Genomic DNA, 52,075 nt, shown 5'->3' on the forward strand with positions numbered 1-52,075 from the left:
TCATATGATGGATATTTAGGGTGAGAAATGGGGTGAATTAGATTTTGGAGAGGTGTTTTTAAAGGTTTTTAAAAGCGGAGGGACCTGAGAGAAGAAATATTTTTTAAATGTTCTATGTTGGCTTAGTTATTGTCATAGTTTAATTTGGTGTTATTATAATAGCATAGTAGTTAGATATCTTAATTTACTGGTCCGACTAATGGTTAATGTAAGATAATTATGAGTAAATACTATGTAGTTTCACTTTAATATTTAACTTGTTAAGATTAAATTATTTAATTAATTTTTATATAAATATCGAATGCGTATAAGTATTTATTGTTATTTGCCTATCAAATAGAAGTGAAAAATTCAATCAAGAGGATGCTCCTTGTAATTGATCAAGATTCTGATCCTGAATCTTAGTGTGTGATGATAGCTAGAAACAAGAAAAATTCCTAGACTATATCACCCCCTAAATTGGAATATGCAAGTCGTGACTAATATATCAACATTACCTACTAGTTAAATAAAATTTATGAAAGTTGGATCTATAGATTAAATAATAAGGTGAAAACTAGTTACATTGTCAATTAGACAATTTTAGCTAGTTTAATAAGGAAAAATATGTTTATGGAGATCCTTCTTTATTGGCCGGGGTACTTCTTCTTTATCGATTGAAAGACTTTAATAACTTTAGCATACTAAAAATAGGGAGTTGAGATGGTGTTTTTATTGGAGCTTCTCATTTTGTTTTATAGATACCTGAAATAATTTTATGTAATAATAAATGTAGAAAGATGAGTGTTGTACTTGGTGCATCATCACAATTATCGATTTTTTTTTTTGCGAAATAATTAGAAAGAGAGAATTAGCAATTGGGTTGATCATGACGAGGGAGGGGGGAGCTTTGGGCCGTGATGTAATCCCACAAATGGAGTTTGAAGAGAGTAAAATGTATATACTCCTTACTTCTACCTTCATGGGGTATAGAGACTGTTTCCGATAAATTGAATTTTTATCTAGTATATTTTTGCTCACAAAATTGTATTTGTTGGAAAAAGCTATTGGGTCTGATCTGATTATATATGGCATTAATTATTTTGTGAGCTCATTAACGTATCATCCTTCTAAATCCTACTTATAATGTATAAATAACCATTATGAGTATTGAAAAGACGGTGAATTCTTACATTAATATGACGGCTAGGGTTTTAGACTATAAAAACATAAATTAATCCGTCTTGCTAGGGTTTTTTCCGATTCCCTAATTCTCCTAACTAGTGTTTACCAGCTTTAATTACAAACAATATTACTGTTACCAAATAAATAGATTATATTACCTATGTAAGAGTTTGTAAGCTAAACATTTTAAACTAGCTATGACTCACATATCGAAAATTTGACTTAAATAAAACGTAATTATTTTTTAAAAAAAATTAGACAGTGGCATAATAAATGTGATTATATGAACCCAATCAATTGATATCTCCTATCGATTAACAGAAGGCAATTGATCTTTTCAAGAACATATTATGTAATATAATAGTATGATTTTAAATAACATCGAAAAGCTCATAGGTGAAAATCATAATTTAACAAGTTTGAACTGATAGAAAATGGTCCCTTATTTTTGGGAGACGTTTTTACACACTTACACTGAGGTTTTTTTTTAGAATAAGGTATCTATCTTCACGAGATCAGAGTAAGATTTTAGTTGAAATTCTTTCGGAATTAATTATTCTACCTTTATGAAGTAAAACCAAGATTTGCATGTACTCTACAATCTCTCCACAATCCATATTTTACTTATACATGTGAGATTTCATTAAATACGTTATTGTAGTATATAAACCGTAATATTTGTGGTTCAAGCAAAGAATAAGAAACTTAAATTGTAGTTGAAAGGGTAGGATTCCCCAATATTTTATGCAGGTTCTCATATCACGATTCACAAACAAAAGAAAAAGTTGGTCACATGTTTTTTATTAAAAAGTTTCTTAATTTATCTATGAAAACTTCATCAATGGAGCTTTGTATAAAGACATAACAGAGAAGAAGAATCAGACGAAGGAGAAGAGGAAGAAGCCAAGCTATTACATTGCTCACTTTTACACTGATTTTCAACTACTTCAACTTACATATGTACAAGTATGATGTATTTATAGAGTACTTAGAGTTAGTTTCTAATCTCAACTAACTACAACAAACTTTTAACAAACTCATAACGAACTCTAACAAACTTATTTAATCATGGTAGCTTGTTAACTTTCCTATGGTTAACACTCCCCCTCAAGCTCATGGTTTGAACAAGTTCATAACTCCAAGCTCATTCAACAACAACTGATGTTGAGCCTTGCTAAGACTCTTTGTGAGCAAGTTTGCTAATTGATTCTTGATGCGTGTGAATTCTGTTTTCAGCATTCCTTGGTTGATTTTCTCTCTTACAAAGTGACAATCAATGTCTATGTGTTTAGTCCTCTCATGGAAGATAGTATTCGTCGGAATCTAAATTGTTGTTTTACTATCACACACCATGATTATTGGCAGCTCAATGTGTACACCAATCTCTTCAAATAGCCCTACTAGCCATGTAATTTCAGTTGCACAATTGGTCATACTTCTGAACTCAGCTTTAGCTGAGCTTCTGGACACAGTCTCTTTCTTCTTTGCCTTTCAGGATATTAAGGCTCCACCAAACTTAACTAAGTAGCCAGTTACAGATCTTCTTATCTCTAAGCAGCCAACCTAATCTGAGTTACAGTAAGTAAGAAGCTTGTTGGGGTCTTCTGCTGGCATCAATAATCCAAGTCTAGGAGCTTCTTTTATGTATCTAACTACTCTCAATGATGCTTTCATATGAGACTCTTTGGGAAAATGCGTGTACTAACTTAGGACCTGAACTGAGAAAGCTAAATCAGGCCTAGTCATTTTCAAATATAAAATTCTTTTTACTAGTGCTTGGTATCTGCTAGAATCCTGTAGCTTGTGATCATCATGTCCCTCATTACTTTTAATACACTCATCATATTGTACAGATGCCAACTTCTGATTCTTTTCTAGTGGAGTTCCTGCAGGCTTAGCTCCCCCTAGACCACATTCAACTATCAATTCAAGAGCATACTTCGTTTGAGACATATGAATCCCTTTGCTTGATCTAGCACATTCAATCCCTAGGAAGAATTTAAGCTCTCCCAGATCCTTTATCTTGAATTGTTTTTGTAAATCTTTTCTTGTGTCACTGATGATAGATTGATTACTACTAGTGATCAAAAAATCATCTACATAGACCAACACAATGAGTATATCATCCTCAGCATGTCTAGTAAAGAGTGAGTAGTCATAATGACTCTGATGGAATCCCAACTGAATCAAGGACTGTGTTAGCTTGAAGTTCTACTGCCTTAGTGCTTGTTTGAGACCATATAGAGACTTATGAAGTTTGCAAACTTTAGATCTCTCCCCATGTCTAGAAAACCAAGAAGGAATGGTCATATACACATCTTCTAATAAATCACCATTGAAGAAAGCATTGTGGATATCCATTTGATATATCACCTAACTCTATGATGCAACAAGAGCAACAACTCACCTCAGAGTTACCATCTTAGCCACAGGGCTAAAAGTCTCACCATAATCTAGTCCCTCTTGTTGACTATATCCCTTAGCCACTAATCTGGCCTTGTACCTCTCTACTTCCTCGTAGACTTGTACTTGACTTTGTAGATCTATCTGCAGCCAATAAGCTTCTTATCGGGTGGAAGATCTACTATAATCCAAGTCTTGTTGTCCACCAAGACATCTATTTCCAGCTGCATTGCCTGGATCCACTTAGGGTCAAGAGAAATTTCTTTATAAGAAAAAGGCTCTGAGATAGCTAAATATGCCTTGATACAAGAGTTATAAGCAGGAGAAAGATGACTGTAGTTAACATAGTCAGATATTGGAAATAAACAAGAGTAGATTTTGGGCTGAGTGATAAAGTCCCGAAGCCAGATAGGTGGTTTGGATGATCGAAAAGACTTCCTAGAAGGAATAAGAGTAGAGAATGTTAGAGGCTGAGAATTTATAGGAACTGTTGTAGGGGATATATTATGAGATGGAGTAGTGGAATGTACTGCAGGTGCAAGTGGTATCTGAGAGTTTATAGGAACTGCTGTAGGAGACATATTAGGAGATAAAGTAGTACAATATACTTCAAGTGCAAGTGGAGTAGTAGATGGAGGATCAGGAAAACTAGAGGTAGATGACTCAGTATCAGGTGGTACTAAAGTTAAGACTAGAAATATGGGATTGAATAAGGTTTGGAAATCTTTGAAAGGAAACATGTCTTCTTTAAACACAACATGCATGTTTACAAATAAGGACTTAGAATGCAAATCATATAGAAGGTACCCTTTTTGAGACATAGAGTAGCCCATAAGAACAACAGGTATGGCTCTTGGAGAGAACTTATCTTTGATGGTTGACAAATAGCATAACACAGGCAACCATCGGTTTTGATATGAGAGAGGGAGGGAGGATACTGATACACTAGCTCAAAAGGAGACTTATAGGACAGGAGTTTAAAGAAAAGTCTATTAAGAATATAGACAGCAGTGGTAACATATTCTCCCCAAAATTTTAAAGGTACAGATGCCTGAAACCTTAAGGCTCTTGCCCTGTCTAATATAGTCTTGTGCTTTATTTCCACCACACCATTTTGCTAAGGTGTATAGACACATGTGCTTTGATGACATATACCAAGACTTTACAACATGGATTGAAAAGTTATGCTCATAAATTCAATCCCACCATCAGTTCAAAATACTTTGACACATATAGAAAACAGGTTGTGAACTTGAGCAAAGAAATGTCTCAGCACAACTATTGTATCAAATTTAGATGTGACAAGAAATAGCCAAGTGAATCTAGAGTAATCATCTACTATAGTAACAAAGTACTTCATTCTATCATGAGTAGACACCCTATATGGAACCCCAAACATCACAATGCACTAAGTCAAAGAGTGTCTTTGAAGTATGAGTGCTTACAGGAATGGAAATTTTATTTGTTTATCTAATGGACATACAATACATGTAGAATGATCTGAGGTAACTAAACCAGCAAGACTAGATGACCTCCTTATTACATCAACGAGAGCATATCCTAACCTCATACGCCACAGTGCAATGGAATCAGAATTACCACATACAGAAACACTAGTGGATGATGTTTGAGTTATACTACATGATCTTTGAGTAGGAACTAAACAGTTGAAACCTTCATTGAGGATGTAGAGCCATTTATCTTCTCTACCAATCCCCTTGACCTGTCCATTGTAGAGATCCTGGAAAACACAAAAGTCAGGAAAAAATGCTGCCATATATTGATGATCCTTGGTTATCTGATACAGATAACAAGTTGCATTTGAACTCAGGAACAAAGAGCACATTTTCAATAACTTGATCCCCCAAAACTTTTATTCTACCAATATGAGACACTGATGCTACACTTTTTGTGGGTAGAAGTGTACCTATATTTTATCAGTAAAAGTATTTCAAATGCCAAAAACAGAAATGAAAAAGAATATTTACAGTCTTAGGCACTGATGTGCACTTATCTAGTAATGCAAACTAGGGTGTCATGTGGTTAGTAGCTCCTGTATCAACTATCCACTCATTATTCACATATTTGGACACTAAAGCAGATAGAACTCTACCGGCATTGGCTGCTTTAGCTGAGTGCTCTCCACCAGTGTCACTTTCTTTGGCTAGTAACTGCATGATCTATTGATATTGATCAGGTGTGAAGAAAGCTGCAGGTGATGATGTTTAAGGTATGTTTGTTGCAATGGTTTCTCCATTGTGTGATAGGCTTGCACTTTGAGTAACTGCAACTTGGTTAGCAAAAGAACTAAAATTAGATGTAGAACTACCAATTTTCTTCTTAGACCTCCATACAGTTGGATAGCCTTTGACTTTGAAACATTGTTCCTTAGTATGACCTCTGTAACCACAGACTTCACAAGTGATGACAGACTTCTGTGATTTCTGAGGGTTATACTGATTCTCATAGTGATTTCTACTTGAATTACCACCACCATCACTAGGTTGATGACCAAAGTTACCACTACCAATACTATGACCATTCCCTCCTTTTTGACTAAACAGTGCAGTGCTTTCAATCAATTTAGGAAAAGATGAGCCTTCATAACTAGTATGTGCTATGTTTCTTTGACTTCCATGATCTATGATAAGAGAAAAAGCTTTGTTCAGATTAGGAATTGGTGATTGCATTAGAATTTAACCTCTTGCTGCAGAGCAAGTTTCATTTAGTCCCATTAGAAACTCTAGTAACCTTTGGTATTCATTATGCTCTTAAAATTTCTTAGACTCAAGACATGAGCAGCCTGGACAAGGCATGATTAAGTCATATTCATTCCACAACCCTTTGAGTTTAGTGTAGTAATCTGTAATAGTCCCTAGTAATCCTGGTCGAACAACATTTATAATCCAGAAAAAGATTACAGCATTACACTTCTCCCATGCATCAGAGAACTCAGGACCAAACTTAGACTTAGGAAATCTGTCATCAATAAACCCAAGCTTACTCTTACCTAGCAGTCCAATTCTCATAGATCTGCACTAGATTGCATAGTTTTCTGAACCAATTAGTTGAAGAGATATTAAAGAGCTACCTGGAGTATCATTTTGGTGCAAAAACAGTGGATGATTGTGATCAATATTTGGAGCTATGAAGTCAAATGCTGCATTCATTGCAGCTGTTTTTGAGTAGTTCTCAGTACCTAATGTTCCGGAGGCAACTTCACCTAAATTCACCATTGAAATTGCTTCAAAGATGAGTATGCAGATTTGATACTTACCTGCGATTCAAACACTCTCCAGATTTGAATCTAAGTACCTGCAACACGCTACTCTAAGACTCTATTGCTTGATCTAGTCTAAGACCTCACCAATGCTCTGATACCATGAAAACTCCATCAATGGAGCTTTGTATAAAGACATAACAGAGAAGAAGAATCAGACAAAGGAGAAGAGGAAGAAGCCAAGCTATTACATTGCTCACTTTTACACTGATTTTCAACTACTTCAACTTACATGTGTACAAGTATGATGTATTTATAGAGTACTTAGAGTTAGTTTCTAATCTCAACTAACTACAACAAACTCTAACAAACTTATTTATTCATGGTGGCTTGTTAACTTTCCTATAGTTAACAATCTGTTATTCGGTATTTATATTAGGGCGGATTAAATTTAAATTCACATTAAAAGACAAAAAGTCTTATGATGCGCCTAAAAAAATAATATTGTTTTTGCCATGCCTGCAAAAAGTATCTAACTGATATAAATTTCAAATACTGTAAGTCTAAATGAACACCTTAAATTTATATGTCTAAATGAAAAGTCATATCAATTTTAGATGTCTCGGTATATATTCAGCCAAATAATTAGGTAATAGTTTGGTTGAAACGCAGTTTTAGAAAACAAAAGAAATTGGTATGGACTAATTTGGATCCAATCCAATCTAATGGACAAGTCAGCCCAACACATATTGGCAACTCATTAGTTTGGCCCATTTATTAAGATATATATTGTATCTCAACTTAAGCATATATATGGAAAACTACTCAAAATAAATCTAACTGTGAAACTATTTATTTAAATTGGATCCGACCCAAATTATTTATCTTTAATGGACCCATGATTCAAACTATTTATTCTCTTACACCACTTCTCTTTTCTTATTTCGCGTATGACGTTAACATCACTGCTATGAATTAATTCTCTGTGATACTCCATCGGTATATTGATACCATATCGGTATCATATAGGAATGAGCTTAATTCTCTGTGTATTTCATCAGTATATTGATATCCTATATGTATCATATAGGATTGACCTTTTTTTTTAAGAAATAAAAATAAAACAATTAAGAGAAAAATTATTAAAGTCACAATCTTATTTATTAAACTCTAAATTATTAGAAAATATATTTTTTGTGATACTCCGTCGGTATATTGATACCCTATCGGTATCATATAGGAAGCGCTGATGTCAGCATGTGAATTTTAAAAAAAATTTATGTCATTTTAAAATAAAAGGGGATATGAAAGTAATGAATATTCAATGATAAATACTTTTTCTTTTTAGGGTATATGTGTTCTTTTCCCTATATATTATGTGGTGTTATATTCATTGTTTTGGTTGATAAACCACACTCTTGTATTAAATTGGATAGATTTGAATTAAAATTTAAAATATGAAAATAGAATTAAAGAAATTGGGTAAATATCAGTATCAATTTTACTAACGTATGTATTGTGTCTGTAACTACTACAGCTATAAAAGTCCCTTAATATAGTAATCCTTGTTTTCTTTTTTCGACAACAACAGCATACCAGAGTCGAGTATAAGTGCGGAAGCTGCTTTCCCCGGATGCGGAATTGAAAGAATCATGCCTCTATCTCTCAATTACCTATTTTGTGCTCGAGAAGGTCCCTCGGTTCCTTGGCATATGGGTAGCAAGAGGGCGTTTATGCCTATTCAAGTGCGACTTCTCATTCTAAAAAAGAGAAAGGGCGATAGCAGAAGATTGCCTTGTGTGGAAGGTTGACTCTGAACTTCAATCAATGTACGAGGAATGAATCTATATTTGTGCACGGAAGTTGCTGGTCGGCGGCCGCTCCTGGGTCTTGCTCTCTCGTCTTTTGTCCTCCGCCTTCCTCTTGTAATTGACCCTTTCTTTTCTACTACGCCACCTTGAAATATAAAAAAAGTCTTTTCAATTTCATTTGACTCGGAGAACTTACTTCTATTTCAGAGGCAGGTGTTGATGATTGATTTGAAAGAAGAAAGGAAAAAAATTCAGTTAAAAATGTTGGTTATTCACATTGGTGGGATAGCAAGTGAAAATAGTTTATGTTAGCTATTCAAGGAGCTTTGTTCCATTGTTTGTAACTACACCAAATATTACATGGTATAGTATTTTTTTTTACCATTGAGAGATTTATGATAAGTTCTCTTGGAGATCCCCTTGAGTATAGTATTTTAGGTATTTGAGTGTGTAAGAGAAATATTGTGTATTATATGGTTGTAATAATTTTTCATATAGTGAATATTGTTTTGGATGGTCCGTGATTTTTTCCGCATTGGATTTCCACAAATCCACGTTAAATCTTGAGGAACTCGATTTTTAATAGATCATAGGCTCGAGGTAAAATAATTCAAAGCAGTCCAAAAAAAGAAACAAAAAAAGTACAAGAATCAACATATAATAATCAAACAAGAAGATAGTATTAGAATAAAAATTACAACAACAAAGAAATACGATTATTAATTTACGAATCAATAAATAGTGGCAACACCAATATTATAACATCTTTAGGATTTACTTCACTGGCAACACAATTTTGATGCTTGTAACATAATCATCAGCATACTCTTAAGTCTTATCATAAGTTGAAAACTGCCAAATTGAAAGGTGGATTACGAGAAGGACCAAATGTCAAAATTTCCCTTAATTAAAGGTTTAAATTATAAGCAGACACTCAAACTTGATCTCAACTGTCAAGTAAATACTGTAACTTCGAGAATGCATATCCAAACATCTCAACTTGATCTCAACTGACAACTGAACATTCCAACTCATTCCACTGTGTCTCGTAAATACCCGATACTGATATGGAATTTTAGAGGTCATGTATAAATAATTATTTTATAAGTTGAAGTGTTCAACTGATATAATAAACACGAGTTGAGTTCAAAGAAAGTTAGGTTTCCTATAAAGAACAATCTGGCATGGAAGCCGAATAATCCAAGCCAATGAATACGACTCTTCTCACATGCATCGAGTTGCCCTTTTTTTGTGTTTTGTAGCCCTTGTGTACTTGCACATTTTCCACTTCATTCTTTTGAACTTTTTTAAAATTAGGTTATATGCAATCATAAATATTTATTTATTTATTAGGTGTATATTTTTTTGGATCCCCATTATATTACGAACCTACATATAAATGGAAAAATGAGCTTATCTTTATCATCATTTGAGATTCAATGTATCTAGACGTAATTTCATGTTCATTGAACTTGTCTATATATCAAAATTACGTGAAGAAAAAATAAATTAATTGTCATTTAAGTACAAGAATTGCGGTTTCAACTTTCCGCATCTCTACACACTGGTGCAAAATGAACTTATCTTATTTCGACCAGAACGTATTTAGAATTTAAAGTTAATAAGGTTTGTTCAACAACTTTACATATATACTATAATATATACTAATATAATTAGGTTTACAATGAAGTATTTAGTGAATTTCTTATTATATAAATAAAAATTGTAAAAAAATTATTGTCTTCACGTAAAATCATAACTGACTCTCTAGACCCGAATGCTTGGAACGATATGGTGAGCATAGGTCTCTTTTGGCTTCCCATCTTTGATTGGAGGGTATGTAGTCATTTTAAGTTATGAAATGAGTAGTAATACTCAATAGATTAACTTAGAATCTGAATTTTATGAGTTTTGAATTTTAACATCAACAATTTTAAAGGTTAATAATTGAGTTTTATACGTAGATTTAGTAAACTTTTATACCTAAATTAAAATTGAAAATAATCCTACTGTATTCGGTCAAACTCATAAATTGCCTTCTTGCTCCATCCATCCATTTATGCTCAATAGTTTTAATAATATCTGCAAAATGTAATAACTAGGAAAACATAAATAATTGATTAATACATATTCAACTTGGTTCTTTTCTAAGTCATAATCATATCAATCTTGACTAAATAGTGAAAACACCTATGTATACCTATGGTGTCATTTTTTATCATTCACATGAATACTAAACAGTCAAAAATGTACTACTATTACTTGACATGTACTTTATGTGAATACTAAACAGTCAAAAATGTACTACTATTACTTGACATGTACTTTATGGCAAAAGCAAAATGTAGATTCACAAAAAAAAAAAAAATGTTGATTCACATGATGATTGTAAGTAAAGTGGACTTTATTTGGTGTCATAGACATAATAAATATCGTTTTTAATTTATCTTTTTATTTATGAAAAGTTCAAAAATAATATAATATAATAATCTACAAAATTGCAATAGAAAAGAGATAATAGAGATTTATAATCTAGAAGTCTTATATATAAAGATAAATCAATTCGATCGATATTCTCCATATGATCTTCTTCTTTTTTCTCCGTGCTCTAGCATGAAAAAGGAACCAAGAAGAATGTCTCAACAACAACTTATTTTATTACGAAGTAGCTTATGATGTTCATATCAATCTATTATACGTACATGTTCAATTCAAGAAATTAATTAAAGAATAAAATGCATTCTGAATTATTCGTTAAATAAATGTTCGAAATGATGCCTATAAATTTTAGCTCCTAAATCAATATCATAAATATACGTTGGTGTAATTTTAAGAATGATCGTGCAACTTTTATTTATTACACAAATTCACTAAAATATTTTTATAGCAAAATAATTATTTAATTTTGTCGGTTTAATAGATATCACGGAGAATCACAAGACAATCTTTCGCGGAAAAAAAATTACTCAATTTTACGTAAATATAACAAAAACATAACTAAACCAAAAAGAATTACTTGACAGTCCTTCAATATATCTGAGTAACGCATAGAAATAGGAATTCCAACGTTGTGTTTTAGTCCATTGATTTTTTAAAATTTATTAAATCGATTTCGTTTTGCCCCAAACTTGATGTGTCCATTCGAAACAATTATGGTTATTAATACTTACTAGTTACTACTCTGTCATGATTGGGTACATTTTTTTGACGTTTCAAAATTATAAAAAAGGAATTGAGGATTTTTTAAGTTTTGTTGTGTGTATTTTTTGGAATTTATTTGGTGGACTTCGATTTTTCCTAAATTTGGTGTGTCCATCCAAAACAATCTTGGTAATTAATACTCATTATTCCGTTATGACCGACGATATTCTTTTGGCATTTCAGGGTTATAAAAAAAGAACCCAAGATTGTTTAGGTTTTCGGTGTATGTCGTTAGTCCATAGATTTTTTGGACAGACTTCAATCTACCCGAAATTTGATGTATCCATCCGAAACAATCTTAGTAACCAATACTAATTATTTCGTCATGACTATCATCATTTTTGGCGCTTTCAACTCACAAACACAGAAATTTAAGATTTTTTAAGTTTTCAATGTGTGTTGGTTTATATATTTTTCAGATTTTTTTTTATCAACTATATTTCCCCAAACTTTAGTATGTTAAAATTTGATCTCTATTAAAACTCTCCTTAACGAAAACTCCTCCTAAATTTAAATTTGTTTTAATTCATCTTTGTTAAAACGACAAAAATTCCAAAACTCAAACCACGTGTACCTTGAGGAATATTTTATTTTTATGCGGAAAACAGTTTATTTCAACATTCATGTAAATTAAAAGGTATATTATTATTGGATTATACCTCAAAAATGAAAAAAACTTAGCTAAATTACGAACTTGATCGAACATTATGTCTACATTCATTACGTCATTCACTATAACCCAAAGTTCTGTGTAAAATTCGAATCTATTTGAATATTACACTTAACCTAAAAAAAATACACTTATATTAATAAAAAAAAATCACTTCTATAAATATGTACAACTTTATCAACACAATGGCTTCATCATTACTCTACATAAGAAAAAAACTCCATTAATGGTAAGTGATTTTTCTCTGTGCACATTTTTTCTTCATGATTGCGACATAACTGATTCATAAATATTCGATTCGTCTTTAAAATCCGAAGAAGAAGAAGAAAAAATTGAGATCGGGAAAAAATGGCGAGATTCGTACCGGTGAAGTTTAAGAGAGTAAATGCGCCGTTTGATGAGGTTGCGAAAGCGCGGATCTACGAGAGCAGCGGCAGTGAACACTCACCAGCGGCAGCGACGGAGAGCTTGATGGATTTATCGGGACTCGTGAATTCGTTTTTAGAAGGAGAGGTAACTGTTAATGAGAAATTAGAAGAGATTGAAGAAAATGTTGATACTAATTGCTTTGATGAATCGGAGATTAAGGTGAATTTGAGGAATTTGTTTAATTCCGATGAGAATTCGGGCGATGATTTGAAGAAAAGTATTATTGAAGCTGTGGAAAATGCTTTGCTTGCTGAAGAAGCAAATGACCGGAGCTCGCCGGAGTTTAAACGACGGTTGATGACTCGATTGCGTGATCGAGGCTTCGATGCTGGTAAGCACTTTTTTTCACAAATTCTGTAGCTAAACAATAAATTAAAATCGACAAAATTCGTAGCTCCTGTACTTGTTATAACATGTTAAGATCGATGCATATATATAAATTTAAATAGATATCTAACTTTTTTTGCGTAATTTTATAGGATTGTGCAAATCGAAATGGGAGAAAGCTGGTAATCGTACGTCAGGAAGTTACGAGTATATCGACATTAACGTGGGTGTTACTCGCTACATAATCGAGGTTTCATTAGCCGGAGAATTTGAAATAGCTCGCGCAACGCCTTGCTACGCCTCGTTGCTCGAAAATTTCCCTCAAGTTTTTGTTGGAAAAGTGGAAGAATTAAAGCAAGTGGTGAAAATTATGAGTAGAGCCATGAAGAAATCTATGAAGAAAATGGATATTTATGTGCCACCATGGAGAAAACTTGCTTATATGGAAGCTAAATGGTTTGGATCTTATTATAAGAGAACAACTAATGAACAAAACAATTATCAAAAGAGTAGTTTTGATTCTTCTTCTTTTTCAAAGAAGAGAAATGTTGGATTTGTGCCAATGCAAGCAATTTCTTTCTATTGTAGAGAGAATAGTATTGCTTCTAATAGTGGCATTAAAATTGGAAATTTGGCTGCAACTTTGAATGGATAATATCATGAAGATCGTGGTGGATTGTTACTCATAGATATCGAGTTTGAGCCTTAGATATGGATTCGCCTTTGCTAGAAAACGATAAATTTAGTGTGATCTCAATATAGATGTTTTAGTGTGATCCCAATGCGGATGTCAGATGCTTGGTAGGAAATCGAAAAAAAATAAATAGATAACATTGTGAAGAATATATTGTGGGAAATTAGATATATTGTTTATTGGAGGAAAAAATATTATATATCTCCAAGTAGTTGAGGTTGAGGGTTTTAATTCTATTAAGTACTTATATAGTAGATTGCATAGCAATTTTTATGTAGTTATTATGTATTTATCAAGTAATGGAGAATATTTAGAAAAATATGTATGTTACTATTTGTTTGTGACTCAATATATTTAGTTTTCATGAACTACACATTATATATTGAGCAGACAATATCCAAATTATATATTGTTCTTATTCTCTTTTTTTTCTTGAATTTGAGCATATATCATTTACACCATGCCACACGATTCTTTTGCGGGTGTTTTTTCCAACTCCTGTCTCGAAGCAAAGAGGTTTCAAGATACTAGGCGCTCCTAAAAAAGATTATTTCAAAATAAATTAATAATAGTATGAGAGGTACTTTAGCTGCGAGCACAAGCAAAGTTATTAGATACATTTGAAAAATCCAACCATAGTCACAAGTGCAAGTTTCCATTCATGTCTTGTCCAATGGAGCAAGGGACGCTAATGCCTAGCTTTCTATTTATTATAAGCTACTACTTACTTCAACATGATTTTCAATTTTTCCATAGAGGAATTGCTTTGTGCGTCTTTTAGGCATAACAAACAATTAGGAGAAGAGAAGGGAGTGGTATTATTTTGATACATTATATATTAGAACATGTAAATGAAGAGTTCGATCACTGATGACATTACACGAGGACTAAATTTAAAACAAGTCTAACCACAAAAATTGCAAATAGTATTAGATTATGGGTTAATTTTGGATTCTAGAAAATATAGTTTATTAATGTCTTGATAAATTATTTATATATATTAAGTAAATCTTCAAATATAAATACAAAATTTGAGTCAAAACTACTGAAATTCAGTTACAATGTCCATATCATAATTATATCCAAACTGTAAAAAAAATAAAAAAAAAATTATGCATTCTCTTTAAACAATTTCACCACTTCGCAAATTTTGGTATTGTAAAATACACATAGTTCGGCAAAAAATTGAAGCTTAGAATATGTTGATGTTTCTCTACGAAACTCTTTTTTAGGCATAATATATAAACGTGTCTAAAATTTAGACTTAATTAATATCTATGCCCTCCAACTTTAGGTTTGTATGAATACAGCCTTGAACTTGTATAACGTTGAATAAGATACATGCATGCAGCCAACATGGCAGTTCGCGTCTTATGTGATATGTAGGGCACATACATGTGTTTATTAATTTAATTTTGTACGAATTCAAATGTCTACTTGTGCACGTTCAAAATTAAAAAATTATCAATTAAGACCAAGTCAAATAACACGATTTTTGAATTATCGCCCCCCCCCCCCCCCCCTCCCTCCCCTTTTTTTTCCTTCCAATTAAAGATAAAAAAGAAGAGGCGTAAGATGGTGCTTTTTAGTGTTGATATGGAATAGGTTGATAAAAGGAGAAAGAGAAATGCAACCAAAACATTAAGGGGTTGTTTGGTCGAAAGGATTAGGTGGCTTATCTCGATATAAAATTTGGGATTGACAAAGTTAGGCGTTGGTAGCCTAGTGCATCTTTTTTGAGTGACAACTACGAGGAATGCTAACCCGGCCAACCACCCTGCAGGTCAGTGGCAGGTCCAACCATAGGTTCAAATCTCTCTAGGAAATGGAACCCTATTCAAGCGATAAACAGTACATAAAGCACTTAAAACTATCAGATTTGTTTAACCATAAAACAGGTGGCTCGATTGAAAAATACAAGGCTAAATTAGTAGATAAAGAATTGTCACTAATAATAAGTCGAACCCTTTAGAGATATGGAAACATTTCCTTTAGAATGCAAAACACCATCTGTTGTATTTCAATTTGACATGAAGAATAGAATGTCTTTCAACAATATAAGAAAAGGGGGCAATAACAAGTTTCTATTTGCCTTCTCCAACTCCAGGTCTCTCTTCTCGGAATCCTAAGTTGGTACGAAAAATTAAGCCAAAGCTGACTGAAAAATTGATTTTTACAGCAAAAACTTATATTTTCCAGCAAAGATAAGTTTGAAATTGACATAATTTGACATATATAAAGTTTTCAGGGTGCTTGTCTACATTAAAGGTAACTTTATGAATACACCAGTCAGACTATTGAAAAACTTAGAAAGGCAAAAAACTGTATATTGTTTGTGTTGTAAGCACCAATATACGCAAACTGCCGGGAACCAAGGCAGTGAGCCTGGAAAGTGCATAGATGAATTGATTTAAGACAAGGGTCTCTTAGAAAGGCCAACTCTTATGCCATTTCCATCTTCTCCCCTTCTCATTCAACAGCCAAATAAGTACACAGAACACAAATATGTAAGAGGTGCAGTAGGCAGATATGCTGACAAAGTACAACAGGTAGAAAAGGCATGAATCACGAATATCATGCAATATGTAAGAAGTTCGGTAAGCAGATATGCTGACGGAGAACAACAACCGGCCAGTTAACTTCTCAGATAAAAATCTATTTGTATTGCTACAGCCAGAGGCAATCAAGATCAAGGGAACTAAATTTCACCCTTCTCTTGGTACATGTAGCTTTCAATTAACTAACCAATGAGCTCTCAAGCATTTGTACCTTTATAACAAAATACTATGATAAAAGAAGAGCAAATCTCACATTGCATATTTCAACTTAAGATGTTTATAACCAACAAAATCTTCAATACAACGACTAAATGCAGGTCTGAAACAGAACATAAAACAAAATAGATCTAACAAAATCAATTTCATCAAAAGTAGTTTAATTATCTGGTCTAAAAGACAAGCTCATGGGGTTTCATGCCCGACTTGAGCGAGAACCTAGCAGACAAGTAAGCCTTCAATTCAGGAACAGACTCGATGGCCTTGATCAATGCTGCATCAACAGCCTTCTGGTCATCCTTCTTCTCCTGAGGAAGCACATTCTTCTCCTACATAATACCAAATAGAAAAGATCAAAAGGGAGTCATTCATGCTCAAGCATGTTTAAATAATGCTCCTAGTATTGAATTACTGGCACAGAATCTTCCATAGATGTGAAATTTGCTAATTTTCATTCTCAGCTTTCTCATGACATGAATGAGACATAACTTCTTACCTATGAATACCCACTAACCATGTTTCTCCATTACCAAAGGAAGTTATTCATGTTCAAGCAAATCACAATAATACCATTGTCAGAGTTGCAGAAGTAACAATGTAGCTGTGAAATTTGCTTAATTTTCATTCTCAACTTTCTCATTACATGAATGAGACACAACTTACGAATCATAAGAGCGCGAAGTTAGGATTTCAACTTTATGGGTTCTAAATTTTACAATCACGATTTTAATTGACAATAACTGGATTCTAAATTTAATATTTGTGCATGTTAAGTGAATTTATTAACACAAATCTACTGCATTCCCCGCATGCGGGCTACTCACTCTGCCCCTGCTAACTTTGGTTCTCCATTACCAAGGAGGTTATTCATGTTTCAGTAATAGAATAATAACTTTTACACAAGTACGGGAACAGTCTGCATAAATGTGAGATTTGCTAATTTTCATTCTCACCTTTCTCATCACATAATGAGACAACTTCATACCTATGAATAATCACTAATCATGTTTCTCCATTACCAAAGGAGGTTATTCATGTTCAAGCAAGTTTCAATAATAAAATTGTCACTGTTGTAGATGTTGGTAAAAAGTGAAATTTGTTAATTTCCATTTTCAGCTATCTCATCACATAATGAGACATAACTTCTCACCTATGAATCCTCACTGACCATGATTCTCCATTTAAAATCATCTAAGGTCAGCATAAGAGATCAAAACATTTCACCAAAAAAATAATCCACTGCCTAATCATAATTATACAATTAACAAAAAGATCTTATCTTTTAAGCATAAAATGAACAAATGATCCAATCCATAAGCATATACTAAACAAAAAGATCCATTCATTGACCACAAAATGAAGAACAGATTCAACCATTAAGAGAAAGTGAGCAAAAATAAGAAAGCAAACCTCTTTCTTTTCTTCAAAAAACTCTCCTTCTCCCTTCTTCTGCTTCTTCTCAGCTTGTTTAGCAAAGTACTTATCATCAATCTTATCAACACTCACTCCAGAAATATCCACCTTTGTTGAGGTACCAATAACATAAGCTTGATTCACACGCCTTAAAGGAACTCCATTAAGTTTAAATGGACCAGTAACAAGAAGCAAACCAGAAACAAGCTGCTTCAAAAACACAACTCTTTTACCCTTAAACCTACCAGCAAGGATAATCAAAACAGTACCAGGTGTAATACTTGCCCTAAGCTTTGTGGGTTTTGGTTTGTGTTTGTTAACAAGGGGTTTCTTCACGTCATCGGCGGGGTAGAATTTTGGGGGTTTCTCAGCCGCCGGAGCTACGGCGGGCTTTTTTGAGTGAACGGGCAAAGAGCCGCCGTTCTTCTTCTTGATGGCCCAAAGACCCTTCTTGTGGTACATCTTGGAACGGGAAAACTTTCCTACTCCACGAATCAGCTCTGGATTCCGGGCAGTCTTCTTGGCGGCCATTGCTGGAAGTTTCTACTTTGCAATTTTTTGCTGATTGAATAGAAACCCTAACCCTAGAAGCTTGATTTATATATGGAGTTAGTGAAGGTTTGTAAGAGAGTGACTGAGATTTTGGGCCGTTTATGTGGGCCTATAGGGAGTAAGAGCCCAATATCTTATATGGGCCAGATTCGATTGATAAGGAATAAAGGGTGTATTTGGTAGGATGGAAAATAAGTGATCATTTTATGAAGGGTCTCATATATCTCTCAACTTTGCGATATAGAGCTGATATACCTTTCGTTACAAAAGTGGTTCATATATATCCCTATCGATACATAAATGACCATTTTTTTCACTTTCATTAGATGAAAAGGGTATATTTAGGTCATTTGTGTAATGATAAGGGTAAATCTGAACCATTTGTACGACGGCAAGGCTATATGTGGGTCGCTTTGATAAAGAAGGGTATATCAGCTCTAAATCGCAAAGTTGATAACTATATCAGACCTTTTTCCCTTTGTTTTTTCATGTTTGACAAGTAAGGAAAAAACATTATCTCAAAAATAATTGTATGTGCTTTAGGCAAACACAGTAGAGGGTGTGGGACAGGGGGAAATGGGACTATAGGATAGGGGTGGGGTAGAGTGTGTTGGAGTATCTGGAGCAAAGAGTAGAATCCACAATAAGGGTAGAGCGGTCTAGTGCACAAAGTATCCATGCTAGGAGGATCGAAGAAGAAATGTGATGTATACAGTCAAATTTAATGTAAGTATTAGTTACGGTCATCTGAAACATTGCCTAAATACTATATGTCAATATAGGGGGCAAATGTCGCACTCCGCCAAGCAATTGAACTTTAACAATTAAAATCGAAGTGAAAATATATACCATTACTTAATTATGATTGGTTAAACGTATAAAAGACACATATTTTGCATTCATTCGTTCGGTTTCCAACGTCCGCTTAACCGTCTCAGAAGTATGGGATGAATAATATGAGAAACATAGAACATAATATCTTCATAACATCCAGCAAATGTCAATAAACAACAAGCTATTTCTTTCATAGATTAAAAAACATAAGAAGTCAAAACATATTGGTACAAAAGTTATAGACGTACAATATTCGTCTACATCATGAAGAACGTCGAATTTTCTATGGTATAATGGTCAATTGAACAATCAAGCACGTTGGTAAGCCTTCCACGAGGCATATGTACCAAAACTATGTTAGTATCAACAGAGAGCTCAGTAACGATAATTCTACCCGCGGAGTTGCTACCCTCTTGCTTCGTTTCTACTTGTACTGACTGGGGTCTTCTTTGCTCCGGATGAGAGGGACACCATCTTGGCGCCATACGATTCTCTCTTCACATAACGCTGCAGCTACTTCTACGTAAAGTTTATGCTCCTGTTAAAGGAAGAATGTGAGTGCAAAGATTGCAGCGAAAAAAGAGAGGAATGGACAAGCAATAACAACAAGAGAGTTAGATTCGATGGAACATAGGCACTTTGACAGGTACGTGGATGGAATAAGTGGATACCCGATACCCTGAAAAGGAGGAGTGTTGATATCATGCCTTCAGGAAACACTTGACAGGGAAAAAGGATAGAGAGATAGGTAACACGGGTTATAAATCTAAGACCATACATGTTGATAAACAATAATGCTACTCATTTGTTGAACAGATACATAGATTGAAAAGAACTTGCAGCCAAAAAACCATCATACCAAAAAAAATGGATAGGTTCGATCTATAGTCATTAGGGCCTCCTAAAATGATCTACTAAATTCATCGAGTTGTTCCAAGGGATCAAAGCGGCTGGTTAATCATGAAATTCCTTGTCGGCTTATTCGCCCAGGTTTAACAACAGCTACCCAATATTCAGCTTATCCTTTTCCTTAACCCATACATGTTTTTGCAGGACTGGTTCTGGAACGTAAGTTAATGATGCAGAAACATGGGGAAAACCTAGATGTTTACTTTATACGTGCACCATGAAGAGTCAAATTGATGGCGACAACAAATACACACTCATAACAAGAAATGTTAAAAAGAAATTCATGACCTCTTGAAGAACCCTTGCTGCAAGTGTTTCTGCTGTGTCATTAGCCAGTACGGGCACGACTTCTTGAGCAAGAATACGTCCAGTGTCATAATGCTCATCAACATAATGGATCGTTGGACCAGAATACCTACAGATAGCAAATAACAGACAGATAAACTGAATTACTTATGTTTGGAGCTAAAATGAGGATTCAAAGCAGTGGACGGAAAAAACTAAACCTGTCCCAAATGCAGCTACTAAAATCAAGGTTAGGTGCTTAATATTTTTGAAAGGCGGAGAGGATGAACTGAAATTATGCAGCAACTAAGTCACAGGTAACAATATCGGCATGAAACAGTCAAGTAAACAGATAATTTCTGGGAATTCAAAGATAATGGAGTAAGGACTTTCAACCCAAAATGTGAATACAAATCTTCATAGTAAAAACTAGCAAAATAGAATTGGTTTTCTTGAAGAATCTGAATCCTCAACATTTCAAGAAAAAGATGCTACATTATCGGATATGATCTAAAAAATGTTCATCGATCACATTTCTCTATCATGATACTTGTTGGTTTTAACTATAGAGAAAACACAAGTCACATTGAGTATTTAAGTCTTCAACTAAGCACTCAATTTGCAATTCACAAGCTGAACGGGAGTACTATTTCTTGTTTAGAAACTATCTAACGTGCTTTGGTTTTGTGGCAAAACCAAAACAGCTAATGCTGCATGTGCAATCACTCTTGGACAGGAAATTCATGCCCTCTTTAGGCTTGCGTTTCCCAATAGTGAATACAAATTTATCTCACGACCTCATTCCCCTTATGCAGCAGTTACAAGAATGACCTAGTGGTATTGTACTTATTTGTATTTCCGATGAAAACTAAAGTGTGCCACTTGCATTGAATGATCTCTATTGGATTACAGGAGTTCACTCCCCAGGCGACATATTAATTGATCAAAGGGAAAAGATAAGAACAACCAGCTTCTAACATCTCGTTATTTAAGTGTCTTCAATGACCGACTTTATGAGCAGCAGTGTAGCTGCTTCCGGATTGAATTATATAAATGTATAACTGAAAGTTTTAAAAAAAAAATTGTATCTGTGTTTGTCTAAAGTACCCGACCTGTTAACCCTAAAACCTGAACCTGAACCTGCCTCTGTAAACAACTCAGAATCATCAATGGAAATAATAAGTCCAACTATACAGACACGCTTTATAATATGGTACAGTTGATGCATACTTCAGATCAGAAAAATAGAAATGCATCCCACTTACGCCTAACATATTGGATTAGTCTCAATTAAGAGAACCATATGATGACTGTCTAGTAATTAACAGGGAATGACTTAATATAACTTTTTATGTTGCATAGGAGTAGGGAAGCTTCTTAATTAAAAGTTTTAAAGGGCATAGAAGAAGAGAAACTTAAATAAGGTTACAGTTGGCCATTACCCAAAAAACGCAACAGAAATTGACTGTTCTACTTATAACCCAATTTGGCAAAAAGAATAAAGGAATCATTGGCTGTTACTGAAAGCTCAAGCTCATGAAACTGAAAGGTTCCGTCAACCCAACCTCTTTCGCTTTACAATAAAGGCAGTCCCATAAGGGCCAGATTTATAGCACAGTATAATCCTCATCATTGCACAGATAAATAACACGTGATACTTTAAAGACAAAGGATAGAAAATGGCGCTTGACTCTTTCAGTCCACATGACAGTGTTTTTTACTTTCTACATATCATGGCAAAGTATCTATATGTTTGAAGTTAAGAACAACTGAAAAATCAAAGAGGAAGGAGCAGCGAGATACTTGATTAACGAAAATAATTCCATTTTGATAGAACACATACATACCTAGCTCCAGAAGCTATGACTGCTTTATGCACCTTTATGCCATAGTAGCCTTTGCCTCCAAAAGCTGGAAGAAGTGACGGATGAATATTAAATATCGATCTTGGAAATGCTTGGACCAACTCAGTAGGAATAAGCTTTAAGTACCCAGCTAAAAGAATGAAGTCAATATTGTAGGTTCTGTAAACAAAAGTTAGTTTAATAAAACGCTGAAGAATATGAAGAAATAACTTCAGTAAACAATGGAGACAACTAAGATTATTCATGTCATACACTAACGGGTCGTTTGGTATGGGGGATGGGATAGACGAAGTTATCCCACATTGTACTACAAATAATGAGATAAATAATCCCGGGATTAATTAATACCCACAACCAAACGCAAGATAAAATAATACTGCATTTTATCCCAGGATTATTGTCCCTTATCCCTCATACCAAATGACCCCTCCAACCCTCCTATAGATGATTTATACATCCTCATTTAAATAACTAATGAGTATGAAAAGTATTTATTCACACAGAAGAGAGTAAATAAGCAAGAAATATAGATGTTTATCATGGTTTACATGCTTTTGTTCACATTTACTTTCCCATTTCTACTGTAATAGACATTTCGCTCCAAGTAGAAGAAACCAAGGGCAAAATGAAAAGGAAGACCAAAATAAAGAAAGGTGAGCAAAATGAGAAGCGTTTAACAGAATAACTCTTTAAAGTTTCGATTTACAACTTATGTCAAAATTAGGTGAATACTTTAAAATAGTTTGCTGCAAAGCATAAGAACAACAGTGAAATAAGGTGATAACAATAAATGCAACTGAGAAAGACAGGAATTCTTGATAGATGTGCCGGATTCTCTTCGAAAAACTTGAATAATGTTAAATGGTTTCTTGAGGCATCTTCGCTCGTGAACCGGGCTGCTATTGAAGCCCGAATGGACGCAAGCCATAAAAGAATTCAGGAACTAGAAGAAAGCTTAAGAAAACCAAAAGTTTTGCCATATTGAGGAAAAGAACGTAGCTTAAACCACATCTATCTTTTGTGCTCAAATATCTCAAAATTCAAAATCCTCAGCAAACGATAACAGTACAAGTAAATTTCCTTCTATTCAGATACCATTTTTCTTCTGCTAACAATTCCAGAAGAAAAGGTAAGGAAAAACATAGAAGAAGAGGAGCTGATTGTGCTATAGCCTAATTTCAAGGAAGACGGCATCTTTTTTGCACAAACTAACTACTAAAGCAGTTAGATCAATAGTAGAGACATGGATAGAAAAGAAAAAACCTTAGAGATCCCACGAGATCCTCCTCCGATAAACCCTCAGATGAATTCTTTGCTTTAGGAAACAAAATAACAGGGATGTCTTGCTCCCTTGCATACTTTGCACCTCCACAATCTGCATGTCAAAACAAAAAGAATCTAAATGAAAAGATGAGTGAAAACTACGATAAGACAATAGAATACGCATATATCTTCAGGTATAAAGCTGTGGAAACTTTGGAGTAATTTACATATAAGCTTTGGAAACTTTAGTCGAAACAGAAATCTCTGAAATTTCCAAGTGCTTCCGCCAAAAAATTATCAAGCTTATATTGTATCATGGAAACTTCTCATCATGAGTGGGAAAGAAAAAATCAATTGCCGATGTGATTTCATTTTCAACACAGCATACTCATTTATAAAGTCACACATGCTTCAACATGCAAACTGTTAATACACCTAAGATTAACAAAATTTCAGGACGAAAGAAACAAAAGAAGGAATACAGATGAAGCCTGGCGTAAGGACACGATGAATAGAAATTTCACTCTTGGCAAAATTAATCAAGACAGTTGCAATACAAATAGGCTGAATTTACAAGTGTTTCTCCAAAGCTCAGAGCTTTACCAAAATCTCAGATAGGCAGGGACCTACAATCCAACAATCAATAATCTTGGAATACAATAATAATGAGGACAACAATTATGCCCAAGTCTCAAACAAGTTGGGTCGGCTATATGATTCCTCATTGACCACGTTACTCCATTTAAACTCATCTCATGCCAATATAATGGTAATTTACGTAAGACGTACAAGAAGTTCTCTGTATTTTCTAAAGGTATAATCTCTCAAAGGCTAAACCATTCCTAGAAATCATATGACCTACAATAAAAGTGGTAACATCTAAAACATAATCTCAACTAATATGTATCACCAATACCTACATAAGTTGTTAAAGGTCGGAGATTTATGAAAACCTCAAATAGACAGGTACCAAAAGCCAACAACAAATAATCTTGAAATACAAAAATAACAACAAAAACAATTATGCTTGAGTCTCAAACAAGTTGAGATCGGCTATATGAATCCTCATTGACGATGTTACTCCATATAAACTCGTCTCATGCCAATATAATGCAAATTAAGTAGGAAGTATTAGAAGTTCTCTAAATTTCTAAATGTGTACTCTCTGAAAGGCTAAACCACTTGTAAAAAACAAACAACCCAATGGAGGAGCTAGGATTTTTGCATAAGGCCATGCAAAATATAAAGAAGTAAATATACGTGAAGGAAGCTAAGGGGATTCCACATATATATTGTATATAAATGAGAATAATCTTGACCTTGTATATCCCGTATAAGTTTCCGACGAACCTAGCTCCAGCATAAATATCTCAACTATTATGTTTCACCTATGAACAACAACAACATACCCAATGTACTACCACACGTGGTGTCTAGGGAGGGCAAGGCCTAGCCAAACCTTACCTCTACCTAACAGTGTTGTCTAGGGAGGGCAAGGCGTACCCAAACCTTACCTCTACCTTTGTTGGGTAGAGAGGTTGTTTTGGATAGACCCTCATCTCATTATCAGTCAAAGCTCAGAACTTTACCAAAATCTCAAATAGATAGGGACCAAAAGCCAACTAAAAATAAATCTTGAAATAAACTGAAAAAAAAAAACTTTCAAAAAAACACCCTACCATTTTTATTGGTAACTAAAACAGCTACCTCTCCATGAACAGTCCCTTCAAGTGTAGCTTCATAAATTGACCTGAAATTTGAACCTCCACCAGATACAAAAACTGCCAGCTTCTTCTTTCTAAGTTCTTTAGTCATACCAATATCAGGAACTGTAATAGCTTCTGCTTCAATTCTTTGCAAACAATTACTACACTGGAAAAATTTCTTGCTGGGGAAATTCTTAGGAGAAAAAGAAAACTGGGGTTTCAAGAAAACCCCTTTAAGGGTAAGATTATTTGAAGAAGAAGATGGGTTTTGTAGAATTTGAAAAAATGAAGTTTTTGGGTTTTGGATTGGTGAAGTGGGTAAGGTGGAGGAAAGTCCAACAGACAATTTTTGAGCTGCCATAGAACCGGAGGTGAACGGCGAAGATGGCGGCGGAGGTGGGATGGAAGACGGGAAGTGGTGCGGCCGGGAAGTTAAGGGAGGGTGAAATTTTCTCTATTTATTAAATTTGCAAACAAAATATAATTGTCATATTTTTTTATTTTTATCTTTTCAAACTAAAACTAAATACTTCTTCAATTATATGAGAGAAGAATTGAGAAATAATCGTAACCAATTAATTACTATAGCGTAAAAAACATTGTTAGTAGAACATATTTCACATTTTTGTGGAGAAACGATTTATTTATTCATTTTTGAAAATTGGGGGAAAATATTATAATGTGGGGATTAAAATTTTCATTAATAAAAAAAATATATTCAAATAGTCAATTAATTGATTTGTTAAAAATTCTCGAGAAATAATTTAATAATAAATGATAAAATATATTATTTAACTCATTTACCTCTAAATTATAAACGTTGATTATTTTAAAAGTTCATATATTGTTTTATTTCATTTACAACTAATAACTATAAAAAACCATCTTGAACTAAATGAATTTCTATTCAACCTCCTCCGGATTAAGATATCTCTTCTTCTAAAAAAAAATTAACTTGATTTTAAGTATAGAAAAATAATTTATATTACATCTTCCAACAAGTTAAAGTAGACATCGAAAGCTTGATTTGAAAGATATATATATTAGAGACACGATAGAAATAGAGGAAATAAGAGAATTTATATGAGTATTTATTTTTCAATTTTCTATACTATTCAAGTAAGTGTGTGACTCTGTATAAGGACTTAGTTCTCTTCTCTCCGTTCACACTATTCTCAAAGGAAAAATAAATAAATAAGGTAGCAGGTATCACAAGCCCTTATTTTGTCCCACATTTTTATTGAGAAGTAAGTATAATTCATCAATTCCATTGAATATTTTTATATCTTGAGTCTCGACAAAGATTACATAAGTGTGCAATTATGTTAATGACATATTATTTATTATAATAGTTTATTTAAATCTAATCGTTTATCTAACATATGTATGGTATCGATTACATAGATTCTAAACTACTTATTTTCTCGAATTTTTGAAAAAAGTTGTGACGAAAACTAGCAAAAAAGAGTTCAAGATGATTTTTAAAAGTAAATAATTATTAATTATAAATGAAATAAAACTACACTTGGGAGAAAACTCATTAACAAGTAAAATGCTACTCACGTGCTAGTTATACCCAAGGGATTATTTACTCAAACTATTCAATTCCATTGATCAATTTTAAGAATATTATTACATTATAATTCTAAAAACATTATCAAGAAAATCCTAAAGATTATAGTAATTTAATTACTCATATAAAATTACGAATCATTTATAAAATTGAAATTGACTAAATAAATTGAATCTTCAAAGTATATTTACGATACTTTCCGAAAAAGTAGATTTGATTTTCTTATTAAATCTTCTTTCTTTCGTATCCATTTAATTAGTGGATTCGATTCTCTTAACCGAGCATAAAATTATTCAAATATATATTTGATAATACAATTAAAGTCTTCAAACTACACTATAAAAATACTAAAAATAAACATTAATCAACGGTCCAGATAACTCCTAAACTCCTTATCATAGACCTTCACACACTTGATCACTCAGAAAGCGAAGCTATAAATACCCAGAGATCAAAAAAATAAAAATAAATTAAATATTCCGTCATCGGAAAAGAGTACTCCGCCGCCGTGAATGGAAGGAGTAGGTGCCAGATTCGGCCGTTCATCAACTAGGTACGGCCCGACCACTGTATTCACTGGTCCGGTTCGGAGATGGAAGAAGAAATGGGTTCATGTCAGCTCCGGCAAAAACAATCATCAATCAACCGCCGTTAACGGCGGTGTTAACGGCAGTAATGTCTCTCATCTCGTGTTTTTGAAGTGGACTCCGATTACTGCCAGCCAAAATAACAACAACAGTAACAGTAGCGCCGATAAGGATGACGATTCCAAAATCTCCGATAAAGACGACGTCGTTCCGATCGAGGAACCTCCCAAACGTAAATTCAAGTATATTCCGGTAATAAATTAATTATTTTTAATTAATTTCTTAGCTTATTATAGATCATCTGTGTACTATAGTGTATTTCAATGTTGAGCTATTTAAACAATCAACTGTATCTGGTTTACTTTTTCTTATTGTTTAAAATTAAATATAATGCCATTCTATTAAGGGAAATTAATTAGGTGTGAGAGAACTATTTGGCTCAAGGTTTGCGGATTCAGGATTTTCAATTAGGAGATTCAAAAAAAAAAATGTAGTGTTTGATATTTGAACTTAGAACCTCAAGTGAATTTTGAAACCCCTCAACCACTAAGTCAACCTTGAATCTTATGTTTAGGAGGTTTAAAATCTATATACATAAAAAGATAATTAAAAATACCTTATATATACTGTGTAATATCTTTGCGAGGGGTTCCAGTGAACACCCTCCCGGACCCCTAGATCCTCCCCTGATCTGAACAAATCCTTTACCCGCAAATCATGTGGGAGTGCAAACTCAAGCGAGAATCTCATTATGTTTATCATGATTTTTAGAAGTGAAACTAATCCATATTGGACATCAAATTCACCAAAGTTAGATTAGTTGACATCATTGATAGTTTCTTGTTCTTTGATTTCGGTTATCACCTTTGTTTTTTTGTGCTTCGATTGTTGCATTATTTTGTTGCGAGTACTGTTCTTTCCCTTATGTTTTATGTATGCACTGCACTCCATTTCACATTATTTCATTGTTGTTAGTGTCCTCATTTCTGTATTCTCTTTTTGAAATTGCTTGGAAATGTTTATTTTAAGTTGAGGATCTGTCGGAACAACCTCTCTATCTCTATGAGGTAGAGGGAAGGTTTGCATATACTCTACCCTCCCTCGACACTACTTGTGGAATTACACTGGGTATGTGTTGTTTACACAGTTTAGTTACTCAAAAGCAAGGTACTGAACTTAGAAAACAAGGTAAATAGCCTTCTACAACCAATCTGACATTTTCAGTGTAATATTTCTTAAAACCTTATTGAGACAGGACAGGGATTTGAAAATAATGTATTGATATTACTGTTTGCGTTTTTGGAAAGACGTGGAGAAATTGGTTTAATTGTGAGTAAGGTCGACGGATTTGTCATGTTTCATGTAGATTTGACATCAAATGGCATGGCAATGGGGCTGTTATATATTGCTTTTGATTAAACACAAAAGCTAATTTTTGGTTTTAAATTGTGAGATTTGGGAATTTGCTAAGTGATTTAGGTTGGCAAGATGTGGACAGAGAAAAAAATGTAGAAGTTACCAACTCTATGAGGTGTAAGAACTATATAACTGTTGTACTTCATAGGCTGCAAGTTTTTGATCTGAAAGTTTGTTCTGGTGCTGGATATATTTCTTGTTGATCAGTATATCATATTTGAATAGTGGTTTTGCTACCTACCAGATAAAGAAGTAATTTTCTGTTGACAGAAATTTTAGTTATCTTTTCATTTCCACTGGAAGCATCTTCTTTCTTGTCTCTCATCTTATTATCAATCAAGTATGTAAGACTCAATCTTTTGGTCTTGTCCGTTCTCAGTTGCCCATATACCTCTTGTCCATCAAACATGGCGCAAGCAGTAGAAGTACTCCTGGACCTCCATAATTTGTTCTTTTATGTTGCTTCTTGTTTTTGCCCGTCAATGCAGAGACTAGCTATACATCAGAGCGGATAAGAAAGTTAACAACATAAGATTTCACAAATATATTTTGGTCAGAGTGAGCGTCGTACTGGAGAGAGAGACCGAGAGTGTGTACGAAGATTGATCCTTTAATTACTGATTCTGTTCTGTGTGTAAGGGTGGCAAAATCAACCCAACCCGCCCAACTCAACCCAACCCATTTAAGTTTGGGTTGGTTATTGACCCGCCCATTCATTAGCTCAACCCATAAAAAATTGGATTGATATGTAACCCAAATTGGCTCATGAGAAATCTTGCTAAAATATTTTTAATAAACTTTTCTTTTCAATTTGATATGTTATATATAGTTATAATTAAAAAAAAATTATTAGGTACTAAAATAGTTTAAAAGAATAAATAAAACAATTAAGCTTAGTAAAAATTGGGTTGGGTTGCGTCTTGACCCGTTATATAACCCATTTTGACCCAAACTAATTTGGGTTGGGTTGGATTGGGTCTTGACCCAATTGTTGTCTTAACTCATTATGACCCGTTCAAACTTGACCCAACCCGCCCAATCACCACCCCTATCTGTGTATATGTGCGCTTATGTGCTTTTTGTTGGTTGTTTGAAAGCTGAAGAGATGATTTAACTTGTAGATTTCCTCTAGTAGCTAGGTGAAGCCATTATAATATGAGCCACTGTAGTTGCTTCTTACTGGTCCCTTATTTTGTACCTCCAAGATATGCTGCGGATTTGTGCAATCAAAGGAGAACACTTAGTTTTCAACAGTTCTCCTTCAGTTATCATAAACCTTCTCTTATGTCTGGTGGATGTAAGGAGGTAATGCCAAATTAAGTCACAACAGCTAATTAAGAGCATAGGGCTTGTCAATTTCTTATCAAAAAGCTTACCTGATCTTTCTTTTTGTTTAGAATTTGAATATTTTCCTTTCCGTGTTAGTAATCATCACTCGTCATTGATAAGGGTAGATACTACTCTCATCACTTATCACACCTAATACCTTATTTACCTTTAGCAGATTGGTGTTGTTGTTGTACTTGTGCCAAAATGATTTTTTTGTATATTCTCCCTCAGTCAGGGTTGCTTCTAGTACATCAGTATGGAAATACTTCTGAGTTTTGCCAATTGATAATAATTTCATATTTTCATTAATCCCTATCAAAAAAAGAAGTGATAACAATTTTCATTTTTAAAATGGTTGAGATAGATCGCTCTGCTTGAAAATCAAAAGAACGAGACATCAGACCAGGATGAGGAGGAAGCTAAACCAATGGAGGCTGATGCAAATACCGGGGAGCCAACATTTCAAGCTGATGATTCATTTTCCGACAGAAAGAGAAAACTGCAGCCCCGGACCGAAAGGTGGGCGTCTCAATCTAAACCAGCCTTGTCTACCAAGAATTGTGATGAAAAACCTGACATCAATGATGTGGCGATGGAAGAAAATCAGGTACTTTAAAACCTTCCACTCTCCCAATTAGGTGAAGAACTATGATAGGGAAAATGCTAAAGGAAAAAAGAACAGGCACATAATTGACTATTGTACCATTTGGATCTGTTTTTTTGTGTTCTTGACTAGTTATACAAAACAACTAGTATGAAGCTGTTTAAATGTGATTTTGGGGGAACACATGAAATAATGGCTTAATCATTTGTTTCTAGTTTTTTCTCAACTTTGAATCAAACAATGGACTTCATGCGGCTTAATATTTTTGTGTGTTTATGTAACTCGGGTTCTGTTCAATTTGTGTTGACATATTTCCTATCTCCATTCTTTGAGCATGTTCTAGTCTTTCTGTGTTATCAAGTTTTTGGTTGATCTTAGACTACTTCAGAAAAAGCTGTCGAAAAGAACTATATCCTTCTATGGATAGGAACGGATGTGTTAATTGGTTTATTTAATCACAAAAGAATCAAATTCACTAAGAGAATAATGGAAGCCTCCTATATTCCAGTAGAAAATGGATTCGTCCGTCAAGTTTCTTGAACTAATAATGATTTTGGGGCCAAATAAGAGATGGAGGTAGGATCAATGTTTACTTGGGGTTTTCTATTGTCCCTTTCAAAAACTCGTGATGCTGTCTGGAATTGTAAGTTGCTTCAAAGAACACTAATATGGTGCTTCTCTTACCCTTCACTGGAAGCTCCTGGTCTATCGGGTAAAGAGAAAGAAATGTTGCAGGATGGAGGGGGAAATAGAGACAAAAATAGAGGGGCCTAAAAGAGAGATATTATAGTTGATTGGAGGGGATCAGGGATGGAGGATTCTGTTTCAAGTAACACTAATTAATTTTTCGATTGCTGTATTCTCCTTTCGCGTCTTTTTTTCTTCGAAAATGAGAACAATAGTATACTTTCTTTGTTCTGTTTTGTTTGTTCCTGGTGCTGTGTTTTTAACATTGCGAGTATAATGTGCATGAGCTTCTTCTAATTGTTTTTTTACACTTCAGGAACCAGAGGATAAACCTCCAGAAAGACAAGATTTAAATGAAAGCACATTGGACTTGTCTTTGGGATTCACGGGTCATGAGGAAAATGATGCGGACTCGAAAACCATTCAGACAGAAGACAGTAAATTGGACAGAGTGAACTCCCAGTAGCACCGGGTAATAGTGGCTCTACTGTAAATGCTGCCCGGATCAGTCGAGCGTTTTAACTGCATTAGTCCTTAATTTACCATGACCTTAAAGTAACTGTAATGTAAAACCATTATACTAGAATGCAGACTCACAAAAAAAGGTGTTCCTATTGACTGAGTTCATATTATTTTTTTACACCGGCATTGTATTGAAACACTGATATTGGACTTGGTTCAATGAAATTTAACATCGTTTGATTTCTTAAACTCCCATTTGCAAACATATGCATATTCATGTCTTTGGGAGCAAAAATGTTGCCTTTTGGGAGGGTAGAATGTACATAAAGCTTACCCCTACCTTGACAGGTAGAGAGTTTGCTTCCAATAGACACTTGGCTCAAGGAAAGCTAAAACACAATATTTATGAAGACATAAGTAGTAACAACAGGAATTCGATGGTCCTGACAAATCACAGGTTGTTGCTCCTAATCCATACGTCACACGTTGCGCTCTTGCCGGAGATTATATATCGTCAAGTTTGCTTACTATCTTTTTACATGTAGATTCAGGTACAGTTTAATTTTATTTGAAAAGTTATATATACCCTGCATCAAAGAGATGCTATTATCATGTTAAGTGCTTTGTTTTCCTTTATGGAATTAATGAAAGAGTTACAGACAATTAACGAACCAAATTACAATGCAATCTCCATGAAAGTTTTAGACAATCAAAATAAGATATGGGCAGCCCGGTGCACTAAAGCTCCCGAAAACATGAAGCTAGGGCCTAGGAGTCTAATTCAAAATGATTTTCAGGGCTAGTGTATCGAAAACAAGCTCTTAACGAGTTTCATGATGTTGGCATGTCATAGCGGCAAATAGGGCAATAATGGCTCTTGTCTAACCAGGTTGTAATGCAATGTCGATGAAACATATGTGAGCAAGGCATGCAGACGATGTTTCCTTCACCCTCAACCTCCAGTTGTTGAAGACAGATGACACAGTCAACATCCTTCAAACATTGATCATCATCAATCTCCATTATTGTTGTCTTACTAGCAGGTACCATCCTTATCTATCTCTATCTCTCCGTTCAAAGGCGGCGGTTCTTATGGTAACCTTACATCCCAAATATATTCCAACTTTACATTCATATCAACAAACATCTCCAAGTATTGACAATTAATACCATCACCACGCTTGTTCATCTCATCTTCGATAAGTTTATTTATACGAATTATCATTGGTTTGATGACATTATCAGCCCTTTCAGCAAAATGTTCTTCAAGGATACAGGAAAAAACGTGGTGTGACGTGTATTGAGAAGGGGATAGTTTGACATCAAATGATAGGGTATAAGTATGATGATATTCAGGTTTATATATGAGTAGTGATGGGTTATCACGTTGTTTATGCCAAAGATCATCTTCTATAAAAAGTTTAAATTGAAGGATTAAGTAGGTAAACCTAAGTAGGAATTAATGATGTTCTTCTTCCTCTCCTCTCCTGTGTCTTATATAATACAAACAAATCCAACTCAACTTAGGTTTAGTAAACCTATTCAAATTCAGATAGGAGAACTTACAGATTTGCAAAAGGGAAATTATTCGGATAGGTTTAGTGATTTGAGACAAATGGAATCACTTGTGATTATTTACTGAATCACTTATCAAATCGCCAAATTAACAGTGATAAGTATCACAAGAAGTATAGAGTTTAGAGCTAAAACATCAAAGTGAATAGAAAAACATTCAAATCTCACGAATTAGATGATCCTGACTAATCACAATTTTCATCATCATTCTTTAGCTAGCTCAGGTTGTTGCTCCTCGTTGAAATAATCATTCCTGAATCCAGAAAAAAAAACATAAAAAATTTAGTATAGCTGCAACAAAAATGTCCATTGAATCAAGAAAAACGATAACAAAAAAACAAACTATAAGAATATCTGATATTTTATCATGGGATTCCCTTTTCATGAAATGACTCACCGGATTTTTCGTGAAAGCTGGTATATGCCTGTTCCAGCCATTGCCACATTTACGCTAAAGAGATTCCAGTTTTTCTGCAATTCAGAATTATGGATTACAACATAAACAGAAAATGATGCCATAAACCAAGAAGCTAGTAGAGAAAAGAGTTTAAAGTAAAGGAAATCTTGCATCAAAGTGGCTTCAAACTTCAAAGTCATACTACAAACTGGGGAATATAAAGTAGACTCATGCCCCACAGCTTGTTTTGATTCTATTTTATCTGTTTTGCCATTTGTTCACTGCAAATACTCAAAGAAAGTTTTTCTTCTTTTGTTTTAGATATAACCGAGAATTTCCTGAGGGTCAGTGGCGTGCACAGGTTCGAAACTCGGGGATAATGGGTCTGCCCCTAATCCACACATCATGGGTTGCACTCTTACCACAAGAGCAAGGATCTGGGGGCTACTCATGAAGCCTAACAAGTTATAGTTAAGCATTTCTAGATATATGAGAACAATCTCAAGGATACTCTCAATGTGCACTTCCGTGACATCATCAAGGCTCTACGATATACTTCACATTGCCAATGAGAGTTTCTTGAAGAGGGGCAGCACTAAGGCCTAAGCAATTGATATTTCAATAATACATGTATTATTCAAACCCTCCGTTGTGCAATTCTCTATTCTTATCCCTTTCCCAGTCCTCGTCCTTACTTCGAACATCTTCACCTTTTCTTGAAGCTATATTCGCTACCTAATTTGCTGAAATATGATCTACTAAAAGTTACTTGAATGAAAACAATCCATCAGAACGTATTAAGAAAAAATTTCAACCATTGTCGAGAGTTCCATCGAACGTCATTAGTGATGACACCCTACAAGTGTTGTACTATTATTTATTTATTTCCTCCGTAAGGTAAAGTGCTACTTTTCTTTTGAGTCAAGGGTCTATTAGAAACAGTTTTCACATCCCACAAAGGGTAGGGGAAGGTCTGTGTACATCCTATACTCCCCAAAACCTACTTGTAGGATTACACTGGATATATTGTTGTTGTAAGATAAAGTGTTAGGTCTGGTGAATAAAGATTTTACACGATAAAAAAAACTAGACTGCATGAGAAAAGGATATACTTTAGTCTACTAATCATATCCTAAAACCAAACAGCTGAATACAAAGTAGAGTGGATTTATTTGCCTGTCAATCATACTCTCACACCATAAAAAGATAAACTTCTGCTGAGATTCAGAGTAATAATGAACTTACCGGAGTAATTACCAAGCTATAGCGAGACCATATAATTCCAGTTGCTGTAACCGCTGCAATAACCGAAGCAACTTATCTTATAATTAAAACCAAACAGAAAAGCCTAGTTGATCTAACAAATGGAAGATACTATATCATAGAAAGTTTAAGCTTGACAGCAATGACCAATTATGCTTATTTACATATATTTCTGGATTCATGATAGATCAAGAGAGAGTGAGAGACGTAAGAAATACCTATTTGCTGAGGATATGAAATCTTTTCTGGAGGTTTAGCGAAGTCTGCAATATTTGCAATACTGATGCCCCACTTGAAGGTTGGTGCCCAGAAATGAACTACAAGAACACAACGAGTGAAAGAATCGGTGAAAAAAGAAAATGATAAGTAAAATGTACCAACCTGAAACCGCAAAATAACAAGAAAAAAGTATGTTTGTACACACGGTGCAGTGGCTATAGGAAAGCTCAACGAACAATAGCAATTTGAGCCAACCATTTAAATGATTCCGAACCTCCCAGTCATCGTAGAAAAACATCCATACATTACAATGGAATCACAAATAAGAGAATTGACGAATTTTTTTGTCAAACTGCGAATCTGTCAATACCATTGATGTGCAGCAACAAATACATTACATTATCAATCAATAAGCTACACATCTACACCTCAATCCCAAACTAGCTGACATTAATCATATAAATGTTCTATAAACATTTCACTCTATTCGAGCTCATTTCATTCCAATACTAAATAATTTTATTATTTTTTGAATAATATTCCAATACTAAATAATTTATCATAAAGAGTTCTCTAAAACTTGACATTTTCACATGTATCCCTGTAATGACATACAAATCTTAACCAATTTACAAGGACTCCATAAAAACAGTAAAACATAACATAAGTGTGAAAAATACATTATATTTATTATGTTAACTATAATAGCATCAAAAGTCACTTGAAGATGTGAATCATAGACTTTGCTGAAGCAGAATATGTGAATAGATTGTTCAGCTTCAAACAAACTTTTTCTTTAATGACCAAGAAATCCATCTGGAGCCGACCTTTTGGGCCAACCGCAACCTTCAAAACTCAGGGATGATCCTCCACCCTTCTCCACTTGAATATCTTAGTTAGTTAGTTCACTTGGCGCAGAGCTCGAACCTGTGACCTTTTCTTTCTTTTTTTGATACCTGTGGTGTCCAGACCAACCTACGCACACCTCAAATAATTACCCGAGATACCTGTCACATGTCCACCAAGGGTAGAACAGACCGGAAGAAATTACCAACTGTTTCATTGACCAGTGACCACTAGGGCACATCCTTGGGTGCGCTCGAAGATGTGACCTAAGATACAAGTCCCTCAACCTTTGCCTTTTCCCCTAATTTTTAGCATCTCAATTTACAGATCTGTAAATTACAACCCCATTATTGGGACAATTTATATCAACTTTGATGTGCTATATCATTCAACAAATGACAATCTAACAACCATACACAATAAAATAGCACCTAAAAATCTAATCTTTTTCTTTTCTTTCCAATTCTCGTTCAATCTCTCCAAATAAATAAATCATCAAACACCAAAATATACAAAAAAAATAATTAAAAAATACACAAATAAAAGTAAAACATACCCAGAAACAATATTGGATTTTCTCATTGAATCCGATGATAGATTTCCATTTCAAAAAGGTTAAAAAGTAGATCTAAATCTAAGTAAAAAAAAATTAAAATTCTGTTCAATAAATGCAAAAAAAAAAAATAACAGAAAAATAGCAACAAAAAAAAAAAAACTAACTGGTCTTGGGGCCAGCAGGATGATTCCATAGAGCCTGGAGCTTTGAAGTCGCCATGAAAGTGCTAAAGATTCTCTGTATAATCCTTTGTATATTATGATGGAAAAAAAAATTAATCTCTGTCGTATTATTACTATGAGAAAATGACAAAACTAGTCTCTTATGTTTAGAATAAGTTTACAAATAGTCCCCTAACTATACTATTAATCAACTCTGATTCTTTATGCTTACTAAAATGAGCAGTTTTCATCCCCATCAAATATTTAACCTCTGGTCGTTACATTTAACAAGAACTATTTGAAAATATTTTAAAAGAAATACCAAAAAAGATAATAGCAAAAAGAAATTATAGAAGATAAATATTGGAATGTGAGTTTTAAACATTTTTTATTAAATAATAGCCAAAGTTTGTTAAATATTAACGGATATCAAAAATACACATACTCCATAAAATTTAAAAAACTAAAATTGATCGAGAATATATTTAAATGGCTATTTTAAACATATTCAAATATAAGGAACTATTTTTGTCATTTCTCCTTAGTTGATTTTTGACTTATAAGCTATTTTCAATTTATAAGTCGCTTAAAATAAGTTCACCAAAACAAACTCAATTATTTATTGGGGCTTATTTTAAGAACAAAATAACTTTAAGTTGGTCAATCAAACACTCAAAAAAATTAAAAATAATTTATAAGTAATTTATAAGTCAATCCAAATGGGCCTTAAGTGTTGTTTGGTGAATCTATACTATAGGCAATAATAATCCAGTGAAATCCCACGTCGTGGGGTCTGAAAAGGGTGAATTTATACTATAGGGAATTTATATTATTATTATAAGGGTGTTTGGTGAAAACTTTTTGGAAATATATTGCTATTATATGTTTAGCTATAAAATTTGAATGTCACTTTTATTTCATCCTAGATGTATAAAAATAATTTGATTTGATAGTTGTTAGAGAAAAAAATGTTTGAATAAAAAATATTCTATCGAGACAAGATATTAACAAACGAGAAATTTTATATACAAGATTAAGCTGGAAAAACAATCTCTAAGAATTTAGTTCAAAAAATAAGTAAAAAGACAAATTGCTCAAAAAAAAAGGTTGGGAAAAAAATATTAGCCATTTTTTTAAAATTTGTTGATGGATAAAGTTATTTGGTTTCTATGGAAAGGGAAGATTGTAAATATCCAATAAATGATTAAAGATATGTGTGAGATGAAAAATAAAAGAAGAGATCGTACGTTTTACTCTTTAAATGAGTTGATCTTTAATTTTTATTATTTTAGTAGGCTAATCTTAACTTCTTACCTTTTGAATTGATTGATCTTTAACTTTTTAGTATTTAACAATTGAACTTATACCTTTTATCATTTAACAGTCATATCAAAACATATCTTGTCGGTATTTTTGTTTTTGAGAGGATTAAAATTAAAGAATAGAAGCAAAATAAGAGCATAAATTATCGTTCATGCTATCATGTGAACGATAGTTATTTTTTATAAAGCTTTTAACTTTTATTTCTCATTTCGATTTGAGATTTACCTAAAATATCATATGCATCTCACTTTTTAAAGTTTACTAATTTAGAAGCTTGTTAGCTTTACCTGATTAGGAATATCACATATATCTCCTTGGTGACTCAAGTCCTCCATGAGGTTTGCTCCACCATTGTATCCAGAAAAAAAAAAACATCTATAATATTTATCATGATCTAAATTCATATACGTATTATTCATTTTGACCTAGACCCATATAAATTTACCTTTCAAATTACGTCATATTATACTCCAAAAACATAGCTATATCATGTGAACTTGAAATATATTTCTTATAAGTGTTAATCTTGACTTGTTGATTTAGATGTTTTAAGAGAAATACCGAGTACAAGTTATGAGTTAAGTAGAAAAAATAAAAATTCATTCTTTTTAAAATAACCTATTTTCAAAAATAAAGAATGGTCAGTAGGCCTTTGGAAGACCAAAGATGAAATTGGTTCCATTACTAAAACCCTTTCTAGTTCTCCTGATCACTTTTGGTTTCACCATTTTCTTTGTGCTACTTTTTGAGCCAACAAACCCATCTCCCCCCAAAAATTCTGAGGCCATGGCTAGAAGTTTCATTGTTTGGCTACATGGGTTGGGTGATTCTGGTCCTGCGAATGAACCCATCAAGGCATTGTTCACTTCACCTCAGTTCAAGAACACAAAATGGTCCTTCCCTTCTGCTCCTTCCAATCCAGTTACCTGCAACCGTAAGTCAGTATAATTAATGTATTTGTAGTGTTATTACGTGTTGTGGGATGTTTCTTTTTCTTTTGATTCTGGTGTGATCACTGAGGAATTGGCATTTTGGGGCCAAATGTTAAATTGGGATTGCATAAAGATTCCATTTTTGGCCTACCCCTTGATTGGGTTTATATGTTACTGGTTGTGGGTTGTTTCTGTTTCTTTTGGTTCTGGTGTGATCAGTGTGGAATCGGCATTTTTGGGTCAAATGGTATTTTCTTAATGCATAAAGATTCCATTTTGGCCTACCCATTGGTAGAGTTTGTATGTTACTGGTTGTGTGTAGTATTGCTCTATTGGTTCTGTGTGATCACCATGGAAATGGTTTTTTGTGGCCAAATGGCATATTGGAATTGCATAAAGAATCAATATTTGGCCTGCCCCTTGGTGGGTTTTGTATGTTACTGGTTGGGTGATTCTGGCCCTGCAAATGAACCTATCAAGACATTCTTCACTTCTCCTCAGTTCCAGAACACAAAATGGTCCTCCCCTTCTGCTCCTTCCAATCCAATTACCTGCAACTGTAAGTTAGTCTAATTCATGTAGTTATACTGTTTTTACAGGTGGTGGGTTGCTTTTGTCTCTTTTGGTTCTGGTGTGATCACTGTGGAATTGGCATTTTTGGGTGAAATGGTATTTTCTTAATTTCATAAAGATTCCATTTTTGGCCTACCCTTTTGATGGGGTTTGTATGTTACCGCCGGTTGTCGGTTGTTTCTGTTTCTTTTGGTTCTGGTGTGATCATGTGGAATTGACATTTTTTGGGTCAAATGGTATTTCTTAATTTCATCAAGGTTCCATTTTTGGCCTACCCATTGATGGAGTCTGTATGTTACTGATTGTGTATTGTATTTGTTGCTATTGGTTCTGTGTTGATCACCATGGAAATATCATTTTTTGGCCAAATGGAATATTGGAATTGGATAAAGATTTCATTCTTGACTACCCTTTGATTGGATCGGTAACTGACATGTAATATCTATTATACGAGTCTTGAATTTGGTTTATAGTTGAGGTTGTATATTGTAATTGTTTCCGCTGGAATGGTTGTTTTAGGTCAAATGGTATAATAGAATTGCATAAAGACTTCATTTTGGCTTACCCCTTGATGGGGTTTGTAGGGATTAAGGTGTAGTTGTTTTTATTGCACAAGAGTCTTGAATTTGGTTTAGTCTTGTAGATTGTGCAATAGTAATATCTATCGTACAAGAGTCTTGAATTTTGTTTAGTGTTGCAGGATGTGTATTGTAATTGTTTCTATTGGTTCTGGTGAAATTGTTGTTTTAGGGTCAAATAGTATAACGTAATTGCGTAAAGATTTCATTTTGGCCTACCCGTTGATGGGGTTTGTAGGGATTGAGGCGTAGTTGTTACTTTTATTGTGGTTGGTTTCAGTGTCTAGTGGATGAGATGGCTTACAATGTAGACTAGGTCCACATGCTATGGCAGACTGAATAAGAAATGTTGCTCATCTCGAGGTGTGAATGGTGTTGTTATATATGTCGGGTCCTTATAAGAGAATTTGCAGTATTGGGAGATAGAGAAATTGGGTATACTAGTGTTTTTTCAAATTATGTGTAGCTTCTGTTTCAGTCTTGTTGGAGAATCCGACAAGGGTGCAGCAACATTTTTGGAGAATTATTTCGTAGTGAGGATCCCAAATAATACTTAAGAAAAGGACAAGAGGAATAGCTTTAAATATCTTGGTTCCGTCATCCAAAGTAGTGGGGACATCGATGATGATGTCACACATCGTATTGGGGCGGCATAGATGAAATGGAGGCTTGCCTTTGGAGTGCTGTGTGATAACAAGGTACCACCTCAACTTAAAGGTAAGTTATACAGAACGGTGGTTAGACCGGCGCTGTTATATGGGATGGATTGCTGCCAGTCAAAAACTCACATGTTCAGAAGATACATATTGCGGAGATGAGGATGTTAAGATGGATGTGTGGCCATACTAGAAGTGACAAGATTAAAAATGAGGTTATTCGGGAGAAGGTGGGAGTGACCCCTGTGGCAGACAAGATGAGAGTAACGAGATTGAGATAGTTTGGGCATGTATAGAGGATATGTGTCCATGTCCCAGTTAGGAGGTGCGAGCGGTTGGTTGTAGGGGTTATGCGGAGGGGTAAGGGTAGACCTAAAAAGTATGGAGGGAGGTGATTAGACTGGATATGACGCTGCTTCATATCACCTAGGACATGACCTTAGATAGATAGGTGTGGAGGTCGCGTATTAGGGTAGAAGGCTAGTAGGATAAGAATGTTTTAGGTTGGCCATAGGACTAGTCGGGCCCTTATGGTTGTGTTGTTGTTCGATTACCACATTATTTTGCTACTATTATTGTTTGTGTGGTGTAGTATTTACTTTACTCTTCGTTTTAAACGCTATGCCATATCTATTGTTTCGTCTCGCTTGGAGCTGATACATTTGAGCCGAGGGTCTTTCGGAAACAACATGTCTACCTCCATAAGTTAGTGGTAAGATTTGCGTACACTTTACCCTTCCCAGACCTCACTAGTGGGACTTCACTGGGTATGTTGTTGTTGTTGTTGTTTATATTTAATGTAAAATGAAACCTAGCAAATGATGTACTTTTATTTTTCCTCAAATAGTATGTTGATTCTGGGAAATCAACCCAATGAGTTCTGGGAAACCTAGATTAGTTCTTTCATTTCCTTTGCTTTTTCATTCAATTTGGTAGAAAGGGGGAGGATGTTGATGGCTTAAAGGGGAAAGTTATCCATGTGGATAGGGATTTAGCCTTTCGAGTGTAATTTCTCTCGTTAGTGAACCATCTTTAATAGGCAAAGATGAGAAGCTTTAGCACTTAAAAAATGACTTAGATGGATGCTCAAAACTTCCAAAATTCTGTTAAAAATAGCCTTCTGTATAATGAAACTTATTCAACAACAAAGACAAATTGATAAAGCTAAGCAATTCTTCCTGTGAAGGATATCCTTATTCTCGTTCTGGACATATTGCAGATATCGTGAAGAAACAATAGGATATTCAGTGTGATTAGTGCAAAATTACATATGAAGTGTTAATTACAGCTTCTTAAGGACAAGATTAGCTTGGCAGTGATTTAGGTGCAATTGACAACAATGTCAATAATATTTTTGAAAAGATCGTTCTCCATGAAGTTTATGATGTATCTAAGAATGGTGGAAGGGAGTTCTTAAGAAGAACACAAGATTTTTAACGCCATCTTGGTTACTGAAGTACCATAATTCCAGTCTTGATTTCTTTTTCACCAGACCTTTCTTTTTATTTCCCAGTGAAGGAGACTCAATTCCCCTTCACTGCATGTGGCTCCACCATTGGTAGCATTGACAAATTTTTCACTCTATTAGTGGTGATAATATCTAAAATCTAAACTCTTTTCTGTCTTACTTTACTGCAGATGGTTCTGTCATGCCATCATGGTTTGACATTCATGAAATACCTGTGTCAGATGTAAGTTCTTCTCTTTCACCCCTTTCATTCCCAGTTGTCAAAGGCGCACTTAAGCCCTGAAGCAAGGCCCAAAATGTGTTGAGCGCTTCGCCTCACTTAATGTTCTGAAACATACTTTTCCTTGCCAATGAGAAGCCTCTTCTGAAGAGGCAAACACTAAACAATTGATATTTCACTTTATCGTAAAGAAAATTCAATTTCTTTGTTCATGTATTTGTTATTCATGTTTTTAATTATTAGTCTTGGACTAAGAATATATGTTTATATTTTTTCTCTCTTTGGGCTGTTTTCCAATTAAAGCCCAATGCTTTATTTTCTTAGCACTTAACTCCCCAACAGACAGACTCTTTTGTGTTTTTTTGATTTTGATAACACTGCTCACTCATTCCTCATACTTCTTTTCACCCTTTCTTTTCTCAATTTCTCCATGTAATCTTGCCCAGCTGCATTATCGGCAGTGCTGAAACTTAGAAATCCTAGATAGAACTTTACTATATGGAAAAAAATTTCCATTTTACGTATAGGCAATTTAACAATAAGATATCTCATAGTCATATGTGACACCAGCTTGTCATTGAATATTCTGATATATGCCAGAAATAGTCTATTTTACCTCCATCAAAATTCTATGTTTATGTTGTCCAAGAATTTCAGAAACAAAGACACAGTTGTACTTACGCTTATTGATATTGCCTCCATATAACTTAATGTTTAATACCTTGTACCAGAGTTCGCCAAAAGACGAGAGAGGTTTGCTCAAAGCGGTTAAGAATGTTCATGCAATGATCGATAAAGAGATCGAAGCTGGCACTAATCCTAATAATGTTTTTGTATGCGGATTTAGTCAAGGAGGTCTCTCTTGCTCTCTCTGTGGCAAGTTTGTTTATTGCTATTAAATCCAGGGAACTCTCGAATTATACTTAAAAATCTTAATTTCGTAGGTGCTTTGACGTTAGCAAGTGTTCTTCTGTACCCCAAGACTCTAGGAGGAGGTGCCGTGTTTAGCGGATGGGTCCCATTTAATTCTTCTATATTAGAGCAACAAACTCCTGAAGCTAAAAAGGTAATTGCCTGATACCGACTTCTATAGTTTTCTAAAATTTATTTTTGAAGTTTGCGTATGTTGTTCTTTTCCTTAAAGGGGTTGCTGTGACGGAATCTTAAGTGTATACAAACAATTAAAACTTTCTTATTACTCCCGCCGTCCCAATTTAAACTCCGTGCGCAGTCAATGTAAGACACTTGAATTGGGACAAAGGGAGTATGATCCTTGATCTGCTAACTGTTTCACTACTTAGGATGTATATATGAACACTATGATACAGCACGACTGAACGAATTCCTCATTTTTGTTGTGTGAAAATATATTATTGTGCGCACCAGGAGCAAATATTTTAGGTGATTTCTTTCCATTTGTTTAAGTTTGGTGGACATAGTTATCTGGTATCTGTATTGGTGGGAGGTAGTAGATACCTCGTGGAACTAGTCGAGGTGCCTGAAGCTGGCCTAAACACCACGTTTGTAAAAAAAAAAATTGTATGGTGGTGGTATCGTAATTTCCAAAAGTTATTTTCTACTAACTAAGAAATACCCGAGGGCTATCTGGCATGTAATTCGAAACTCGGTGGATAATTTGTCTTCCCCTTTATCATTCTCCACTTAAAGTTCAGGCTTTTGTCTATGGTAGGATTTGAATTGGGACATGCTCCTCTTACCGCTTGTTTTTGTGTTTCTTGATTAGTTTTAATTCCTTATAGTGTCTAACATGAAAACTCTTTCGAACAGACCCCTATTCTGTGGTCTCATGGTATGGCTGATACAACTGTACTATTTGAAGCCGGACAAGCAGGGCCACCTTTCCTGGAACGAGCTGGTATGACTTGCGAATTCAAGGTAATCCCACACATGGCTCTCAGATTGTTCATCTTTAGTTTGTTTGTTTTTCACGAACGTATCACCAATAATCCATTGTTGTCTACCATATTCATTAGGCTTACCCTCGCCTTGCTCATTCGATAAACAACGAGGAGTTGAAGAACTTGGAATCGTGGATCAAGACTCGTCTTCAGAGCAATTCTTAAAGATCCACACGATATTCTAATCAAAATTCATACTATCAAACTCCTCCTGAATTCTCAAAAGCTGTTGCTTAATTGTTTGTGTGGTGAGCTTGCTTTATATTACTACAAATATGTAGTTAAGAGTTGGTCTATATTCTACTGTATTTTCGCGACTCAATTAACCACTATAGTAGTTATGAAATATTGGACAAATAGCTGTGAAATTTTTCCAAAAAAAATAATAAAATTGTTGGATTATAGTTGGGATTTTTGAGTTTTAACTTCTATCCGTTGGCATCCTGCTGCATTAAGCTTCTTGCATTTACGCAGGAATGTAGGTTACCTACTCTGATATTGATTTCACGACTTGAACCCATGAATCATAGATTACACGGAGACAGATTTATTCTAGTTTCAAGACTCCCCTTGTTAACGTCGTTAATTATTCTTGTTCCAAGACTCCTCTAGTAGTTATGTAAGTTGCATAAGTCACAATAATTGTTAGTTTAAAATATTTAAAAATATACATATAAAAAAAATTATAATAAAAAATAAATTTGTTTAAATCTCGAAATTCGAAAGGTACACCTTAACCAGAATGGAGGGAGTAAAAAATAGAGAAGTCAAATATGTGTCAAACTATATTTTGAAAAATGATAGTATAATATTAAGTTTTTAGCTACCATAATTACTAATTATGACCTATGATTGTATGTGAATAGATAGTGGATTTGGCACCGAACATGAAAAATAGAAAATCATTGCTTCACTATTGAGTATAATGGAATGGATGATATATCTCACCTCTTAATTATAAAAAAGTCAAATAAATTTATTACATGTGAAAAGTTATTATTATCATAAAAAAATTTAAGTTACGGAAATTAAATTTTTAAGTTTAGAAATTAAATTCGATATTTCTGATTAGTTGGAGACGTTCTTTGAACTTAAAAATAATTTCACTCTTGTATTCTCTTACTGATTAAATCCTATCAACAAAATTCTTCCAAAATTACATAAGTAATAACTCAAATTATTCATAGTACATCCAAAAGCTTTAGAATTTGCCACAAAAACAATGTATTGTTTACTAAAATAACCAAGGTTCTCCTTCCTCCCTTACTATAATGACACAACAATTATCATATATTGATAAAGTGGTACAATATTTTGTAGATACTTTAACTATGTGGTCCAATATCCTATCTAGTTTAATCCCTTTGCCTCAATAAACAATTTTTCCATTCCTAAATTAAGTATAGAAATTGGAGTAGATAAGTTCTTACAAAATTTTCTCGTAATTATTTATGTTTATATGCTACCAAATATGTTTATCTTAATAATTAAAACTTAAGGTGAATATATATATATATATGACTTAATCATGGTTAAGTGGTGAATGACTGACTTGACGACACGGAGTTGTTTGGATGCTAAATACCCCTCGCTTCCAACCTGATTATTATGAGTTTGAGTCATCAACAGAGCAAAAGAATGGAAGCTCCTACGAAGGGTTAAAAAAAATAGTGAATGACTAAACGTCCATTATGAAAGACACATATTTAGATATAAACATCCAATATGATCCAAAAATATTTTGAAAATAATTTTTCTACTTTACCCGAAAAAGTAAGGTATGTGTACACGTTGCTTCTCTCCCAACTTCATTTGTAAAATCACACTGAAAATGTTGTTATTGTTGTATAAACATTCGATCCAAATAATTCTTTTACCAATTTTTCATTGAATATATCATTTCTTAAGCTAGCATTCTGTCATAGAATTTATCTTTAAATATCTGTTTGGTCATAATATTGAATCCGTCTTTAGATTTTTTAGACATCTACTTACAAAATGTTAAAATAAATTCAAATAAAATACATATTCAAAAAAAAAACTTAAATTTTTAAAAATTATAATTTTAAAAATTTAAATAGTTAAATTTCAATTTCAAAATTTATGATCTAAGATTTGATGCAACATATCTTTTTGTTCTACAATTTAGCTCTTAGATTTTTTTCCCCAATAAATGGATCCCTTCATTGGGAAGTGAGAGAAAAGAGAGGTTAAATTCTGAAAAGAAGATTTGATCATTAGATTCTGTAACAAGTAGGGTCCAACCCATAGCACCCAACTATTGACCAATCAAAATTAACCAAATAACCAATCAAAATTCTTTAAAATTGATGCCCTAAACTCTTATAAAATACACTGAACACCCCACCCCTAAAAAAAAATAATACTCTTTTTTATAGTAAAAAACATTACCTAATTATATCTTGATCTCAAACATAAGTGGCTATATACCTTAAATAATATGTTACTCTCTCTTTTTTAATTAATATGTTTTTATTAATTATTTACAAAATTTAACAAAAAAAATATAAAAAAATATTATGGTCTTAAATCTAAAATATATATGTATTCATCTTTAAGATTAATATTTTAAATATGTTACGTAAAATATTAAAATTACAGAATTGTTATATTAGAAAAGAGATATTCTTTTTAAAACAAACTAAAAAAAATAAGACGAATAAATTGAACAAAATTAGAAGTTAGTTGATAAATTTATAATGAAAAGGGGTCAAAATTTCATTCTATATAAATTTCAAAAACAATCTCTCTAATCTTTGCGAAATAGAAGTAAGGTTTGCATACACTCTATCCTCATTAGATTATACTTTATATGATTTTACTAGATATGTTGTTGTTATTGACTTTCTTCTATTTAGATTCTTAATTATTTTTAACGTTAATTATTGAATTAAATAGATGAATTGATTTATTGATATGTGGATATTACTATTTTTGTTGTTTCATTTTACACAACCCTTATATCAAAAACATATATTTTATTTTATTTGTTAATTTTAACAAATTAAATTATTTTTTTCTTTGTACTATCATTAGTACTAAATAACTACGGTACGATAAAACAATAATTGTAGCATTATAATAACTAATTGAATAAAATATATTATTAAATAAAGCACTAAGAAGTATATAACGTTAATATGAGTCAAGTAATATAAAATAAAATATATATATTTTACTAAGCCTCCAAAAAAATGTCATCAATTTCCATGCTCTATTTTCTCTTACCAAAAACTCTTCAAAGTCCCCACAAGCCACAAACCCTCATTATCTCTTCTCTTCTTCTCTACACCACCCACCCTACCTAACTACCCCACCTTCAAAACTCTCAAAAAAAAATATCCTCCATTTTTTCTTTCCATTATCAAAAAAACTATGAAGAAACTTTATAGAAAAGGCACAGTTCATCCATCTCCTCCTTTAATTTCTGACCATCTTTCATTTTTACCAGTTGCTATTCTCACTCTTGCTGCAGCTTTATCTCAAGAAGAGAAAGAAGTCTTAGCTTATCTCATTTCTTGCTCTGCCGGTGAAGTTTCCGGCAATCGGAGAACTACCCACAAGTCTAACACCACAAACCCACCTCCTGCAACTTCAATCCCCGTCGCCGGCGAACTTTCCGGCGACTTTTCCGGTAATCGGAGGAATACCCACCATAAGTCAGCAACACCCAACTCAGGTTCTGAAAACTCCGGTGGTGGTAGTGGTTCGAAAGGTTTTTCCGCCGCCGTACACGGCGGTGTTCACGGCGGCGTTGGAGGCGGTGCTGACCATTTGAGTTCGTTTAACTGTTACTGTTTCAGCTGCTATATGAGTTATTGGGTAAAATGGGATTCTTCACCAAATCGACAACTTATTCATGAAATTCTTGATGCTTATGAAGATGGGTTGCAGAACAAAAAGGAAAAGAGCAAAAAGGAAAGAAGAAACAAAAATGGGTCATCTTTGAAGCAAAGTGGGTCATCTTTGAACAAAAAGGGGTCATCTAATGGTGATGTTGGGTCTTCTGTTGAGCTGAAAAAGTCATCAACTGAGTTATCTTTCAACAAAAATGTGTCCGTGTCCGGGTCTGGTCAATCTGACCCGGTGGAGGAAACTTCCGGCAATCATGGAGGCGGCGGTGATGAAGAGGAAACCGGTGGAGGTGAAAGGGGCTCTGTGAGAAAGTTTGTGAGTTTTCTTGGTGAAAGGATTTGGAGTGTTTGGACCTAAAAAATAAAAGAATTATTTTTTTGGAAATTAATTTTCAAAAAAATATTTTAGGTTGTTTTTTTATATTTTAATCTCCGTTTCCACTTTAATCATCTCATAATAGTTCATCTCTTTTTTTTTCTTTTTCTTTTTCTGGTCTGTAAAATACCCTTTTACTTCACAATGTAAAATATTGGGTAGTAATTTTGAATCATCACCTTCATTGGTTTTTTCTTATTTTTCACATTTTGTTTATATCTTTGATGTTAAATGTTGCTTATGGTGTAGTTTAGGTTTAAAAAGAATAATCTTTTTTGAAAGTAATTCCAAAAAATATTTAGGTTTGTTTTTTGGCCTATGTGAAATATTGATAGTTTGAATGATCGCCTTCATTTAGTTTATTTTAATTTTTTTTTTCATTTCTCATGTTTAATAGTTTCTTTTATCTTTACTGATTGTTGTATTAGCATTTGTAGTAACATTTTTGTATAGGCTTTATTTTTAAAATAGATCCTTAAAACTTGTTATAAAGTTCATTTAGATGTTTTAATTAAATGTTGAGCTTTTGAACATATGATACAGTGTTTTTGGTGACCTTTTCGATTTAAATCTTAAAATAGATTGAGGCTAATATACCGTAGTTAATTTATTTATGTAATAGGTTGTTTTTTTTTTTGAAATAAAAAGATAAAATGGGGGTACGAATTGAACTCTCATGATACAATGAAAATATATATTTTAGAAAAAAGTTAAACAAAAAGTATTTAATAAGAGGTTTTATTATGTATTTAAATTTAAATGTTCAATCGAAATAAAATTATAATTTCAAGTTTTTAAATAAAATAAAATGTGAATTTAGAGAATTTTAGGTCATCGATGGACGGTTTGAAATTAATAAAAAAAAAAGGTGACCATATTTGAAATTTCTTTCTTGGATGCAGAAAAAGGTGGAAACTTTTTCTTGGCCAGAGAAAATAACAGTAATTTTGTAAAAATAAATTTTGTGCAATATTCAAAACTTTTATTTTTGTTTCTTTTTATTTTTCATTTGGCTCGAGGAAACAAAGTACGATACTTTTCAAAATTTTGTCATATTGTTAGGAATGACTCAGACACTCATGTTCCTGGTCTTTTTTTGTGTGCCTTTTTTTTAAAAATAAAATAAAATATATTATTAATTAGTACATTTGAATTAACCTTTGTTATTATTAAATGTACTAGGTAAAAACACTAGTCGATTTTTTCTATTTTGATAGATAGTGTTACACGTTATTTGTATTGGTGGAGAGATAATAAATACTTTATAAAATTAATTAAGATATGTAAACTAATATAATGTTATTCATCATTTCATATTTAGTAAAATTTGAAAAGAATAAAACATACGTCGATCATAAAGGTAAAGATGTTGTTTCTTAAGACCTTCGAATCAAAGATATAAATGTTATTACAATTATTAAGAAAAAAAAAGAGTACATAAGGTTTAAGCTATAGTGAAAGCAAAAAATATTAGGTGATATTTTTGTGGACAAATTCACTTCATATTCATATTGATAGAAGATAATAAAATATTTTATGAAATTATCTAGGAGTAGAATTTGATTCGAACATCAAAATTATATCGTTAAAAAGTAAGAAAGAAGTGTATAATATAATAGTATTAATAGTTCCAAATGTTAGTGTGGGTTTGGTAATACTAACACTACCAACTTTATTGAATATTTTGATTGTCCATGTAAGTTTGGTGTGATGAATATGAAAAACAATTCAATAAATCCAAATAGTTAGAAATTTCAATATCTTGATGTGATATAATTATCTACTATATCAATCTAAATACCAACTATTTAATACTTTCTCCCCTAAATTTATATGTTACTTTTCGAATTTCGTTATTCAAATGAGTTTTTTTGGTCCATAGTTTTTTTATATATTTTTTAAATATATTGAATTATTAATTATTGTGACTTCTAGTATTTTTTATATAATTTTCAAATATGTAAATTTTATTTCAACAAAATTGAAAATTCCATGCATGAATTCACAATCAAAATTAAACCGTCTAATTTTTGAAATCTGAACTATACCACATAAATTGAAATAGAGGGAATACTATACTATGATCATATATCTATATGCAATTTGGCACTATCATAGTTCTTATGTATTTTTATGGACACTTTAAAAAAGAAAATGCTTGTTGTCTCAATCTAATCCTTGAAATAATCTCAGTATTTCTTGTTAAGCTTAAATTAGTATTGAGAATCTTATTAGTTGAAACCTATTTGCAAGTTTGACATATTTGTAGATTTTTTTTCCCCCTCTTTACCAAGTAAAAGATAATCTAATATTAATGAATTGTAAAATATGGACAAAAATAATTGAACTTCAACCTTATGTATATCCATGTATGAAGTTAGGCTTTGTTAATCCCTAATTTTAAACGTCACATGTCTAATTTTCAAATTAATAGACTTATTGAATTTGACGAACTGATATAAATAATGATCCCAAAATTAGATATTTGTGCATTTAGAACGAACACTTGCTATTTTAACGAACTTATCCTTGCGCGGCATAAATTCAAATCAATTGTTGTCATGATAAAGTTCTTCTTACTTGGCCAATATTCCTCATATTATTTTTTTCGAAATGTCTCTTAAAAGATTCTTAGTTCTAAATTAATTTACAATGATTATTTACATTTTATTTGCTACACTTCATATCTTTATTTTTTTTCTTCCAAAAATTTGCTCTTTATTTTTGTTTTGTGAAAAAATGATGTCAACAAAGCATTAAAAAGGTCGGCAAAGTTAACATGAATTAAGGCTAAAATATAAAGCACTAAGAGACTTAATTCTAAAATTGCCTTTTAAATATTCTTCTTTATTGAGTCTTAGCCTTGGGGAATTTATTCTTTCCTTTTTACATAATTATTTAAATTCCAAGTAAGCTTTCTTTTTATAGGGTTTCTATTTTATTTTATTTTTTAGTAAAAT

The 52,075-nt window shown here is 33.3% G+C and overlaps 7 protein-coding genes and 2 pseudogenes across 8 annotated transcripts; 4 read left to right on the plus strand and 5 right to left on the minus strand.

The window, feature by feature from the left end:
* The first annotated feature begins 12,680 nt into the window (after nt 1-12,680).
* Nucleotides 12,681-14,254, plus strand: LOC129885825 (uncharacterized). The gene is made up of 2 exons (XM_055960266.1): nt 12,681-13,229; nt 13,378-14,254. Exons 1-2 carry the CDS (start codon nt 12,818-12,820, stop codon nt 13,878-13,880), a joined length of 915 nt encoding a protein of 304 aa, XP_055816241.1. The 5' UTR covers nt 12,681-12,817; the 3' UTR covers nt 13,881-14,254.
* Nucleotides 14,255-16,500: 2,246 nt separating this feature from the next.
* Nucleotides 16,501-16,595, minus strand: LOC129904064 (small nucleolar RNA snoR109; annotated as a pseudogene).
* Nucleotides 16,596-16,736: 141 nt separating this feature from the next.
* Nucleotides 16,737-18,691, minus strand: LOC129896150 (60S ribosomal protein L6-like). Its single transcript, XM_055971986.1, has 2 exons — nt 18,104-18,691; nt 16,737-17,022 (listed from the first exon to the last, which is right to left on the minus strand). Exons 1-2 carry the CDS (start codon nt 18,635-18,637, stop codon nt 16,867-16,869), a joined length of 690 nt encoding a protein of 229 aa, XP_055827961.1. The 5' UTR covers nt 18,638-18,691; the 3' UTR covers nt 16,737-16,866.
* A 965-nt stretch (nt 18,692-19,656) lies between these two features.
* LOC129896157 (phosphoribosylglycinamide formyltransferase, chloroplastic) lies at nt 19,657-26,015 on the minus strand. Its single transcript, XM_055971998.1, has 5 exons — nt 25,494-26,015; nt 23,815-23,926; nt 22,534-22,710; nt 20,690-20,816; nt 19,657-20,030 (listed from the first exon to the last, which is right to left on the minus strand). The coding sequence occupies exons 1-5, from the start codon at nt 25,879-25,881 to the stop codon at nt 19,917-19,919; spliced, it is 918 nt and encodes a 305-aa protein (XP_055827973.1). The 5' UTR covers nt 25,882-26,015; the 3' UTR covers nt 19,657-19,916.
* Nucleotides 26,016-27,555: 1,540 nt separating this feature from the next.
* On the plus strand, nt 27,556-32,427 carry LOC129896167 (uncharacterized). Its single transcript, XM_055972007.1, has 3 exons — nt 27,556-27,932; nt 30,790-31,032; nt 32,033-32,427. The coding sequence occupies exons 1-3, from the start codon at nt 27,606-27,608 to the stop codon at nt 32,180-32,182; spliced, it is 720 nt and encodes a 239-aa protein (XP_055827982.1). The 5' UTR covers nt 27,556-27,605; the 3' UTR covers nt 32,183-32,427.
* A 518-nt stretch (nt 32,428-32,945) lies between these two features.
* Nucleotides 32,946-33,637, minus strand: LOC129884911 (uncharacterized; annotated as a pseudogene).
* A 146-nt stretch (nt 33,638-33,783) lies between these two features.
* LOC129896177 (mitochondrial pyruvate carrier 4) lies at nt 33,784-37,337 on the minus strand. Its single transcript, XM_055972018.1, has 5 exons — nt 37,199-37,337; nt 35,632-35,730; nt 35,396-35,448; nt 34,151-34,224; nt 33,784-34,006 (listed from the first exon to the last, which is right to left on the minus strand). The coding sequence occupies exons 1-5, from the start codon at nt 37,251-37,253 to the stop codon at nt 33,958-33,960; spliced, it is 330 nt and encodes a 109-aa protein (XP_055827993.1). The 5' UTR covers nt 37,254-37,337; the 3' UTR covers nt 33,784-33,957.
* Nucleotides 37,338-39,134: 1,797 nt separating this feature from the next.
* Nucleotides 39,135-45,277, plus strand: LOC129896185 (probable carboxylesterase SOBER1-like). Of its 2 annotated transcripts, none has more exons than XM_055972037.1 (6): nt 39,135-39,452; nt 42,896-42,948; nt 43,677-43,800; nt 43,890-44,011; nt 44,734-44,841; nt 44,940-45,277. In XM_055972037.1, the coding sequence occupies exons 1-6, from the start codon at nt 39,185-39,187 to the stop codon at nt 45,027-45,029; spliced, it is 765 nt and encodes a 254-aa protein (XP_055828012.1). In that variant the 5' UTR covers nt 39,135-39,184; the 3' UTR covers nt 45,030-45,277. The 2 variants fall into 2 exon arrangements, with proteins under 2 accessions (XP_055828012.1, XP_055828004.1); XM_055972029.1 differs by lacking the exon at nt 39,135-39,452 and adding an exon at nt 39,787-40,009.
* Nucleotides 45,278-48,079: 2,802 nt separating this feature from the next.
* Nucleotides 48,080-49,295, plus strand: LOC129896196 (uncharacterized). Its single transcript, XM_055972051.1, has one exon. It carries the CDS (start codon nt 48,261-48,263, stop codon nt 49,095-49,097), a length of 837 nt encoding a protein of 278 aa, XP_055828026.1. The 5' UTR covers nt 48,080-48,260; the 3' UTR covers nt 49,098-49,295.
* Nucleotides 49,296-52,075: the final 2,780 nt, after the last annotated feature.

Source organism: Solanum dulcamara, chromosome 1 (assembly GCF_947179165.1).
Source record: "Solanum dulcamara chromosome 1, daSolDulc1.2, whole genome shotgun sequence".
NCBI classification, from domain to species: Eukaryota; Viridiplantae; Streptophyta; class Magnoliopsida; order Solanales; family Solanaceae; genus Solanum; species Solanum dulcamara.

Coding starts and splice junctions, on each gene's coding strand:
- LOC129896177 (XM_055972018.1), bottom strand. CDS start 37,253: ATGGCGACTTCAAAGCTCCAGGCTCTATGGAATCATCCTGCTGGCCCC. Junction 35,449..35,631: donor TTCATATCCTCAGCAAATAG/GTATTTCTTACG, acceptor CGGTTATTGCAG/CGGTTACAGCAACTGGAATT. Junction 34,007..34,150: donor CAGCTTTCACGAAAAATCCG/GTGAGTCATTTC, acceptor TTCTGGATTCAG/GAATGATTATTTCAACGAGG.
- LOC129885825 (XM_055960266.1), top strand. CDS start 12,818: ATGGCGAGATTCGTACCGGTGAAGTTTAAGAGAGTAAATGCGCCGTTT. Junction 13,230..13,377: donor TGATCGAGGCTTCGATGCTG/GTAAGCACTTTT, acceptor GTAATTTTATAG/GATTGTGCAAATCGAAATGG.
- LOC129896196 (XM_055972051.1), top strand. CDS start 48,261: ATGAAGAAACTTTATAGAAAAGGCACAGTTCATCCATCTCCTCCTTTA.
- LOC129896150 (XM_055971986.1), bottom strand. CDS start 18,637: ATGGCCGCCAAGAAGACTGCCCGGAATCCAGAGCTGATTCGTGGAGTA. Junction 17,023..18,103: donor TTTTTGAAGAAAAGAAAGAG/GTTTGCTTTCTT, acceptor GGTATTATGTAG/GAGAAGAATGTGCTTCCTCA.
- LOC129896185 (XM_055972037.1), top strand. CDS start 39,185: ATGAAATTGGTTCCATTACTAAAACCCTTTCTAGTTCTCCTGATCACT. Junction 39,453..42,895: donor CAATCCAGTTACCTGCAACC/GTAAGTCAGTAT, acceptor ACTTTACTGCAG/ATGGTTCTGTCATGCCATCA. Junction 42,949..43,676: donor ATGAAATACCTGTGTCAGAT/GTAAGTTCTTCT, acceptor ACCTTGTACCAG/AGTTCGCCAAAAGACGAGAG.
- LOC129896157 (XM_055971998.1), bottom strand. CDS start 25,881: ATGGCAGCTCAAAAATTGTCTGTTGGACTTTCCTCCACCTTACCCACT. Junction 22,711..23,814: donor GATCTCGTGGGATCTCTAAG/GTTTTTTCTTTT, acceptor TTTTGTTTACAG/AACCTACAATATTGACTTCA. Junction 20,031..20,689: donor CAGCAAGGGTTCTTCAAGAG/GTCATGAATTTC, acceptor TTCCTTTAACAG/GAGCATAAACTTTACGTAGA.
- LOC129896167 (XM_055972007.1), top strand. CDS start 27,606: ATGGAAGGAGTAGGTGCCAGATTCGGCCGTTCATCAACTAGGTACGGC. Junction 27,933..30,789: donor GTAAATTCAAGTATATTCCG/GTAATAAATTAA, acceptor TGGTTGAGATAG/ATCGCTCTGCTTGAAAATCA. Junction 31,033..32,032: donor TGGCGATGGAAGAAAATCAG/GTACTTTAAAAC, acceptor TTTACACTTCAG/GAACCAGAGGATAAACCTCC.